Genomic DNA, 71,100 nt, shown 5'->3' on the forward strand with positions numbered 1-71,100 from the left:
GATGAGTGGAAGAGAGAACTTATCTATCCTCACCTATTTATATTATTTTAATATGGAAAAAAAAAACCCTTATATATCACCTATAAACACGACTACAACAAGTATACAATACATTCAAATTGTTGTCTACTTATACTATGGATTATTACTCCTTTTTTCTGAATTGAAATAAAAACAAAAATAAACTTAAAAGGATTTTAAAAGTCAAACATATTTAGTTAGAATTTTGTAGTATCAAAACAAAAGTAAAACTAAAACCAAAGGCCTTAAAAGCTTATTGCTAGTGATAGCATTACTGTAGATTTAATCAAAATTTAGTGCATTAGAAGAAACTAAACCTTGTGTCTCTGTCTAAAATGGATTGGATAAGCTCAGTGACACTATTCTTAAGCTCCACCACATAACTTTGCAGTAGGTAAAGGTTATTAATAGCCCCACCATACTTATTTCAATACGCATAAATAATGATTTCAATGTATTGTTAGGGACCATTAATCTATCAACCACTTTGATAAATTTGTCACCCAATTGCGCTTTATAGATGCTCAGTTTTGTTATTGGTATCAATCATCCCTTTACCATTAAAGTTAGATTTAGGTTTTTTCTTCTTCTTTCATTTCCATCAATAGAGAGCAACGTCTCATAACATTTTGAGTTTAACAACTTAGTTTTTTCCAATTAAATATTTTTTAAAACAACTAATATTCTTTTTTATCAAACTTTTATTCTTTTATTAATGTATTCATGCTTTTAAAAAAAAATATTTAATATGATAAATAGAGTGACAAAATGGATCCAATCTGTCAAAAATATAACTAAAGATGACATGACGGGCTCAATCCGCCAAACAATCTGTTTGACTGTTTTTTTTTTTTGTGGCATACCAAAATTTGAAGTCCACACTCCTTTATAACTAAAGATGACACCCGCCTTTGTTTAGACTAATTTTTTTAAGAATTTTAGGCAAAGAAAGGAATGCAGGGCATGCAGCCTCCACCTCTTTCTAGTCTCATTTTTTTACAGGACAAATCAAGATTTTTGACATGCACGCTCAACTATACTTGTCTTGCACCACTCATTTTTTCGGGAACTTTTGTAAAACAGACCTATACAGGACAGGTTCCATAACCATAAGAGTACTTGTTCCGAGTTCCTTAATCATACCTATGCATCATAGCATAGCATGTTACACTTTCATTTTCAAAATAATTATACAAAAGTGTGAGTTATTATAAGAAAGTAGTGGTAGATTTTTATCACGATAGTTTATACCTTTTAATTCCAATAAACAAATAGCACTTTTTAATTCTCCAATAAACAAATATCTTTCGTAATCTCATCATTAAAAAAAACAAATATCTTTCGTGGGAGCGAAGATATTTTTATATCAAAAGCCCATAGCAATTTTTCCAGTGTCATCACGTTTGAGTATGACGCATAGTTGTTGGTATTTTTTTTATTTCATATGGAATAAAGGAATAAACTGCTTTAGCCGTTCAGATATTAAAAAAGTCACTGAACAAATATCACCAAATTTCCCCCCGCAAGAGACAAAAAGCTATCCTTGACCATTGTTAGTATCACACATGCTCAGGGCCACTAACAAAACAATGATATTATAATTGTTCTTGACAACTACCATACCAAACACCCTTTCCCAAATTTTAAAAAGTGGAAAAAAACATGATTACAAATTGAATTGGAGCACTAATTCCCCACATACATCCAAACATGATTATTAGGTGATGAAATTATTGAAGATATTCAAAGCATTTAAGAGTATGTTTTCAACATAAATACTCATTAGTCAGGCAGCCCTCAAAATTCAATAAACACTTATAAAACCATCTATATAGAATATAGATTATCTACTAAAAGTTCTAGTATCAAACGCAAGGAATTGAACTCACGACCTTTTGTGTTAATCAACTTCGTTAACACATAAATAGTTATGATTGTATAGAAGAACTTTTAAAAAAAATAGTTTTCTAATGAAAATAACAGAAAATAAGATAATAGAAATCGGTTTCACCACATTTTCTCTTTACTATAGAAAATAACATGAACATGGGTGCTTATATAATACTGTATATACATATTCAATAAACAGTAGACAATTAATTAAAATATCTACAGTCTATCAAAACAAATTAGTGTTAATGATAAATAAGTTTTCAATTAAAGTGTTTATCGGTTAGTAAATGAGTAAAGACCTAACGGCCAGTACTTTTGAAGCTGATAAAATGATTGTTAAACAGCTAAATTAAGCACTTAAAATAAGGTTAGGATCTAACTATATGTAACATATTCTTTACTAGATGTGGATAATCTGCATTTACAAACAATAATCTGCATTTTTTTAACATATCCATACCTGTCCCCAACCTCAAAAGGACACACATAGGTTGAGAGAGAGATCCTGCTCGACTGTGTACTTGGGATATGATTTTCAGAATCTTAGAAAAGGCAACATATAATTTGTAATAGAACTAACATAGTATTTAGTAATCCTGAGACCCTGGGTTAAATCACATAATGTAGGTTATCTTAAGAATACATTGTAAAAGAACTAGAGATACAAATTTACAAGTATGAATTAATCCAACTCTATCAATAACTTTGATCATATTGACAACTGAACCCAAAACTCTATATCCTTCACTATCAGCTATTCTAGTAAATCTTAATATTGACAAGAGAAGATACAGTGCCCTTGCTTGCCGGAGATAGCAATAAAAAGATGAAATTCGAACAGAGACTGAAAATTTCCTTCATTTCCATACGGTATATAATGGAAGTTTTCATTTACAAATTGTACGACTAGGATAAACAATTTGAGTAATGTGCTTTTTAGGCTTCATAAAAGGAGCTAAATTCTAACCTCAATGTACTGGGTACCTGTACATTCGCCTATCCAAAATTTTCCAACCGAGGATACTATATAACAGGAACACTCCCATTTGGCTGTTGCAGGGTTTCCAGGCGATTTCCTACAAAACAAACATATCATTCTTATGGGAAATTTATTCACATACTCGTAAATCATAATAGCCTAATGCAAAAATTAAAAATCATTTTAACACTGATGGAAACCAGTACCAAATAGAGAAATACAATAGATATAATTTACTGTTATTAATGATAGAATAGGTAGTTCAATAGAAAGGCACATAACAGTAACAATCTTGACATAAATAAAATAAAAGATAAAAGATTCCTATCAAAGAATTTTGAGAGTCTTGGTCTCTTCCCTCCATGAATTCGAGAGTTTGGTCTCTCCCAAATAACCTTTTCTAATTTTCCGGATAACCCATCTAACCTACAATTTCCTCGTTTTATTCACTCCAAATAACTTCTCAATAACTGCGACTAAATGTTAATATTAAAAACAGTAACTAATAAAAAAAATAACTGTCTGATAGAAGAGAACAGCCATATTCAGTTTTGGTTCCCAATAATTCTTAAGATCTAACACATTTCCGATTGCCTCTTTCTAACGCTGAATTGTATCATATCAGAGAAGCATCAAATGCCGTGAAAGCAATCAGCAGAGACATTCATTTAATGATTTCTGAATTTTCTTAATTTAGCATATACTATTCTTGCCACATGTGGCTTGGTATAGTATTTAAACAAAATAAAACATAACATATTTCAATTACAGTCTCTAGCCTGGGATCGCGTTGACAGAGTAGACACAGTAGTACATTTCCTTCGACCTATGGTAAAAGCAGAAGCGGACTCGTCCTTGACATATTCTCTTCTTAAACTCACAAGTTTTTAATAATAATTAATGATGATTTTTATTCTCAACCTTTGCCTTAAAATAAGTTTCTAGGAGAAAGAGTCCAGATTGTTAGGTTAATTTATAAATTTTCTCTAAAATTACTATCATTTAAATTTAAATGATAATATCTTGTGAAAAGAAAAAATTGTTCTAACCCTTAATCTTATCCTATAAATACTCAAACTATAAATTAAAAATTATGTTATGCTAACTAATTAAAAATAAATAAAATAATAAATTCTAATCACCATAACTATACTAATAAGCAGAATTAGAGATCTTCCTTTTTTTGATACTGCTTTCCCATAAATGTATCTATGTCATGACTTCCTCTTTCGGCGTTGAGCTTGTCCTCAAGCTCAAATTTGGAATAAGCCTTGCAAAACTTGTCAAAAGGTTCTCATGTTGCATCTTCTGGATTATATCCTTCTCATGGGACTAACAATTATCTAATTCCTCTATTTAATCTACTGCAAATAGTGGTTTGGGATAGGATGACAAAACCATTGTTGAAGGTTCTACTCATATTATCATGTGTTGTAAGCATTCCTTGTGAGCATTTCAGTTTGTAAATGCTCGAGCCATATCCATAGCAACTCCTAGATTTTCTGGTTGTTGAAGTTCAATGTCTATCCTCAGCTCATCGATTAGCCCATCAATAAATAAGTCCACTTGTCTAAGCTTAAAATCATGGGTTCTAACAAGGATTGAAATAGGCGTTGACAATCATCCATTGATTTAGTTTGCTCGAGGTTGGCGAGTTCCCTCAATGGATTATTGCTCATTGGCGGTCCATACCGTATATGGCAAAATTCCTTAAAGTGTTCCCACATCATTTCAGATTCTTCTAATTCCATTTGATCTAACCAAACCAACTTTGTCTCTTTCAGCAATCCTTCGTTTACATAAAATTTGTCTCGGTGACTCAGCCACCCCAATGAGTCCCTTGTTCTCATGGTAAAATCATATAATTTTGCGATTATGATTACCCTCACTGATTATGAGTATACGCAATCCTAATTTAGTAGAATCAAGTAGAATTTCTCCCGTTAGACTGGAATGAACCTAACCAACGCGAAAATAGTTTGAGACTCGATTTGATAATTAACTCGTAGAACTTGTTTCATGAACCAAACGAGTCGAACTTGAGTTGAAAATTAAGTTTGTAAGATAAACGAGCTGTTCAACTATATATAGTTAGACGATTTTGGTTCATGAACCAGCTATACTTTCTTATACTATCCTCTTCTCATATATATTAGAGAGCTCCGACACTTATGAGATGCATCCAAGAATTTTGGGAAGTTATCTTTGTTAAGAAAAATTGGTAATCAGGTCAAATATAAATTATACGGCCCTTAGTTAAATTTTGTTTGTTTTTCGATTAAATTTTTTGGTCTATTTAATTCGAGTCATCGAGTTGAGCCAGACCGAGTTCGAGCTAATGAACAGAATCAATTTGTTCGTGAACTTTATTCGAGTCGATTTTGCGTTTGAAAAAAGTATGTGTGACAAATTCGAGTTTTGAGTTAATCCAATTCTTATTGAGTTGAGCCGAAGTTAACCAAGTTTGACTCAGCTCGACTCATTACCAACCCTACCTCTTAATAATCTTTGAAATGTGTAATCTTACAATCTTTGAAATGTTGATGTGATCATGCTTATAAATGGATTTAAATTTATATAAACATTTTAAGTGTAATTTAAGATTTTAATTATCTTGTGAGTTATGAATTTAAATTTGAACAAGTATTTCAAATGATTTAAGGTTTTCTTTTTCTTACTAATGTAATTTTATATGCATATATACAAGTTTTAGAATTTTTTAAAATATTACAACTACTGTTACTACTCCACGATTTACAAACAATAGTACTTCCCTTTTCCAATTTTGCGTAAAATCTTGATTTTAACTACATTGCATGTTCCATCATAAATGGAAAATTCCATTTTGAAATTTCGGGGAATCAAGTCTCCCCTCATCTTCGAGTTGTTTTCGTCTTCCTGACTATTATTGTTGCCACTACTACTTCTTGCATATCTAGAATTGTCTTTTCTAGAACCTTTACTCACTCCTTGAAGTATCCTGAAGAGGTTAGCTATTTACTCACTTCTAGAAAAGATGGTGTGGCCGTCATTTGTTCAATGAAATTCTTCATGATTGATGTTAAATTCACGTCGCCATGTTGGCTCGTAATACCAAATTGTTATGGTCTTTGGTTAGGAACATTTGCATTGACTCAGTCCTAGACATAGTAGAACCTTTTCTTCAACATATGGGAATTCACAAGTTTTTTAATAATAGTTATCGATAAATTTTATTCCTAATTTAAATGTCTTTAAATAGGCAGGCTTATAGTAGAAAAAGAGTCTGATTTATTAGATTAATAATCCACTTTTACATAAAATTACTACTATCATTTAAATGATAATATCCTATTTAATAGGAAAAATCTATTCTATCACTAAATCTTATCCTAAAAATACTGAAATTCAAATTTAAAATTTTTGTTAGCCTAACTTATTAAAAAAATAATAATAATAAATAAATTCTAATCGGCATAACTAATCCTAATCAGCAAAACTAGAGATCTCCCTTTTCTGAATGCCTTTAAATAGGCTTGCAGTAGAAAAGGAGTTCTGATTATTAGGTTAATAACTAACTTTTCCATAAAATTACTATCATTTAAATTTAAATGATAATACCCTATTTAATAGAAAAAATCTGTTATAATCTTAAATCATCATATCCTAAAAATACTGCAATTCAAATCTAAAAATTGGGTTATGCTAACTTATTAAAAAATAAATATAAATAAAATAATAAGTCCTAATCTGCATAACTAATTCTAATCAGAAGAATTAGAGATCTTCCTTCACTGATACTGTTTTCCCACAAATGCATCCATATCATTTACCTGTGTTGCTTGGAAAAGAATAATTCTTTGGAAGAAAACTGCCTCTAGTTAAACCAACATGAGTAGCTGCAGACCTTGAAACGTTGTCAAGAAAAAACTGATTTGGCAAGCCATCACTAGGCACGCCTCCTGCTTTAAGCAAGCAAACTTCTGAGCTTTTTGCAAGAATATCATCAGAATTTTTGGTGTACATCATTCCCGAGTGGCTCTGGTTTACAAATAAATAATGAGTCAGTTTTTGGTCATTAGCATGGAACTTAATTTTAATATGGAAAGGAGGGAAGGAATGATAGTCAAGTTATTTAAAATTAAAAAAGAAAGACTTAATTTCTCATTATTATCTCTTCCTTCACTGATTTTTATGTATGAAGGAAACATTAAACTATGTTTGTCTGATTTATACATAACACTGAACTACATACAAGATACATAACATAGGTTGCGGGACTTAAAAACTAAACACAAATCACCTCGTTGTTGAACACATTGTCCATTTGCTCAAATGAAGGGTCCACCTGAGACGAACCTTGCAGTGCAACCATCTCTCCATGTGATGTCTTTGGACACTCAACATCAGCACATACTTCCTCGCTCAAATTCTCGAAGTACATATGACGAATAGCGGCACGCAGTCGATTGGTCCTTTGAGAATAATATATCTTCGTGGCAAGGGGTGCGGGAAAATCTAAACTAGCAAAAAAACATGCAAGTGTTAAACCAACACCAGAGAGTGAAAAATCATATTAGAACTACTCAAAACTGAAAAACTGAAGGAAATAAGTATTTGAAGAATGAGCTTTCATTCCCCAAGAGTGGCAAATAAGGTTAAGACTTATTTAACTGAAAAAGAATCTTGATTTTTATACCATTATTCATCATGTGTTGGTGTTGCATATGGACCTGCTGAACATTTTTATGGAAAGGATCTCCATGTTCTGATACAATCTCTTCAGTCGTATCTTTCCCTAAATGGAATCAGAAAAAAAATCGGGGTTATTCTTTCCATGGGAGAACCCAACCCCCAAAAGATATAATAAACTCAGCTAAAAAACAAGGTGTGCACTGTGCATACATACATATAAAGTCAACCAAAATACAATTGCAAACGAAAAAACTTATATCACATCATCAAAAAGCTCTGAAAGATCAGAATTCATTTGCTAAAACAATCAACAAAGGAGGCCTTTGACCATGCTTGGAAGAAAACAATGAAACAATTCCGAAGTAGTTTCTCAATAAAAAAAAATAGATATCTTTCAGTGTCCAGATAATAAGAACTCAATAAGTATAGAACTAATGTTTTTCATTTAAACTCAATTTTCATATTTGAAGCTATGGATACATTTATTGGAGATTTACAACTTTGGGCCCATAAGGAGAGGAACATGCTAGTGTCAAATCTTAAACTCAATTTTCATATTTGACGCTATGGATTTGACATGTTTTCAAAGTATTACATGCCCGTGTTTTAGCATGTCTTAAGCAATGAGATATGACGGGGGGAATTAATAATTGTTTGTACTTCAAGTACAGCAATTATTTCTTCAACTGATAATTCATTAGCCAAAATCTATTAGAAAACTTTAATTCTGGTGAGTCAAGCAAGAACACATGACTTCAGCACACAAATTTGGGATACTTACGAGTGGTTCCATTTACTAAACTCACAGCTTTTGACACTCCAGACTCTGTTCCATGCTCTTCTATTACAGCTATATGTGTGCTTGGCATCCTGCATCAGGCACTAGATTCAGAACAAATTTACTTGAAAACAAAGAAGAAACATTACAAACATAACTCCATAGTAATACTCAAGATGATTAAGGAAATATCCTGGGAGCAAATAATTAACACTTTGAGCCCAAGCCCCAAAATACTTGATTATGAAGAAACTCCATACTAGCTTTGCCAATAATTTTCAACGGAAGTAAATTATTTTTAAAGGTAGAGGAAAGAAGTTCAGATATCCAACACGTTCAAAGAATTTGAATTTGAATTCATTTTCAGTTGCTATTAAATTGTTCCAACTGCAGGATATATCTGGATGAACTAAGAAAGCGTACAATTTATGACGTTTTGTTGGAGGATATATTACTGAAGCTTGGAGAACTCTATTCCCACTATTACCTCCAGTATCATCCAACATAGATGCCGGCGCCGCATCTATAAAAGTTGAGAATTCAAATTGATCAGAACATCAATATTATGCATAACATACACGGCACACAGAAAGACTCCTAAAAACAATTTTGTGAGATACATCCAACCATTTTATAGGGAAAACACGGTCATCTTACAGAGAAATATGATGGGAAAAAAGTTAATAAGTTTTTTAGTAAATCTGAGATATCATGTCATTAGCCAATTCTTCTAGAAAAAGTTCATGGTGGAGAGTCAATAACATGACTTCAGCACACAAAATAGGACACTCGGAAGTAACTCCATCAGTTACACTCACGGTGTTTGTCACACAAGACTATTCCGTGGCTTTCTAGAATAGCAAGACATGTTCAAGTAGTTTCTCAATAAAAATTTGTATATGCTTCAGTGTCAAGAAATATAGAATTTTACAAGTATGAAAATAATCTCTAATTCTTAAATTTGAACTCACTCTTCACATTCAATGCCATGGATACATTTATTGAAAATTTGCAACTTTGGGAACGCATGGAGAGAAACATGCTTATAACCAATCTTAAATATATGAATACCAAACAACTTGATTTGATCAAACTCATATAAAAATATTACTTTCTTGAAAAGTAAATTTAAATTTTAATATTACCTCTTAGTTATTATTCATATTCAAGAAATTTCTGGTATGAAATGTGTCTAAAGCTTGCATGCTATGTTTTCAAAATGCAAAGCATGTCAAAAACAATGAGATATGGTGAATAAAAAAGTTAATAACTGTTTGTAGTTCAAGTACGGCAATTATTTCTTCAAATGATGATTCATTAGCCAAAATCTATTAGAAAACATTCATCCCGGTGAGTCCAACAAGAACAAATGACTTAAGCACACAACACTTACGAGTCGTTCCATTTGTTAAATTCGCAGCTTTTGACACTCCAGACTCTGTTCCATGTTCATCTATTACAGCTGTACGTGTGCTTGTCGTCCTGCATCACACATTATACATTCAGAACAAATTTATTTACTTGAAAACGAAAAGAAGAAATCGAAGAAACATTAAACAACAAACAACAACCATAATGCTCAATCTAATTTGTTAATCTCGAGATTTTTTTTTAATAATTTCTCTTATAGTTTTTCTAGTTCTCTCTCTACCTTTAGTTGTTTGACTCTTCTCCGTCTAATCTACTCTCCTTACAACAGAATCTACAGGTCTTCTCTCAACATCTTTTCCACCATCTTTTCTACTAATATTGTCATTTATAATCTTGTCCCATCTACTCTAACCACACATCCAATACAACATTCTTATCTCTACTACACCTACTTTACTATTGTGTTGATTCTTAACCGCCCAACATTCTGCCCTGTACAACATCCCATATCTTACCGCTGTTCAATAAAATGTTCCCTTCAGCTTGAACGGTACTTGTCACATAAAACCATGAGGCTCTCCTCCATTTTAGCCATCAAACTTAAACTCAATGGTTTACATCCCCTTCTATTTCTCCATCATTTTATATTACGGACCCAAGATATTTAAATCACATAACCTGTGGGATGATATGGTCTCCAACTTTCACCACTAAGTTAGAAACGCTTCTCCTTTTGCTGAACTTACATTCCATATACTCTGTCTTACTTCAGTGTAGGCGAAAGTCATGCATTTCTAAGGCTCGTCTCTAAGTCTCCAACTTCTCATTAAAATTCTTCTTCGACTCTCCAAGTAGGACTATATCATCTCAAAAAAAACATACATCTCGGAGCTAGCTCTTTGATGTATTTTGTGAGTACATCCAAAATTAAGGTAAAAAAGGTAGGGGCTTAGGGTTGAACATTTTTGCAATTCTATTGTTATAGGAAAATCGCCTGTCTCTCTGTCTTGTGTCTGCACTAGTTGACAGCCCTTAATACATATCTTAGATAGCTCGAATATAGGCAATTCTAACCTCTCTTTAGGGCTTTTTACAAAATCTCTCTAGGCACTCTATCGTACGCCTTCTCCAAATCAATGAAAATTAGGTGCAAGTCAATTGAATTCCAAAAATAATTCTATAGTAATCAAGGTTATCAAGGAAATATCCTGGGAATATATGATTAACAATCACATTGAGCCCAATCCCAAATACTTGATTATTGAGAAACTAGCTTTGCCAATGGTTTTCGATATAATAGTAAGTAAATACTTTTAAAGGGAAGAGAAAGAAGTGAGGTATTCAACAGGATAAAAGAATTTGAATTGATATTCTATTGCTATTAAAATTATTCAAACTACAAAATAAATCTGGATGAACTAAGAAAACATACAACTTATGATGTTTAGCGGGAGGATACATTACTGAAGCTTGGAGAACTCTATTTCCATGACTAACTCCAGTATCATCCAACAAAGATGTCGGCGCCACATCTACAAAAGTTGAGAATTCAAATTGATCAAAACATCAATATTATGCATAAGAAACACGGCACCCTGAAAGTAAAACGATATAACTGGTCCAAAACAGGGAAATTGTGGGACAATATTTAGTATATTAATTCAACAACTACTCTGGAACAGAGTTGCAATTCACATTTACAACTTATAGAAAACTGGCACAAAGAATTTGTGTCGTGGATCTCTTCCCTTCCCAAATGTTTGTCTCTCTCAATAGCCACTTAATAACTCTTCTCCTATTTATTCTAAATATACACACACAAAATTAATAAAACTTAACTGGTCCTAATAATATATAACTGCCACTAAACTACTCCTAATAATATAATGCTTGCCACATCAAAAAATCATAGAAGCCAGTTTTTCTTAATGAGAAGTCTAACACTATCATTGAGACTCAAAACCGCGCCACTTACGGATGGGTTCAAATTGAAATCTTGGCTGCATCTATAGAGTCGAGTGCCATACCTGTAAGGTTATGTTTGTGCACTATAGAGTCAAGTGCCATAACTGTAAGGTTATGTTTGTGCACTACAAAGCCATATCTCATTTGAATCTTGCATTTTAGATTTCCAAAACACTCTAACCACACTCGTTTTACTTTTAGGTGTGTCATGAAAAGAAGAAAAAATAAATTGACAGTGAAGCAATTACTTGTCCAACAATAAACTTGACAAATTATTTTAACCTTCAAAAAAATTACTACAAACAGGAATTTCCATTAAGAGAAGTGAGGGCCAAAGGTTTATGTCAACTTATTACACTAAACAAGAAAAACTTTTACCTTTAACATCATTTGAAAAGGAAGTCCCTCTAATTTGACTGTTCAAGTGGGATTGTGACACAACAGTGTCAGTGTTATCCAACGCCTCAGACTTTCTCCGCTTCCCAACTGCAGTAATTAATTGTGAAGGGTTACAAGGTTCAAAATTTTATTTTACAAGAACGTATCACTAAGATGCATTCAGAAAAACAAAACAACTTCCATTAAAGAGGAAATCACAATCAATAAATCATAACTACGAATTTCAAAATTTGTGATTATTATATAGTAATAGTATCTTCAAAAACTGGCAAGCAACTAACTAATTAGCATTTTATGGATACCTGCAAGCAACTAACTAACTACAAACAGAAATTTCCATTAAGAGAAGTGAGGGCCAAAGGTTTATGTCAACTTATTACACTAAACAAGAAAAACTTTTACCTTTAACATCATTTGAAAAGGAAGTCCCTCTAATTTGACTGTTCAAGTGGGATTGTGACACAACAGTGTCAGTGTTATCCAACGCCTCAGACTTTCTCCGCTTCCCAACTGCAGTAATTAATTGTGAAGGGTTACAAGGCTCAAAATTTTATTTTACAAGAACGTATAACTAAGATGCATTCAGAAAAACAAAACAACTTCCATTAAAGAGGAAATAACAATCAATAAATCATAACTACGAATTTCAAAATTTGTGATTATTATATAGTAATAGTATCTTCAAAAACTGGCAAGCAACTAACTAATTAGCATTTTATGGATACCTGCAGAAGAAGCTGATAACCTTTTCTTATCATTCCTTGGAGGTTTTCGATTCCTTGTGTTGCCATTAAGCTCCAACCCAGTTTGTTCGGTGAGCTTTAATGATCTACAAAGTTCTGATAAAATGGAGAAAAATAAGGAGGTAAAAATGGGAAAGATTCAATGTTTAATACCATCCAAAGCAAGGGGAAAATAAAAATATTGTGAGACAGCCATGTGGTAGTCAGCTGTAAACCTCAAATTATCACACAAATAAGGACCAGGAAGTTAGAAAACAAGTAGAAGAAAGGCCACCAGACCTGCATGAGCGGCAAATTGGCTGTCCTTGACTGGTTTCTTGCAAGTGTTGCATCGCACCTCAAAAAGGATACAAACAATCAGTTAAATGAATTGACTCAAGATTGTAGTTCAAGTAGATAATTTCTGCAGACGAAGAAATTTGTAATATATAAATCAATTCCATAATTTAGAAAACAGAAGCTGCTTCCAGTAAACTATTGGATGAGACACTAATCCCTTGTGTCGTGATGAATATACCCTCCTTATAGTATGTAAGAAGGTTAAATTCACTGATGCTTTTGAGCAGACAAATAAAAAACAAAATAACACTCAACTCTACACGTAGCAGTGGCATATTAGAGAAACATTCAAAAGTAAAAATCAAGCAAAAGGTTGAAAGGCTACGGCCCATAATCCTACTGGACATCTTAAACTTGAGAAATCAATTATAGATTAAATCAAGGAATACAAATAAAATAATTGTATAATTTCACAAAATATTTGAAAGAGTTCACTTATATGCCAAGCCAGGGTAATGACTCAAAGTCAAACTGTATCTGAAAATTCTAGGATACACAACACTAGTTATATAATCATTTATGCACTGCAAATATCATACGAATTGCATAGAGGGTCATATAGTGATGGAAAGAATTAAATACAACGCCTGATGAAAAAAATCATTATATTGAAAGACTAAACTGAAATGTTCAAGTTAAGTATCCTAATTCACGAGCATAATGAAACTATATGAAAGGTTCAGCAAAGGCCCTTAGGAAGAAGCAAATTAATACTAGTAAGCTAGCACACAGAACAAAGTATAAAAAGAAAGCAAACCTTACCAGCTTCAAGGGATCAGTCATGGGTCTCTCACCATAAACATGCATATCTGTAATAAAGAAAATGTTAATCAACAGTTTAAATATCAAAATATAATAGACTGTACCTGAAAATACATGAAGTCTGGAAAAGAAAAGAAAAAGAACATATAGTACTTTAGTAATATTCAAATTCAATAAGCAAGAGAGAAAGAGAGCAAGACAACCTTCTTCTCTAAGCAAATTTGCTTCATCTGCATCACGCAGTTGTCTATAGATATACGCAGCAGCTGATTTCTGCCGAGCATTGTCATCTTCTAAGGCCATGCACAAACAAATTATATATCAAAATTTGAAAAATAACTTCCATAAATTTAAAATGGGAACAGTATTACATTTTGATAAAAATATCTTAATATTCAAACCTAAATAATATTATATTACTTCATTTAACAAAACAATGTCAGAATAATAATATATAACACTGAGAAAATCTAAGAGGCAGTACCTGCTACAGTTTGAGAGAAAACTCCAGCGGCCATAGGCCTCGGCAAAGCGTCCGTTCTACCGCTTCCAGTAGAGCGTGTCATTGAGAGTGAAAAACACGGTAAACCTACAACGATGATCGTAGCATTACACAAAATCAATACAATGAGTAATGATAGCAAGCGATATGAATGCGGAATAGGAAAAACGAAATGTCGCAAAATAAAATAAGGATGGTATGAAAGGGAAGAACGTTACCTCAGGGAGAAAGCGGGGAAAACCCTAGAAGAAAGTGGAATCGTGGAATTGGATTGAATTGGGAACGGAGGTGATCGGAGAGAATGCGTGAAGAGAAAATGCAGAGGAGGTTTCGGCAATGGTGGGAGAGAGAGGGTTGAGGAGAAGAAGATGATGACGTGGATTTAGCTTTGAGTTTGTTTTGGGTAATGTGGGTAGAGGAGAGATAATGTGATTCTTTTCTCTCTTCTTTCTCTTCTCCTCCGAGGAGAAGGGGAAAAATAAAAGCTTTTGAGTGGCGAGTTCAGTCTTGATATATTCATATGCAACAATTCACCCATAGGTAGCACACTACTCTATTATATTTTTTAAAATTATTATTTAAAAAATCATTTTTTATAAATTCAAAAATTATTTTTTTATAGGAAATTGACATGTTATTAATAACGACCCGCGCGGCGGATATAAAATTTCTCAAACTTGTAAGCACCTACAAGGAACAACAACAAATATATGGCAGGAAATAGAACAAATAAAAAGCATTAGAGAACAATGATATTTTAACGTGAAAAATCCTCATTATGAGAGTAAAAAATCACGGGTCGTCCAGACCAAATAAATAGTCTAACTATATTCAAATAAGGGTACAAAAGAATCTCAAAGTGATTCATAGACTATTGCTAGCAATAGTAAAATCACAAAATAAACTAGTTAACAAATAAGAAACCAAAAGTTGAAAAATACTCAAATCTACAGCTTTAGTGTGAAGCCAATATCTCCCCGTTAAGACTTCATTTTGAATATCTGGACGTCTAAATGTAGACACATGTGTTGCGAATGTACACTCAAAAAATGAGCTTAATCTAACGGTTAACGAATTCAGAATCGTCGATTTACTGAGATTGGTTGCAGAAAAACGGGAATAGGTTTCTCTCTTCTTTTCTCTCTTTTGAAGCTGATTTTTGTGCCTTCTTCTTCTTCTCTCCTTATCTCTCTCACTTTCAACCCTAAATTGACTCTCTTCCAAACTTAACAAATTTCCCCTTCACAACTATGTGGAGGAAATCGTCAACTCGGCGATATCACAACAAGTTTCAAACTTCTGATTTGGTAACGGTTTATTCATCACATTAGAACCATTATCATCTGTATGAACTTTTGTTAACTCCAACAACTTAGCATCCAAAATATCATGTATCCAATAATATCTCACATCAATATGTTTGGACCTATTATGAAAAATTGAATTCTCACTGAGAAGAATAGTGCTTTGACTATTGACAAATAACACAGATTTATCTTTATCAAACTCAAGTTCTTGCAAAATTTTCCTTAACCATAACAACTCTTTGCATGCTTCAGTAATGGAAATAAACTTTAACTCTGTAGTAGATAATGCTACACACTTTTGAAGTCTAGACTGCAAAGCCATAACTCCTACTACAAATGTAATCATGTAGCCCCAAGTAGACTTTCTATAAACAATGTCTCCAGCAATATCAGAGTCAGAGTACCTCTTTAGAGTAGGCTTATCTCCTTTAAAGCAAAACCTTACACGAGTAGTACCGCGAATATGCCTTAAAATCGATTTTATAACATTTGAATACTCTCTACCAGGATTTGACAAAATTTTAATTTTTGTACCAACGACACGTGTTATATATGATCTTGTACACACCATTGCATGTATCAAACTATCCACAGCAGATGCATAAGGAACGTGTCTCATATCAAACATTTCTTCTCCATTTGAAGGACTTTGATTATAACTCAACTTGAAATGAGAAGCAAGAGGAGTGTATACCGCTTTAGAACTTTCTATTTGGAATCTTTGCAACATTCTTTCGATATAATATTATTTTGACATCCAAATTTTCTTAACTATTATGTCACGCATGATTTTAATACCAAGGATATGCTTAACTGCTCTCGTGTCTTTCATGGCAAATGGCTCGCCCAACTGCTTCTTTAACTTGTCAATGTTATAAATAATTTTCCCTATAATAAGCACATCATCAACATATAACAACAAGATAATGAAGTAATTGTTAAAAAAAATTTAACAATGACACATTAACGTGAAGTAGTCCCCTGGTATCCTTGATCACACATAACATACTCAAACTTCTTGTACCACTGCCTTGGAGCTCACTTCAACCCATATAGACTATTTCTCAATCTACACACATGATTTTCTTTGTCTCTAACTTGATAATCACTGGATGGTTCCATGTAGATCTCTTCCTCTAAATCACCATGAAGTAAAGTTGTTTTCACATCCATTTACCCAACCTCTAAATCAAGAGTAGTAGCTAAACTCAGCGCGATTCAGATTGATGACATATTTATAACTAGTGAGAAAATCTCATTAAAATCAACACCTTTTCTTTGTAGAAAACATTTCACCACTAATATTACTTAATACTCTAGAGACTTAGAGTTTTACTAATGTTTAACTCTATAAATCGACATGTTCTTCAAAGCCCTTTTGTCTTCATGCAACTTCCCTATATCATAAGTGTGATTAGCATACAATGATTTCATCTCATCATGTATTGCATCCAGCTACTTTTTATTTTCATCACTTTACATGGCCTCTTGAAAACACTCAGGTTCACCCTCATCTATTAAGGTTACATACTCATGTGAATTATACCTTGTAGAAGGTTATTTTGATCTATTAGACCTTCTAAGTTGAACTTGAGATGATTCTAGAGATTCACCAAGATTCTGATCATGTGATATATCATTTGAAAGTGCAATCACGTTATTGTATGGTATTGTTTACTTGTTTTGAAGTTTTTGCCAATTTGAATGTATTTGTTAAACTTTATTTGCGTATTTGTAATTTGTTTAGCATTCAATATTTGTGTATTTGTATTATGTTCACGTTTGAATTGTATTGTATTCGTTTTGGCTATTTTAGTATTGTACCAATAAATTAGAGTGTTTGATCCATGAGAGTGTTCCTTTTTTAGCCTAACAAACTGCTATTTTGTCGTGTCATCAGGTTTAGCTTGAATCACAAGTTAGAGCTCTTAGATAAAAATGTAGAGTTACTTGATTCAAATAAAGTGTTAATTTTGATTTGAATAAAAAACCATGTGAAAATTTTGATTTTCCTCTAGATGAATTGATTCGAATCACCAAATGAACCTGATTCAAATCACAACCTCATGTGACTCAAATAAAGTTTTAATCCTAATTCAAATCAGATTTCTCTATGAAGCCACAAATCCATAGAGACAAAATGTTAATTTCCCTTCTCTATTGTAGTGTGTTTATTCCTAGCACCATTATTTTTTCTCTTCTTTTCTATAACAACATGTTGAGTGTTAATCCATGTCAGATTTACTTCTTTTTGTTGCATCGTGTTCTTGTACAATTTGTTGTTGTTTCAATGAATTAGAGACAGTGGGTTGATTAATCTTGTGGTGTTTTTCATGATTAATCAACTCATGATATCAATTAAGAACCAATACTCATTCATCCAAAAATTAGAGAGAACCTTGTGTGTGTGTGTGTGTAATCTTCATTCACATACATCTAATCTCTTGACTAACACCTTGTGAAATGGAGTTTTTGTTAGATAGCTTGACATTATGTATCATCTTCATCCTTAATCATTTTATGTTATTCTAGACCTTCACCTATGAAGATTGATTATTGAGGGAGACTAGTGGTACAGTAGGGTATCTAATGTCTTTGTGTGAATTTTGTTGTTTATAATAGGTGCATATGTCATTACTCGAATGTTGTTTGGTCTTTATTATTATCTATCAAGGAGAAAGTTTCATTATACTCCATGGAAAACTTTGGCGATATCAAGTATCTAATGTTTGTAAGATGGAGTTGGAGTTATCCATCCTTGGTGGAGTTGGAGAAAGATTGCTCGTAGACAACGTTGGATTTGTCTAATTAACTCTTAGCTAGCGACATTTTTCTCAGACAAGAAACTGGTGGGATCAAGGGGATTTCCATTCACAATTACTTGGAGCAGGTTATTTTTTATAACAAGGTTATTGGATCAAGATATTTAATGGTCTTATTTTTGTTAGTAAGTTGGGTGTCTGCGTCAACAGAAGGAATTAGCGTGTGATAGTTTGTTGTAATCAAAATGCTTGTATCAAACTTATTAAAATAGTAAAAGTTCATGATTATTTTCTAGTGGTCTTTAACAACATTGAAGAGTGGAGTAGTCAAAGTGATGACGAACGCCGAACCACTATATATCTACGTGTATCTTTTCTTCTTCCCTTATCTCCTTTTATTTCTTAGTATTCATTAAATATCACTATTGTGCTAGTGCATTGTTGCATTATTTGTATGCCATGTATATTAGATTGTGCTTATAACTAATGGAATTTTCTCAGACAAGAAATCGGTGGGATCAGATGGATTACCACACATAAATACTTATAGCAGGTTATTCGATAAAGATCTTTAGAGGTCTTATTTTTTAGCAGTTTGGGTGTCTGCATCAACAGAGGAAATTATCGTGTCGTAATTCGTTGTAATCAAAATGCTTGTATCAAACTTATCAAAATAGTGGAATATTGTGATTATTTTCCAGTGGTTCTAACACCATCGAAGATTGGAGTAGGCAAAGCAAAGACGGACATCAAACCACTATATATCTCTGTGTATATTTTCTTTTTCTCTTAACTCCTTTTATTTTCTAATATTCATTAAATATTGTTAACGTGCTAGTGCATTATTGCAATGTTTCTATTCCATATAGATTAGATCATGCTTATAGCTAATGGCAATCACCTAAACAAAAAATTTACGGGATCAGGTGGATTTCCACACACAAATACTTGGAGCAAGTTATTTTGATAGCAAGGTTATTGGATCAAGATCTTTAGAGGTCTTATTTTTGTTAGGAGTTTGGGTGTCTGCGTCAACAGAAAAAATTATTGTGTGATAGTTCTTTGTAATCAAAATGCTTGTATCAAACTTATCAAAATAGTGGAAGATCATGATCGTTTTCCAGTGGTCTTTAAAACCATTGAAAAGTGGAATAGGCAAAGTTGGACGAAACTCGAACCACTATATATCTATGTGTATATTTTATTATCCTCTTATCTCCTTTTATTTTCTAGTATTCATTCAATATTGCTATTGCGTTAGTGCATTATTGCATCATTTGTATGCCATATAGATTAGCTCGTGCTTATAGCTAATGGAAATCGCTTAGACAAGAATCGATGGGAAGAGGTGGATTGCAACACGGGAATACTTAGAGCTGGAACCTGAAGCTTAAAAGTTGTGAAAGAGAGGAAGTGGGAAAGCTTGGGTGGTCTGTCGGACGCTTAACACAATGTCTTAGTGACCAAAGTATTGTAAAAGTGTTAGAGTAACTCATAAACTACTAAGGCCACTCTTACACACTCACCAAACATTTTTGAGAGCCTTCTTGTTTTTGTTAAAACCACCAGAAAATGTTTTTGCAAATAGCTAGTTGGTTACTAGCTCAAATAATACTTTATGAGTGTAGTTTACACTATATAATCGATTAGCAATTTATGGTTAATTGATTTTCTATTTTGTAACGCCACATAATTACTAGGATTTAGAATCGATTAGTGTCGACATAGTTCAAAATCTTTTCATATTTACACTACATAATTTATTATTTAATATGCATAAGTGATATGAGCATAAAGATTCCATGAATCATTTTCCTTTCTGAGCTATAGTTTATCCTAAATAAGGGTTCTCTTCCCTTTTATTCACACCAAATTTTGGATTTCAATCATCCTTTTCTCATTCTAACCCCTACCTCTCTAATGTAAAACATTAGTGATTTAAATGAGAGCGCTAAGGTGATAGAAATTTCAAATAGTAAAGAATTGCCCAAAGTATATCTGCTTTGCATGAGGAATATTGAACGGGAAGATGGTTCAATCGACTATAGGCTCTTAGAAATAGGCGTATTTGGGAGTTACGAGAGCACTAATAATTATTCTAGTGATAATGACTATCTTTCTTCTTGTTCTTTCACAGGAAATTCTCAGCAAATAGTGGCGGCTAACGATATTAAGTATACAAGCATTGAAAATTTTGGGACCTAATACACCTGTGAGGAGATAATGGTCTCCTTTCGGCGGCATATCAACCTCTCCAGCTCTAGTGACGAGGATGATGTTATTTTGGAAATGTGTGTAGAGGGGGAGCGGGTCAACATGGCCACCTTACCTGACTCGCCCAATCCTTACTTCTATACACACCTTCATGTTGTTCAAAATTTAGGGGTTCTGATTCCCTTTTAGCGACTACAAGTGTCACTCATTCCCAAATTTAACCAAACAGTTGGGCCTTTATTAGGGTCTTCGAGATTACATGTCGGTGATTGGATTTCAACCTTATCATAGGGATATTATTTTCCTTTTATAGTACTATGACTGATACGAAAGGCAGTTGGGTGACCTTGTGCATCTTGTGTGGGAAGACATTATTCAAGCCTAATCCAGTCATATTGAAAGTTGGAAAGACAGGTTTATGAAAGTTAGTGATCAAGATGGCCCCTCCATGGTCACAACTAGGGAGGATTGCGCACATCACTTTCCATTGACTTGGACCAAGGACCCAATGACGATCATTGGCTTAACTTAGACTACCTCACCAATATTGAGAGTGAGATAATTCATTTTTGGGACGAATTTAAGGTTACGAGCTCCTATATAATGGTTCTTTTATATGAGGGAAAGGACAACAAGATCGATGAATACCTGCATAAGTTAGGTGATGCATATATTCCCAATTTGTTAAGGTTATTTACTTTCTTGATTATTTATAGCTAATTTTTATTTGTTTGAAAAATAGATGACGTTTGTTTCATCCGCTAAGAGGAGAGATCGTCTGGCCATGAAAAGGTAGAGTGTCAAGAGAATTGAACTGACAGTACAAAAAGCCATAAGGGTGGCCTAATAACAAAATGAAGCAAAACAGGCTTCGAAGGGAATGCCCTTACTGATACTCACCTTTCTAAAACCTTGAACCAAAGCGGAAGCTCTTTATCGACCTCGAAGGACAACACCATTGTAATCCTCGAAGAGGATGAATAGAGCGAACAACACACTAGCTCACCAATTTGGGCTAACCCGCACCATCAGTCTTTATTGTAGACTGATTCCATGTTTAATGCAATAAAATACATTGACACTCAGATTCGCTTCCATGAATATTTTCCCGGCGACTTCCAAGAAATCATGTGGATAAAGCCTCATAAACTATCTGACATGGTGGATAATCATATGCTTATGAGCATTCTGATAGAGCGAGTTCGTTGTAAGAATCGTGCAAAAACTGCAGGTGACTTGAAGCCAAAATTACTATGCGCAAGGAATCCCTGACCCAAGGTCAAGAAATAGTAAAAAAGTTGATCAAGGAACAGGATGAGTAGAAGCAGTCAAAGGTGACACTTAAAAAACCTAAAATAGATCGCGTCCAAGGCTTTTTCTGAGAAAAGCCTGAAGGAGTACCTCGAGGAAGCCCTTCATTCCAAGGATAAGTTGGAAGGAGAACCGTCTGACCTCAAGGAAGAATTGGTGGAAACATCTAACCAATATTTTGAGTGGGTAAAAATACAGATAACCCTTCTTTATCCTGGCCTAGACTTGAACGAGACAAACTTATTCAAGGCGGTATGGGATGGCTAGATAATGGACAAATATGAGGTGTCTCTTCTCAGGTGTCTGATCCATCTCTTGATATGACCATTCAGGTCGAACCTAAGAGCACTAATGCAGGAGGATGTTGTTCGCCAGGAAGTCGCGTCATGAGAAAGGTGATCCCAAGAAGATGGTTAGTGAACTCACAATTTTGGATTTTTGTTGTTTTTTACCTTGGGATTTTTTTTGTAACCATTCCCTCAGGGGCTTTATGTAGTGATTAACTATGCCCTCATGGGCATTTTATCTTGTACTATTGCCCTTCAGGGAATTTAAAGTTACGAGCTCCTATATAATGGTTCTTTTATATGAGGGAAAGGACAACAAGATCGATGAATACCTGCATAAGTTAGGTGATGCATATATTCCCAATTTGTTAAGGTTATTTACTTGCTTGATTATTTATAGCTAATTTTTATTTGTTTGAAAAATAGATGACGTTTGTTTCATCCGCTAAGAGGAGAGATCGTCTGGCCATGAAAAAGGTATAGTGTCAAGAGAATTGAACTGATAGTACAAAAAGCCATAAGGGTGGCCTAATAAAAAAATGAAGCAAGACAGGCTTTGAAGGGAATTCCCTTACTGATACTCACCTTTCTAAAACCTTGAACCAAAGCGGAAGCTCTTTATCGACCTCGAAGGACAACACCATTGTAATCCTCGAAGAGGATGAATAGAGCGAACAACACACTAGCTCACCAATTTGGGCTAACCCGTACCATCAGTCTTTATTGTAGACTGATTCCATGTTTAATGCAATAAAATACATTGACACTCAGATTCGCTTCCATGAATATTTTCCCGGCGACTTCCAAGAAATCATGTGGATAAAGCCTCATAAGCTATCTGACATGGTGGATAATCATATGCTTATGAGCATTGTGATAGAGCGAGTTCGTTGTAAGAATCGTGCAAAAACTGCAGGTGACTTGAAGCCAAAATTACTATGCGCAAGGAATCCCTGACCCAAGGTCAAGAAATAGTAAAAAAGTTGATCAAGGAGCAGGATGAGTAGAAGCAGTCAAAGGTGACACTTAAAAAACCTAAAATAGATCGCGTCCAAGGCTTTTTCTGAGAAAAGCCTGAAGGAGTACCTCGAGGAAGCCCTTCAGTCCAAGGATAAGTTGGAAGGAGAACCGTCTGACCTCAAGGAAGAATTGGTGGAAACATCTAACCAATATTTTGAGTGGGTAAAAATACAGATAACCCTTCTTTATCCTGGCCTAGACTTGAACGAGACAAACTTATTCAAGGCGGTATGGGATGGCTAGATAATGGACAAATATGAGGTGTCTCTTCCCAGGTGTCTGATCCATCTCTTGATATGACCATTCAGGTCGAACCTAAGAGCACTAATGCAGGAGGATGTTGTTCGCCAGGAAGTCGCGTCATGAGAAAGGTGATCCCAAGAAGATGGTTAGTGAACTCACAATTTTGGATTTTTGTTGTTTTTTACCTTGGGATTTTTTTTGTAACCATTCCCTCAGGGGCTTTATGTAGTGATTAACTATGCCCTCATGGGCATTTTATCTTGTACTATTGCCCTTCAGGGAATTTAAAGTTACGAGCTCCTATATAATGGTTCTTTTATATGAGGGAAAGGACAACAAGATCGATGAATACCTGCATAAGTTAGGTGATGCATATATTCCCAATTTGTTAAGGTTATTTACTTGCTTGATTATTTATAGCTAATTTTTATTTGTTTGAAAAATAGTTGACGTTTGTTTCATCCGCTAAGAGGAGAGATCGTCTGGCCATGAAAAAGGTAGAGTGTCAAGAGAATTGAACTGATAGTACAAAAAGCCATAAGGGTGGCCTAATAAAAAAAATGAAGCAAGACAGGCTTCGAAGGGAATGCCCTTACTGATACTCACCTTTCTAAAACCTTGAACCAAAGCGGAAGCTCTTTATCGACCTCGAAGGACAACACCATTGTAATCCTCGAAGAGGATGAATAGAGCGAACAACACACTAGCTCACCAATTTGGGCTAACCCGCACCATCAGTCTTTATTGTAGACTGATTCCATGTTTAATGCAATAAAATACATTGACACTCAGATTCGCTTCCATGAATATTTTCCCGGCGACTTCCAAGAAATCATGTGGATAAAGCCTCATAAGCTATCTGACATGGTGGATAATCATATGCTTATGAGCATTCTGATAGAGCGAGTTCGTTGTAAGAATCGTGCAAAAACTGCAGGTGACTTGAAGCCAAAATTTCTATGCGCAAGGAATCCCTGACCCAAGGTCAAGAAATAGTAAAAAAGTTGATCAAGGAGCAGGATGAGTAGAAGCAGTCAAAGGTGACACTTAAAAAACCTAAAATAGGTCGCGTCCAAGGCTTTTTCTGAGAAAAGCCTGAAGGAGTACCTCGAGGAAGCCCTTCATTCCAAGGATAGGTTGGAAGGAGAACCGTCTGACCTCAAGGAAGAATTGGTGGAAACATCTAACCAATATTTTGAGTGGGTAAAAATACAGATAACCCTTCTTTATCCTGGCCTAGACTTGAACGAGACAAACTTATTCAAGGCGGTATGGGATGGCTAGATAATGGACAAATATGAGGTGTCTCTTCCCAGGTGTCTGATCCATCTCTTGATATGACCATTCAGGTCGAACCTAAGAGCACTAATGCAGGAGGATGTTGTTCGCCAGGAAGTCGCGTCATGAGAAAGGTGATCCCAAGAAGATGGTTAGTGAACTCACAATTTTGGATTTTTGTTGTTTTTTACCTTGGGGTTTTTTTTTGTAACCATTCCCTCAGGGGCTTATGTAGTGATTAACTATGTCCTCATGGGCATTTTATCTTGTACTACTGCCCTTCAGGGATTCATTAATGACATATTTGACCTTAAGGAACCCTTTTTATCTTTGCATTATTGTACATATTTTTCTTGAGTAAATTGTTTTCGAACACCCTAAACAAGTTTTTCAACACTATATTTCCCCTGGGGGCGAGGATTCCCCATTAAGGATTATCAATTTTTGTATCCCCTTGGGCGACAAGGATCACTGCACGAGGATCCAATGTGATTTATTACCATTAGGGTGAAAAAGATTCTCTCATGTTGATTCAACATAATCATTGCCTAATGGGCGGCAAGGATTCCACCATGAGGATCCACCATAAGTCATTTCTACTTAGGCAACAAAGATTCCTTAATGAGGATCCAGAATATGTCATTGCCACTAGGGCGACAAGGATTCCTCCATGAGGATCCATTATAATTCATTGTCTTTTGGCCGACTTTGTTAAGATTCCAAACTCTAGCCATCAACTCATGCAAAATAACAGTAGAAGTGTATCAAAATTTATAAAGAAACATGGGGCGCCTCATTAAAAATCTACGCACTCACAGAGGAAAAAAGTCTTACCTTATTAAACAAAAGTTGTCTTTGGAACAATTTATACAATCAACAGAGGTGATACCTCGGTGTAATTAATCTAATTGATAACCTAAATTAAAAAAACACGACATTATGCATAAAAAAGTTAACGAACTCGCCATGTCCTTTTCACTTGACACTTCCATGCTTATCTAAAATAGAGTGACTAACTTCTAATATTTTAGAGGCATCATCTCATTCTCTCGGGGCACTACTTCTGGATTTCAGGTCCACAACATTCATTTCTTTGGCATCTGGGCGCTGGGCATGGGCCAAAAACATTGTCACATTCTTTAGCTTTAAACTATCATGATAACATCTCCCAACAGTCTCATGATCACCCTAGATAACTTTGACACGTCCATTGGCAGTGGGTAATTCATGCACAAGTATAGTGTGGACAAGGCAGTTCCTAAGAGGCTAAAATCATGTTTTTATATGATTGTTATATGAAGAATGGGCGTATATGATGAGATATCTTACCTTGAACATCCTTGTGCTTTCTTCCATATTGAACGCGGTCTTCAAGTTGATGTAACCCTTTATATGTACTTGTTTGCTCGAGAATTCCTCCAACGAGGCTTAAAAAGCTTTGAGGTGGCCCGAGTCCAGGCAACGTCTTTCGAAGGCGTCACAACTTTTTGATAATAAGTTTCTTAATTGTGTCTTTTAAGTGAACTCATACATCAGTGTTATGCTTGTGACTTTTACAGAAGTTGAACAACTTTGACTTGTCCTTTCAAGCACATTCTTTCACTAGGTGGGGGTACTTCACCCCAACCTCTTTAAATTATGTGTTTCAGCATTCATGCAAAATCTTGTCCCTCGAAGTGTTTAGCAAAGTAGGGTAAAAATATAACGCGTATCCCTCTATTTACGTCTCTATCTTTGTCCTCTTTGCGCCTAGTGTCTCCCATTCCCTGGGTTCTACGAGCCTTTATTCTTTTCCACATCTCTATCTATGTAGTTAAAGTAAGTTTGGGCTTGGGTGAGGAAATCACTCACTCCCCACGCCTTTTAGTCCTAAATTTTCGTAGAACATACCGTTCATCCTTAGCCCTTTCACAAATATTCAACAATTCAGACCATCGTTAGTTACCCCTACTTCCACGACTACCTTAGTTAACCGACCAATGTATTTTCGTAATGTTTCCTTTGTTTTCCGGTGGATCCCATAAGAACGAAAATCATTTTAGGATGACACCTTTTGTATTTTGAATTGCATTGTGAACTCATTGCACAAATTTCTCCAAAAGTTAATGAAATTCCCTTCTAAGATATTGAACCACGACGTGACAAATCCTCTGAAAGTCAATACAAATAAGTTGCACTTCACCGCCCTTCTGGCACGATGATAATCGATGATTATTTCCACGCGTTACATTCATTCTTTTAGGTCCTCGATCTCATCATAATTGTCTAACTTTGGTGGTTTCTATATAGACTTTCAGATCTAGTACTCAATAATGTGTTTAGCAAACATATTCTTTCGATGATGAAAGAGAAATTGTCGATTGGTGTTGTTGTTCATCCCCTCTGAAATTGTGTCTTTAGGATGAGTGTAATAACCGCCACATCCCCTAAATCAAGAAGAGGATGAGTGTTTTAATTCTATTTAATCAAGTTACTAAAATCTATTTTCTTCACAAATTTAATCAACTATTTTGAAATTGAAAAATCATATTTCAACACATTAATTAACAAAACCTACCTCAAAATAAAGTTTTCACTGTCCAATCTGACAACTAAACCCAACAATACTAACTCTCACACGTGCCGGCCTCGAAAGTATCGAAGCGAAGTTGAACAAACATAAAAACCTCAACAACAAAACCCAACCAAACCAATAACACTCTCTACTTATAAATACACTCCTCACTATTTTTCGACTCATTTTTGTTTCATTTCATTTTCAACACTTTGTACCCTCCGTCCATCTTTAGATCTCAGATCTCTCTCTCTCTCCAATGGCATCCATCACCGGAACCTCCATGTCCCTCCTCTCCAACAAATCCATGGTATGCACTTTTTTCATTTTCTTAATGTTCTCACACACCAATTTATTCAACGTTGTTTAATAGATCGGTTGAATCAATACAGGTTTCTTGTACCAGGATCTCTGGTCCAAATTCAGTTTCATTCTCAATTAAGGGTGCAAGGTTTCCATCCATTACCTTTCAACCAAGAGGGCTTAGATTTCAAGTTACATGTGCGGTATGATTTTAAGCCATCATAAACTTGTATTTTTCTCTTTTGGATTGTCTAGGTTGTTATTATTCTGTGTATTTTAGTGTATGTTTGTTTTCAAGGTTAATTTAGTAAAAGTTTAGTGTCTTTGATACTAGGATGTTCTAAGGAAGTGGTGATCCTGAACATCTGTGATATTTAAGATCATATAACAAGAAAGGAGTTTGATTTTGTGCAGGCTAAACCAGAGACTGTGCAGAAGGTGTGTGACATTGTCAAGAAGCAATTGGCTCTGGCTGACGGTACAGATGTTACCGGAGAGTCTAAATTTGCTGCTCTTGGAGCTGATTCTCTTGACACGGTATGGTTATGTTTATCTACGAATTCTTGTGTTGGAAAATTGCTAATTTGCAATCTGAACTTTGAGATCCTTTCAAAGTACCTGATTTAGTTGATTGTTGTATCTTCTAGCTACTTGATATTTGAACTGTGCATACCGATTGGAGTCTCACATTGAACACTTTTATTTGCTCAATGTGAGGCTTCTAACATTGCCATACTCTTTAAGAGTTGGCGTTCACGACGGCTTTCACTCAATAAACACTGACCCGATGGCAGCCCTTTCCTTTTTGACGGCTTCACTCGAGTATCAGTAGTATTTAGGGGAGCACCTTAAACTAGCCTATAGGTTGTCCTTTCCGTGATCCAACTGCCTCGAGTACCACGCTGAATACTTTATCTATTTATTGTGGGACGGACTCACACATACCCATGTCTTGATGTCAGTGATTTTGTTGTTGTTGTTGTTTTCTTCCTGCTATAGTGAGTGTTGATGCATTAGTATAAAAACAAGTTTTCCTGAGTCCTTGCTGCATACTGTACTGCAATAAACATGATAAGACAACTTAGTTGGTAGCTGAGCAGGGACATCCGTTTGCAGGGCGTAGATTCGAACCCGCGACATCCCACTTATTCACCTTTAAGGGGTGAAATTCCAGACATTAGGCTATAAGACCCAAAAAAACTACACTGTTTATTATTCAACATGCATGCTAGCATGCTTTATATAGTTCCCACCAATGTTGCCAATTGCATATCTTGAAAATTAAGGGTTCATTCAAATTCTTCTACTCTGAGGTGCTATAGCACCGATATAGCCATTATTTAACCACTCTATGTACTAAATAGCATATCGCAGAACATTAGTAATTTGTAAACTAGTACACTATAGTGCTATAGTGCCGCCATAGCCACTATCTGACAACACTGATTTCTACTCTAAAGTCTACAAATTTGTGTCTGGTAAAATGCCATTGGTTGTCAATTGAGTCTAGTTACTTCACCATTATTGTCTCCATTACCCTTACTTCACAGCTCACACAACCCATACCACTTGAGATATATGCTGAAATGACATGCTAATTGCGGATATTTGATGCATATCAGAACACAATGTCTTTTTTTCCCCTTCTGGTTTACATTCTATGGTATTTTGCTCGATTATTTAGACTGGCATTTCAAATTTTGTACAGGTTGAAATTGTGATGGGACTCGAGGAAGAATTTGGCATTAGCGTGGAAGAAGAAAGTGCTCAGAGCATCACCACTGTCCAAGAAGCTGCTGACATGATCGACAAGCTTCTTGAGACCAAGGCTTAAACCAGCAAAGAGGAGGACTTAACATGTCCATTTTGAAGTGTCTTTTTTTTGTTGCTATATGATATTTGGTGTGTCGGTTTAATTAAACTTCATGTAACTGCTAGATCTTTTCTGGGCCATATTAGGATTACAATAATGTTAGTTTTAATCTTAATTTTGTAGAACTTATGTCTCTTTCTTTACATGTTAAACAGAATTTGCTCTTATAAGTCACAAGTATTTGCTATTTTGAGATAATCATGTGTTCACTACTTCAAAGTTCAACGCCCTTGTTTCTATTAATAAAGATATTTCTTGTTCTGTTTTACTTCATATTTTTGGTACCAATTAATGATAATGCAGAAAAAATGTCTTCTCAGTGTTAATCTTTTGACCTGAGCTCTTACAAGAAAGATTAAACAAAATTATATCAGCTCAAGATGGGAAGTCCGTCGAAAATAGAAAAACTTCGATTAAATTCTATATGCTGTATTAGCCAATATTACAATACAATTATGATAAAAGTTACAATTCAATTCAGAGCCTTGTGATCTTTTAAGCTTATATTTGGAATGAAAATTTGTTAGTTGAAACTGTAAATTCTTTCTGACATAAAAGAAGTTCACTTTGTGCATCACAAATTCATATTATACATATCTTCATACTACTTTTTCATGCCTAAACTAAGTTAATTTTCTTATGCAAATACTGTTGATGCCAATAATGTGATTATGATATACAAAGAATGAGACAAACAGACAGCAAAACAAGACAAAACATGATTACCTAAACATTACTAATATTACTATTGAAATTTCTCACTTGATTGGGCATCATGTGGTCGATAATTGGAAATTATTCCTGATGATTATTAGGTGTCTATCACGTGCACTTCAGCCTCAATATGAAAAATATGAGCACTTGCTTTTGCTTCAACCATGTGACACTGGCACCCCATCTCAACTCAGTTCATGGCATACAAATCTGACAGACCTGGTAGCAACTCTTTCATTTCAATCTGAATGCATCTTTAGAATTTCGGCGAGTTTGACATAATCACAGTGATACCATTAAGTCGTAATTTTGTTGAAATCTAAACATGCACTCAATGTGGCTTTCAGCTTTTAATGAGCATAGTGATGCTGGAATTGCAAAAAGGCACTTTAAAAAGTTCAATTATGGGCCTCTCATTAGAAAGAAAAGATGAACACTTTAACATAAAGGGAAAACAAAAGAAAACTAACCTCAATAATTACAAATGAAAAATCAACAGTAGAAATCATAACTCATAACAAAAATTGCATTTGAGAAAGAAACTGAATTTCATTATAATAATCATCATATACTACAAGGTACTAAGAATGAAAAATTAACAAACAAGAAAGTGGAATATGGCACATCACAAATCATTTACTGCAAAGAAAGATATGCTGCTGCTAAACATGCAAAAACAGTAATGGCTCTGTCAAAAACTACACTTCTATGAGCATTGGAAGCAGCCTGTATTGATCCATATGGTGCAAATGCAGAAAAGGGTCCTGGAGCAATGATGTCATCTGGGTTTGGAGGACTTGGATTGGAAGGAATGGTGGGAATGTCAGAGCCTGTAGGAGTTGGTAAAGCACCACCAGAAGAAGGCAAAAGTGGAACAATGTCGGGTGACAAAGCTTGGGAAGGTAAGAGTGAAGATGGAGAAGGATCTGAGGAGAGTGTGGGAAGTGTGGGAAGTTCAGGAAGAGGTTGTGATTGTGAATAGGAGGAAAGGAGAGGTGAAGGCATGAAAACCATGATGATCATTAATACTAGATAAAAACTGAATGATGCCATTTCTAAGGGTGAAGGCTTTTAGTGGGAAAAAAAATGATGGCAATAACCCTTTATATTGGCAAACACTGTGAAGCTTTGCAGGCTCCTATCACTTTCACAACCCTCTTCTACCTTAAGACTTGTGTGGGGTCATGTAGGGGCCCCACTTGGGTTGAATCCATTGGATCATCATAAGGAAAAGTTGTGTTTTTTTCTTTGAGGAACAGACAAAGAATGGAAAAGGTTTCCATGTGACGTTTGGTGAGAAAGAATCATTTTCTACCCGTGATATTTGGTGCCATACAGCTTTGTTTTTTTGATTTATTTATTAACATGTGTCATTAAGACATAAATTAGGGTTACCCTAATGTTAACAATGTTAATTATAGAACAAAAGGGTACACTGACTTTAGTCTTGCAACACATATTTATCTTTTAAGAAAGGGGTATGTGTGTCCCCTTATCATTTTGATTTGAATGGCATTGATTTCTTATAGCTGACAAATATTTGTTGTTCTGGCCATGTGTGCATATTGGTACCCTATCAAATGAACATGCTATTGTTCCAAATTTCCATTTGAGCTCATAACATCTTGTTTTTAACATGTGCCCTACGTTTCTTCTTTTTTAAATTACCGAAAGTAATTTTTCATTTCATGAAGATACAGAGTACACATAATTCAAATAGAAGTACAGAGTGAAGCCGGAGTGGAATTCACCAAAATGCTACCTTTATCGGGAATTTACTAATACCTGAAAAATAAAGGTACGCGAGTAAAATGGAGAAGTTACAAATTTCGCCAACTAGAACAGGACAATCATATTGGCGAAAATGAACATGAGAATTGTAACATGACATAATATGATACCAATCATTATTCAAATTCAAATGCAGCGAGGTAGCCGCTGCAACTCCAAGGCAGCCAATCCAGCAGTTTTGGCTAAAGCAGGGACACTTGAACTCTTGAGTTCAGAAACTATTCCTTCAATTCTTGAAATCTCTGGTATTGATATTGATAATATCATTGCGTGCAATAAGTACTGCTTGCAAGCATAACCTAACGCATGAAGCATTCTCTGAACCGTTAAATGAGGGATGCCTTTACTCCAGGATTCTAGGATCACAGTGACCTTGGGGAGATTGGTTAGTAGACCGGTTGTGGCTTCTCTAGGAGCGGCCTTGAGCAGTAAAATCACACACTCAGAAGCTATATCGGCAATACTGGTTTCCCTAGATGCGCTCAACTCTAGGAAGACACCAACATTGTTTCCAAAGTCTGTTATATCTCTTATGCATTGCTGGGGGTCAACTGCTCCACTCACCTCAGGAGGACAGTCGCCTAAGAGAGTTGGTTCTGTTGTGTTTCTGAAGCCTTTTGTACAGCTGACTGAACGTGCTAAAAAGGCCCTACACAGCCCAAGAGTTGGTTCCAGTAAATCTTCCATACCCTTTGCACATACAAACTCAAGAAAATTACCAATCCTCCTAACAACTTTCAATTGGGAGAGTAACTTTGACTCCATTTCAGGAGCAGAAGCCAGAGCAAGACACAGCTTAACATTATTCACATTTGCATTTGACAGATCACCAAGCAAGAACTCAAAACATTGTGATATTGTCTTCAGGTGTAAAATGTCTGGAATTGAAATAAAACTGAACTCTAATAACATGACAAGAAGCTTCTGTGCAAAGATAGGAATCGGATCTTCATCTTCGATCAAGGTTGGGTAGAGAGGAAGAAAATGTGTATTCGATACGAACTTCAGATCGTTCAGTCTTTGCTCTTCTTCAATTGGTTCACTCAAGAGAATAATCATCACATCAAAAAAGATTTTAAGGCACAAAAATCTGGCATCACCGTCCTTGTTACCCTTGTAGAGAACTGTCAAACTAGGGAGGATTTCACGAATGAAAATGTCAGGATTGCCAAGGATCACAGAAGATTCCTCCGTGAGAGACTCTAAAATTCGGAGAAGGGTTATTTGGAAGTCATCTCTTCCCTGAAAGCCAAACAATAAACAAAGACAGCAACATCAGATATCAATTGTCAATTAAAAGTATAACTTGTTCTACTGAAAGTCGCAGCTGCCATCTAACTAACACTATGACCTAATCAATGATAGCATTGGTAAAATAATTGTCAAAACAGCTATTTAAGAGAGATAAATTGTAAAACAATATGTATAAATTTAGCAGGCAGTGTATTAGATATTAGAACACTTTCTGTTTTGATTGAGCTATTTTCTTTTAAAATACTAACGTATAACGTGCACAACTCTTGAGGTATGCTCAAATGAGAAACATGCTCCGGTTTTTCAAATTAAACACCACCACCCTTATTGATTGGGAAAATTACACTAGTCTTTTAGGCCTATTGTTATTTTAAGAAAATAGAGAGGTGGGTGTAATTGATGGGTATATATCATCTACAGGATAAAGAGGGTGTATGTCACTTAAGTATATTTCATGCAGAGTAGGTGCAATTTCTCCAAAAATTAACAAATCTTATAATTTATTATAAGTAGAAAAACTATTTTCATAGATAAATTTAATAATACTTTGTAGACATAAAATTTCAGCATTTTTACTGCCAAACTAATAATTTCTATTGAGTAGATTAAGTCTACAACTTTTTATGAAGTTTAAAAATGATTTGATCCTTCATCAAATAATTCTAACTTAACATACAGTTTATTTTTTAAAATACAAAAGGTGGTGATAAGATTACATAGCCATGAGCATTCGATTAATTTAAAATTTGGAGTGCATGATCTTTAAGATAATATTACCATATTCAACAGTTGGATTGATGAACTTTAATGTTTACAAAAAAGTTATTAAGCCCGGTAACTTAACAAAAGTTACTCTCGAAGTAAGTTCATCTCACTGATTAATTATATCAAATACTTACTTTGAGATCAACACTCTTTTTTGGTGAGATTTGAGGTCAACCCTTAGATTCTAAAATACACCTTTTATTTCATTAGTAGACTATCTATCGACTATATCTTAGCACACTTAATATCTAATGAAACTTTGCAGCTTAGCTCTGACTGAACTCATGATTTCAGGAAAGCATGGGATTAAAAGTAAACAAGATCTAACGGCTGAGTCACTGACCTGAAACGGTGCCTCTGCGAGTTTAATGAGATTCGCCAACTGCCGTAGTACTGGAAGTGTCGCCACTTTATGCTTAAAAGCTGAACTTTCAAGAAGATGAAGGACAACAGGAAACAAATTAATATTGGCTTTTGGAGCAGATCTGCCGGTAAGGGAAGAGATATGTCCATGGCGCCTTCCTCCCATCATTTGCTGGATATCCCCTGTTATTATATCCAGTAAACCTGGAATAGTAGATGCCACAATATGCAGAAATGCAACTAAACACTGCCGCACAAAGGCATCCTTCTCTTTTCCCAGCCTATCCACCACTGAGAGTAACTTATGGCTGCAAAAGAACTGTGGAAGCCACCTTCTACCGTGCTTGCAGAGGAGAGCCACAAAAACAAGTGCCTTTCCTTTTAAAACTTCACTACCCTGCTCAACAAGGGACAAAAGACTTGGGATCAGATTTTTATCCTCTGAAAGTTGTATAAGGTATCTTCCAACATTTGTGAGCATATGACTTCCAAGCATTGCTAAGTTAAGAAGATTTAAGCTAATTTGCTGCTCTCGCGGACTGCCTTTGACAAGAGCAGAAGCTAGATCCTTGAATGAGAGTTTCTCTATAACAGACTGAATGCTAGAAGGATTAAAGCGAACTAAGCGTACTAAACATGATCCTGCAGTAAGCCTCATGCTTTCCTGTTTCCCTGCCGCTCTATAGATATAGCAGAGATTATTAATTACATCTTGACTGGTGAAACGTCCCACCCAGACCCCTCCTTGGCTGCAAATATTCTCAACTGTTCTCAATGCATACAACTGAGTTATATCATCCTCACCTTTTCTCAATATCGCTGTCACAAGGGAAATTAATGAATTTGGAACCTGCAGCCAGAAGAAAATAAGATAACTCTAGAAAAATATGAACTTTGAATGCTCACAAAGAAAATAAAAATAGGTGGAAGTAAACACACGCGCGCGCACACAAACACGCCAAATCACTACAGAACTCAAGCTTCAAATGGCATAGGCAGATGGACAATAAACTTTACATGCAACAAGCTTAGAAGCTAACCTGCCAGCCATGTGCGGTCCTATTGTCCTTTGATGGAGATTCAAGCGGAGTGTTATCTTTAGAGTCAGCACTTTGGGTAGATATATAAAATAGCAACTCACCCAAAGCAGCCATAGAAAACCTTCTTACTTTTTCCTGTCTGTCCCTAAGGCCATCCGTCAGTGAACCTAGAATTCCAGAATTAGCCAAACTGTCATCAACAAAGGTAGAGTGTCTGATCAACAGACCAATCAGTGAAGCAAGTTGAACACGTAAAGCTGATGCCTTAGATTGACGTAGCAATTTTATGAGAATGAGCATTATTGGCCCATTGGTCAAGATATTGGCTGCATCAGCATTACTGCTCAACATCTCGAGGTACCTAACCACATTTTGTTTTTCTCCAATGCTAGTATTCCCATTCAAGATGGCTATAATTCGGTTATGCACTGCCTCCAATTGCTCTTTAGGCATTTTGATAAAATCAGGTGCTTGCAACGCCTCAAAAGGAAGTGAAGGGATGGCTTCCGAGCCTTTGTCAACTTTTCTGCTGGGCATTACAGGTCTGACTGAGAGATCAGATGGATGCCAAATAACCTGGGAATTGTCGTTTGATGATCTTGAAGAATCTGAGTCAAGGCCAGAACCTAAATCTTCTTTTGGCCTATGTTTTTTCACTAGAGGGCTTACACTTGGAGAAATAGCAGATATGTCAGAACGGTCAGGAGTTGACTCGTGATCGAATGACCTTGAATCGTCTGAGGCAGGAGTAGTCACAGATAAGGTGTCCAACCGGTGAATAACATTTTCAGTGTCCTCTGCTTTTCCCTGATTCTGAAAACTATTCTCCATTTTCTCATTGGGCACAGGTGTGTGCTCAGAACCATCAGTTTCTTCAAGTGTATCCTCTTCACTATTCTCATTAAAATCAAGTTCCATGTCAGTGTTCTCAATCTTAACGTCTGCATCCTTCTCAGAGCCATTGGGCAAGGGGCGACGATAGTTTTCTTTCTCATTTTCTTTTTGTAAATTTGATTTTGCTATTCTTGAAAGTCTCAAAAGATTCAAACCTTTTTTAATATTGGAATCTTTCTGCTTGACCTCAACTGCTCGACCAGATCCCTTTGTCTGAGTTCTGTGACTATTTGGTGTTGCCCTTGTTGGTGTCTCAATGCCCCTTGATCCTAAACCAGAATTTTCGTCCTTTTTTAGCACTCCTTTCGTGTCTTTTTCACGATATTTGGGAGGGGTTCTGTTATGAGAAGACTTATCTCCATTACGTTCTGATAAGCATGGTTTAGCATGAAGCTCTATCATATCATCAAATGCAGGTTGAGAAGGAAGAGACACTAGAGAGAATTTGGTTTTCCAAAAGGCATGACCACAAAGCTCAGGCCACTGTATTCTTTCGGCTGGATCTTTGACCAACAGAGAATTAATTAAATTGACAAAAGGTCGACTTGGATTTCCAGGGAGAGGTGGAGTCGGGTCTGAAATGATGGATTTTACAAGGTGCGTGAATTCTCTACCCACAAAAGGAGGCTTCCCAGTATAACACTCATATAGCACACAGCCTAGAGCCCAGAAATCAGAAGCATAAGAATGAACTCCGCCATCTTCAAAAAGCTCCGGAGCCATGTAAGAGGGTGTTCCACGTTTTGCTTGAGGCAACTGCAGAAAGAAGTAAAGAGACATAGTATGTATTAACATATTATTTGGTTTCAGTAGAAAAGTGACAGCCATAGTTGAGTAGAGGTCTATAAATACATGAATATTGATGTCCAAAATTGCAAGAGTTAGTAAAGCATACCGATGAAGAAGGAACTTTCGATATCTCTTTTAACTTTCTGGCCAATCCGAAATCACAGAGCTGCATCAATAAAGTAATATAAAGTAATAAGTACACACTTCAACTCATATTAACAAAAGGGAAATTAACTAAATCAATCCAATCAACAATGAAAGAGAGTGAATAAATTGACACCTTTGTACGACCATTTTCATCTAGTAGAATATTTGATGGTTTCAAATCACAATAAATTATTCCATTTGAATGTAAATACCTGAAAAAGGAGTATCCAAGTTCAATGCATAACAAGAGTAATACAGTACAACTAAACTAAGGGAAAACAAAGGGAAATTGACATACTGCAGAGCTCTAACGAGGTCACAAGCAAGCTCATTAACAGATTCCTCTGGAAGCTGAATATCCTGAAATTCATCTTCTAATAAGCACTAAAACGAGTATAACAACAAGTACAATCTCCCATTCCAAAACACATGCAATGAAATACTAAATACCTGCCGTAAGATCGAAAGTAGATCCCCACCCACACAATACTCCAAGACCAACCATAAGTGAGCAGAAGTTTCATACCTAAAAAAGCATAAATATACAAAACTTAAGAACCGAGTTCGAACAAAGTAATCTAAGCACTATTAATAGTAAGAATTCCTCGCTTTCAAATTCTCCTTATTTTAGTAAGTACGAATTATTTTATTCATCACATTCACATCAAACAAGTTGAATAGAATTTAACAGTCCTCACCATGAATAAAACTTGAGCACATTTTGGTGATCCAAAGTGTGAAGAATCCTAACCTGCAGAAGAGTAACAAAAAACTTAATTACGTTAGTTTTCGCACATCAACACAATACAGCTCAAGATCTGGTAGAAAACAGTGGAAAATTGTTAATAAATAATTAATTAACAAGAATAATTTCATAACTCACTTCTTGAAGAACCTTGTTTTTCTGAGATTTATCAACGCTTTTGATTGCGAAATACTCGATCGTCTTCTTCTTTCTACCTTTATACACGGTCTGCGAAATCACACACACAAAAAAAAGTAAGATCGATGGAGAGATGGAAGTGCGAAAATTGAAGATGGAAATGAAAGGAGAAAGAGGTAGGTTGAGTTACGGAGTATCTGCCACGGCCAATGGCTTCGTAGATGTGATACTGGTTCATGCTGAATGTGGAATTTCTAGGGTTTTGCTTTGGGGATTTGGGATGGTGGTGATGTGTGTGTGGATGAACAGAGAGTGTTCTAACGGGCGGGGTATTTTGAAAATTTGAAATGAGTGGGTATTGTTTTCTTGCTTCGTTTAAATGAAATGGGGACAGGGAGACTTGTTTTAAATTTTGTTTTGGACTATTTATTATATTTGAAATTGGAAGGATGCTATTATCTTATTGACCTTTTGTATTGCAGTCGTAATTCAAAAAAAAAAACTTAAATAGTATTTTGGTTAAGTAAGTTGACGACTTTTTAATTTTGATCCTTAAATTATTATTTTGTTCAAGTTTTTTTAGGTTGAATTTCGTTTATTTTTAGTCCTGACGACAATTTTTTATTATAAATAATTTTTTACTATAAAAAAGTTGATGTGCTAACGTAACGTTACTTACATGACAGACTTATTATAATTACTATTATTATTTTTTAAATTTCACGTAGATTAATTATTATTATTTAATTATTTGGGCGTTAAATGATAAAAGCAAAAACATACCAAATCTTTCAAAAATGGCTTTTCATTTTTTATTTTTTTAAATTTTTATATAGATTAATTATTATTTATTTATTTGAGTGATAAATGATAAAAGTCAAAGCTTACCAAAACTTTCAAAAAATGTTCCCCAGAGGGTTCAAACCCTAGACCATTAAACATTAAGCTACTTATATAAAACTTTTTTTTTATAAGCAAGGTATATTATATAACGAGTACTAGGGGTACTCGAACCCGCTTACAAAAGAGGAGCAAAAAGTTCGGAACAAAGAAATTACTAACCAACTGAAATCTACCTTAAGTAAAATAATGGGTTTTTACAAAAGTCGTAGAAATTACACTTGGAATAAGCAATTTCGCCGAAAAACAACCATCTCCAAATCTTCAATTTGATCTCCCAAGTGATATCATTAACATTACAAATTCCACTATTAAAAATAATGTCATTTCTCCTCAACCAAAGGCCCCTTACCACAGCCATCCATACCAGCCCCTCCTTTCTTCTATTGACTTTCGACGATCTCGCTAAAGCACCCTACTGAAGAATTTTTTTCCAAGGAATCTCCTCATGAACCAGATCCAAGCCTGTCCAAAGTGCTATATTGTTCCACACCCTCCTCGCTACTGAGCAATCGAAGAAAATATGAGATAACGATTCCACCTCCCCTGCACAAAAAACACAAAACGGATCCGAATTTGTTAACAGGATACCTCTACGAACCAGCTGATCTTTGGTTGGTAACCTGTTTAAAAGACATCTCCAGACAAAACCCTTAATGTTGAACGGCACTTAAGCGGACCACAACGTACGAAAAGCTCTGGAAATGTCATCACTAAAGTTCAAAATATATGTTCTGCCCGTCAAACGGTCATTACCTGCCTTAGCGCTATAGCCATGATCCCTATCATACTTCCAGAACAAAACATCCAGATTGTCCTTTACCGGAGCTACAGGCCCAATGAGGATAAGAAGTTGCTGATATACTGCCAAAGAAGAAGCGGACAGCAGATCCATTTGTATTCCAAAATCACCCCAAACCCAATAGTCACCGATCCGCTTACCAAACTCAAACACCATCTTTCTCTTCATCGAGCTGACAGAGTATAAGACAGAAAAAGCTTCCTTGAAAATAAAATCACCAAGCCAAAGAGATTCCTAGAAGAGAATAGCGCTCCCCCCTCCCAAACGATAAGAGAGATTCCCGATCAAAACCGATTCCAAATTTCCAGCATCCAGGTTAACTAAATCTTTCCACCAGGACGAAGAGGAGCGGACAGCAGATCCATTTGTATTCCAAAATCACCCCAAACCCAAGAGTCACCGATCCACTTACCAAACTCAAACACCATATTTCCCTTCATCGAGCTGACAAAGTATAAAACATGATGGATGCATGCACCAAGTAAGAATGAGGACTAAATTAAAAAATGAAATAATTTTACAATTTAAACTTCTTTTTCTTCCTCTTCTTTAATTTGTATTCTTCTTCTTCCTCTACACCTTTATCTAATTCGTTTCATTTAATTTTGTTGTTGTTTGTGATGATGGGAGAAGAATTTGCAAGCTTCGTCATCTAATAGAATTGGTGGTGATTTTTTGTTGTACAATGGTTGTCTTTGGTCTTGATAGAAGCGTGAGAAATTATTTGTAAGCAAAGAATAATAACACGTGTGATAATTGTCATTCAAACAAGCAATTCGGGCATCAAGAAGAAAAAAGGGAAAACAAAGAATAATTTTGGGTTTAATAAAATTTTGGGTTTGAAAAAAGGTTAGGGATAAAGATATGAATACAAATCCATAATTTTGGATTAAATAATGTTTTCGTCCCTATAAGTTTGTGCGCTTTTGGTTTTAGCCTATGTAACCTTTCTTTTTTTTTATTTCAGTCCCTAATTCTAAGATTGTGTTCATATCTTCATGTCCAACCGTCATACAAATTCATAATTTTTTCAAATCGATGAGAACATATGTGTTTGTTTATGAGGTATTCATGTATGTTTATTTAGTGCTCCACCATTTCAAACTTTAATCATCTTTGGTTGTTTGATTATGTAACTTTACTATTCACTTTTTCTCTCATAATTTGCACCATCATCTTCCATTAAAGCTTCATATATGAGATTCTTTTTACAGTTGTTTGTTATTATACAACCACACTTATGAGATAATGCTTAAACCCTTACGAGACAGTTGCATATTAGGATGAAATCATAGAAATTATGATTTAGCGCAATTTTCATATATTACAATTTCATTGCAACTATTTAACAAAAGATGTTAACGGATAAGTGGTAAAGGAAGAAGCATTTAAACCAAGGGGGATTGAATGCCACAATTCGCAAAAATATATTTTGTTAAATTAATATTGACACATGACACCAAATTGTATAAGCCACATGTATTAATGAGTGTCATAATCTGTCATATAAGAAAAGTCTGTCTTTTTTCCTAATCTTCGTGCTGCCACGTCAGCAACTATTCTTTCAATTTTCCACATCAGCTTCTCTCTTTCTCTAATTTCCTATTTTTTTCCGCTTTCGAATTCTCTTTTCATTTTCTTCTTTCATCATGGGTAGTTAAGACACAACCCTTCCACTACCAACATCGGTTACAAAATTGAAATCGTTTCACCTCCATCTTCATAAACCACCCTCTCACTTACATAATTGTTGCTTCTTCCTTCTCCTTATCCCTCTTCTTCTTCCTTCTCCCTCTCTTTTTTCATTGTTATTATGGAGTATCAGACAGGTTTAATTTTGATTTTGATTTAGTGTTTGTTGTTTCAGGTATGATGGTGTTGACTCACATGGAAGGGGGAAGATTCGTCGGCGGTGCCTGTAAAGTGTTCGCCTCTAATACCATTCACGTTGCGGATGTAAGAATGAAAAGTAGAAGAACACTGTCACGTCATTGGTGTGTTTCCAGAAGCGGATATGTGGTGTTGGAGTTATTGTCAAGTTGCATATCAAGAAAAAGGTAACTATTAATATTGCTAATTTAGGGTTTTATGGGGGAAGGGATTGTTGAATTGCTTTCCTATTAGTTACTCCTTTTTTAGTTTTTTCTATCATTATTGTTGCTAAATGTTTAATTTCCCTTTTTATCTTTGTTCCATTGTGTAACTGTCAATAGGTTATAAAACATATTTCAATAGGACAGTTTTGTAATAGAATGTTTTAGACATAGGTTAAGCCATTCCAGTGTAATAGAATGATTTAGATATAAGTCTTTAATGTTTTCCCAATTCAAGGAAATTGAGGAAAGAATTTTGTTTAGTTGTTTTGATTAATTGTTGTAGTTACAAAATATAAAGTCGATGATGTAAAGTCATAAATTAGAACAGTGGAAGAAATTATGGCCGCTTTTAGAAAATTGGAATAATTTACACGATGAAATTCGGCGAACAAGTTTATTTAGGTTCATTATTCTTTGTAGTTGACAAATATATGACAGTTAATCCAAAAAATGAAATATCATTTGTGACATTCACAATCTATATGGAGAAACGAAAAAAACTATGGATTTTATATTATTATTGAAATTTAGCTGATGTAAATTTGATATTTTTTAAAAATATTTGTGCACATTTGTTTTTAGTGTATCCGATCAATCCAACCCAAACCAACATGTTGTTTATCAGTCTGGTTCAGTTTGGGCTTTATCGCAAAAATGTCAAATCCAATCCAATCCATATATTTTTGATCGGTTTGGACATCAGATTCTCTCAAAACCAAACCAAACTGGCTCGCGAACACCCATACTAATTTATTCATCTAATTTACAAAATATTTCCAAACTTTGATTTTACAAATAATTTTGTTTTCTGTAAGTATAAAGTGCACAACCTAAGAGGAGGTGAATTAGGTTTGACGAATTTGTAGAGATTTTAAGCATTTTTTTTAGTTTTTTTTTAATTATTTTCCAGAATTATCAACAAATGAATCAATAAGAAAGGGAAAAGTAAAGTGTGGAAAGTGAATAACACAAGGATATATCCTGGTCACTCTTTTCAAACAAGAGTACTCCAATCCCCTCATATCCCGTGAGAGATTTCACTGTTATCATATCTTTGCACAAGCCTACTACTAAGATTTATATTACAATCTTCTAACGATAACAAGAAGCACACCACTTACTTAATTTCCAAACACTAACAACTATGATGGACTTTGAATCACCCAAATTCAGAGGACCTTTCTAAAATATAAAAAAATAACATTTTCTATTTTCAACAATAAGTACTGCAACACCTTCTTATACATTCTTATAGATGAAGAATCACCACACACTTAGCCTGTGTTTGGTAAGAGTGAAGTTGAGAAGAGAGAGAATTTGAAGAGAAGTGTTGTATTTCTTCTACTTGATATGAAGAAAAATTGCTAAGAGAAACTCGAAAAGAGTGGAGCCTACACGTTTTTCATTTCTCTGCTAACATGAGAAGAAAGGAACAAGAATGTGACTCTTTTATTCATCTTCCATTTTTGTCCTTATCTTTATAAATTGTCATACCATTTTTACTTTAAAAAATATTTATATGGGTTAAATAAAATAAATTATTTTTGAAACACAAGGACAATTTTGTCTTTTTAAAAATGAAACGCACTTATCTCTCTCTCTCTCTTCTATTTTTCTTCTTTTTTTAAACTAAACAATACTCTAAATTTATTCTATTTTTCATCACTTTCTCTCTTCTCATCTTCTTTCTCACCTTTCATTCTCTTCTCAATTTTTTCTCACAACCAAACACACCCTTATAGAAATATGTAATTTATTCTCTGATTATGTGTGATGATAACTCTTACAAAATAACATTTATCTTCTTGCATTTTAACCTCACATTCTTGCAAAAGTGGATTCGACACAATAAATTATACAACATAAAAAATAGTTGTCGTCAACAAGTATATCAAAATAATGTGATGCCTCTCAAAATCACTTTTGTCAACTTATCTTTTCTTACACAAACAAATCCCATATAAAATATCCTTGTGGGTTGTATAACACAATTTATTTTCAGAAATACTTATGAAATTTCTAGGTTTTCCTATTCCATGTAAATGAGAGGCAGTAACAAACTTGTTTTTTTTTAATATATAAATTTTAAATTGTTTAATTTGTAGTTAGTTGAGTGATCAACAATATTTAATTACGTATTTGCAAAGAATAAATATGGTGATCTAAATTTAAAGGAAAATGCTAATTGTTAAGAAAACATAAAAACAAAAAAGGCAAGAATAAATCTCAACCATTCATTATCACCACCACCCCATGATTCCTATTAAAAAGGAAATAAAATTAAAAATAAATTAAAATTTTTCCTATAATATAGTGACATATGGACATTCTTGCATTTCTTCTCCAATTTCCTTCGTACTAAATACATTACTCAAATTTAAATTCAAAATTTTCATATAAAATATTCTCACAGTGAAACCTCTAAACCAAACTAAAAAAAAATAGTTTTGATATTTAAAAACTTAGGTTTTGTTTGGATTGATGGAATCGGATGGAGCGGAGCGGAATGGAATGAAATAAAATGATATTCCGTTGTTTGGATAATTTAAAAACAGATGGAGCGGAGCGGAAAGGAGTGGTATGGATTCCATTCCATTCCATCACTTACCACCATATTCCTTCCCCTCCGATTTGGGCGGAATGAATAATTTGTCTTATTCCGTTCTAAAATTTCCAAACAATGGAATGGTATATTCGTTCCGCTCCGTTCCACTCCGCTCCATCTCATTCCGCTCCATTCCATTCCGCTCCGTTCATTTCATGATATCCAAACATACCCTTAGAGATTGTATTTTTGGTTAGGAGGAGTCTAGTCTAGCACATAACTCACACATACTAAGTGTGATAACGTGAAAGATTACAAATTTAAAAATAATATAATAAATAAACACAAAATTACATATTAGATCAATGGCAAAACATTTATCTATTTTAAAATAGAGAAAAAGAGATATGCATCGACAGTGTAAAATATTTTTAGACTGTCAACCAATCACAATCATGTATCCAAGTAAAATACAATTTTAATTTAAAAAAACTAATATGACATGGCAAGTGTAAAACTAGTTTACACCGTCAGTTCACTATCTTTAAACTCTTTAAAATAAAAAATATAAACAATTAAATAAAAAATGATAAATTTTTAATAATTGAAGAAATTACGAAAGAGACAAAAAAAAAAATAGAAGACTCATAGATAATTGTAATGTTTTGAAAATCGGATTGATTATTAAATTGGTGTGGATATTAGATCACTAGTTTATTGACTGGATCACATGTCTAATCACGTGATTAAACCAATTTAAACTAAATAATTCAGTTGACTAAATTAGTCTCTATAACAAAATTATATATTTTATTAAATCGGTCAAATCAGATGACTCAAATTTCAAAATGTCATAATTTTACATATTCATTCTTTAAATTAAAATTCAAAATATTATCATCACACACAACAAAATAATACAAAATATAAATTTAAATAAGTTTTAAACTGTAGATCTAATTGCAAACGGAAAAACTTGTTCTGAATAAGTTTTGAATAACATCTAATTATATATTTTTTAAAATTATCAAAGTCGTTTTGTTCGGAAAAAAACATGCATTTAACGCGTCGATTCATCTGTTTTTACCAATTTTGACCGGTTTTGGTCGGTTTTCACTGATTCAATAGCATATTCGTTCCAGTAATTCGACCCAACTGACGACCTTTCCGATTCTCAATTCGAGTGGTCCGACCGCCCAGTTCGATCTGATTTAAAAAACACCGGATAATAGGATTAAAAAAACTATAATTAACACAAAAAAATTAAAAAACTTATAAACCGTTAGATCAAAATATATATTGAAAATAATAGTTTAAAAAAACATAGACCGTTGGATCAAGTTCAGACCATAAACCCTCAAAGTTGGAAGAAATTACAACAAAAACAACACTGAAATTCAAGAATCACAATGGCAATACAGGAAGAAAACAAAACTCCTAACTACCTACTACTATAACAAAATGGTACTACTTCTATTGAGAAGAGCGTGTTTTTTCAACTCTCACCAAAACACTCGCAGGTTTTTCTTCCTTCTTCATTTTCATTCGTCGATTCTAATCTTCTTCATTTCCAAACGCTACCAGGTTTCTTCAAATTCAAACCCCTTTCTCTTTTCAACCTTTTTCTTTTATATCTTCAACTCATTTCGTTTTTCACCGTTACCGAATTTTAGGGTTTTAATAATCTCCCAATATTTATTGAACTTTCCCCTTTGATTTGTTCATGATTGGTGTTTTACTTAGTTGTTATGGTAGTTCTTTAATTTCTTTTAAGTCTTCTCAGTATTAATTAGATTGTTGTCTTTATCTGTTGACTGTTTATGAGTTTCTGGATTGATTAGGGTTTTGCATGTAACTTCATTTTGATTTTCTTTTTTTTTTTTCTTTAAGGTTTTGGAATTTGAACATTGCTTGTTTGGTGTGGTGGTGGAATTGTATGAGAAATGGTGTCATTGCCATAGTAAGTTTGTTCATTGTTTATGTTGAGATGATTTTTTGAACTGTGTTAGTTTTTTTTTCTTCTTGATTTGTGATAGTGTAGTGTAGGTATAGTTTTGATTTGAATCAAATGTGGGGATGGCAGGTTTAGACTAGACATAGCAATCATGCTCAAGAGAGGGGGGAACAGAGAAAAGAAGAAGGGAAACAAAAGAGATCAGAGTCTTAATTTTTTTAGCCGAAAGAAAGTGGGTTATGGGTATGTTGTAAATATTCTCTTCATAAGAGAAGTTATTAAGAAAGATCTTGAGATTAAGGATTTGGATAGAAGCATGGTCCTAGATAGAACATTATGGCGCAGTTGATCCATGTAGCCGACCCTACTTAATGGGATAAGTTTTGGTTGTTGATCCATGTAGCCGACCCTACTTAATGGGATAAGTTTTGGTTGTTGTTGTGTCTGATTAATTCAGATATCCCACCTTTTATAAGATATGAAAAATATCTTAATGCTAATCTTTTTTGGGTGAAAATCTTACTGCTTATCTTATTCTACTTGTGGTGGTAGGCAAAATACTGATTCATAAGTTTTATGTTTAGAAATCTGTTTGCAATATCAACAGCTCCTTCCTTTTTTGAAGAGTTTTTGGTTGATGTGGGATCTAATATTTGTAAGTTGTACATAAACTGCAGGGTCAATCTGAATGTGAAGGCTGTAGTTTTTTGACGGGATTTATGCTTTGTGGGCTATATAACTTGCTGTCTTCACTTGTCAGGGTTTGAAATTTGGACTTTTGATGGACTGCAATAAAGAAGAGGCCTTAAGGGCCAAGGATATTGCTGAAAAGAAAATGGAAAGCAAAGATTTCATAGGGGCTCGTACATTTGTCAATAAGGCTCAAAAACTATATCCCGATCTGGAGAATATCGCTCAAATGCTTGTTATTTGTGATGTGCATTGCTCTGCTGAGCCAAAATTACAAGGTAATACAAATGTGGTGGACTGGTATAAAGTTTTACAAATTGATCGCAATGATAATGATGCAATAATTAAGAAGCAGTACAAGAAGTTTGCTCTCCAACTCCATCCTGACAAAAACAAGTTTGCTGGTGCAGAAGCTGCATTTAAGCTGATTGGAGAAGCTCAAAGAGTTCTTTTGGATAGAGATAAACGTTTATTACTTAACATGAGCTTGAGCAAGTTTTCAATGAGCAGAACTGCCATGCCATCTCATCAACGGAGTGTTCCAGTGAATTTTAATCCTGTAATGCAAACTAATTTCCGGCCCATTTTCACAAACATAAATCCTCAGCAGCCGCAACCGCAGCCACCGCAATCACAGCCGCCGCAACCGCAGCAGTCTAAGCATCCATTTCAGCATGGGCTTAATGCTGGTGACGGTTCTACTTTTTGGACTATGTGCTCATTTTGTTCAGTGAAGTTTGAGTATTACCGGTCAGTTTTAAATAGATCTCTTCGCTGTCAACGTTGCAGTAAGCCCTTCGTTGCATATGAGGTGGATCCGCATGGTACCAAACCAGCAACTAATTCAAGTCGGAAAACTTTTGGCCATCAGAACAATACTCCGAATCATGTTGCTTCTAAGGTTGATGTTGGATCTCAAGGTGGTTTGCGTGCTCAGAGGTCCAATAAGGAATCTCATCATAAGAAAGGCTCTACTTCAAATGTCTCTGCAAAGCCAAATGAAAAGAGAAAGAGAAAGCATATAGTACATTCCAGTGAAAGTTCCGAGTCTATAGGCAGCACTGATTCTGAAGATGAAGATGATTCATTTTCTAACAATGGTTTTCCTGGTGTTTCGACTTCTAGAGATGAGCGTCCACGTAGATCTACACGGCAAAAGCACCAGGTTTCCTACAACGAGAATGTAAGTGATAATGATGATGAGTTGGAACCTTCAAAACAGGGTAAGGAAAGTGTTTCACCCCAAAGTGATCGTGAAAATAATCAGGAGGAAACTGAAACAAATGATCAGAATGGTTTGGCTGCTGGTCTGAAAGATGATTTGAAAGGGGTAAAGCAGCAGAAGCAAAAAATTAATTCTGAAGAGAGCTTAAAAAATATAGATGTAAAAATTAAGGAGGTGGGAGGAAAAGAAACAGCGGGCAGCTCAAAGATTGATGAAGTTTCAGATCATTCAGACTCCAAATCATCAAATCATTCAGATGGTTTTGTTTATCCTGATCCAGAGTTCAGTGACTTTGACAAAGACAAGAAAGAGGGATGCTTCACTCCCGGGCAGATTTGGGCTGTTTATGATGACACAGATGGCATGCCTAGATTCTACGCTCTAATCAAAAAAGTTTTTTCTCCTGGATTCAAGTTGCAGATAACTTGGCTCGAGGCAGATCCTGATGACGAAGATGAACTCAGGTGGATTGAGGAGAAACTGCCAAGTTCCTGTGGGAAATATAAACTTGGTAAGACTGTAACCATTAAAGATCAACCGATGTTCTCTCATCTGACTTTATGGGAAAGGATTACCCGTACTACTTTTAAAGTGTATCCTAGAAAAGGAGAAACTTGGGCTCTTTTTAAGAATTGGGATATTAAATGGTATCTGGATGCTGAATCTCATCAGAAGTATGATTTGGAATATGTTGAGATCTTGTCGGATTATGTTGAAGGCGCAGGAGTAATTGTTGCATACTTGGCTAAGTTGAAAGGTTATGTGAGCCTCTTCTCTCGAATTACAAATGGAGGTACCCAACCATTTCAAATATCACCAGCTGAGTTGTTCAGATTCTCTCATAGGATTCCATCTTTTAAAATGACTGGTCAGGAAAGAGCAGGCGTTCCTGAAGGATGTTATGAGCTCGATCCTATATCCTTGCCGATAGAAGAGATTGGCGCTCCTGATGATTTAGAAGTGAACGTTGCATCTTCTGCCAAGGTGAATTTGGAAAAAAGCGAATCAGTAGAGAAGAAGGACCCTGTTGATCATATTGATGATGTTAGTGCTCCATCAGCTTCGGTCCCAGATTCTTTTGAAGTTCCAGACCCTTCGTTCTACCAATTTGATGCTGAGAGGTCTCATGAAAAGTTTGAGGCTGGCCAGATTTGGGCATTTTATGGTGATGAGGACGAACTTCCAAAATACTACGGCCAGATTAAAGGGGTTAGGAGGATTGGCCCAAAAATTGAGTTGGAAGTATTTTATCTTACTGACTGCTGGCTACCTAAGAAAGTTATTAGATGGGATGATAAAGATATGATCATTTCTTGTGGAAGATTTAAAGTCAAGCCAAATGCCAAGCTTTGCACTTACAGCAACACCAATTCTATTTCACATCAGGTGCATCCTAGTTCTATTTCACATCAGGTGTATGAAATTTTTCCGCGGAAGGGTGAAATTTGGGCATTATATAGGGACTGGACGACTAAAATCAAACGTTCTGATTTGAAAAACTGGAAGTATGATATAGTGGAAATTATTGAAGACGGTGATATGTGGACAGATGTTTTGTTTCTAGAGAAGGTAAGTGGTTACTGTTCAGTTTTTAAGGGCAAGTTAAGTAGCGGAGGATCAACGATGACCATGACGATCTCAAAGAATGAGGTGCTCAAATTTTCCCACAAGATACCTGCTTTCAAACTTACAGAAGAACATGGCAACAATCTGAGAGGCTTCTGGGAACTTGATCCGGGTGCAATACCACTGCATTATCTTAGCAAGGAATGATTCGCCGAATTGGAGTGTTTTATCAAGAAGCCTTGTTTAACTGTATTAGTCTTAAACTGTTTAGTCAGGGAGCAACATTTGCTAACCGGATAATTTTTTAGACAGGTTTTTGGTTTTGTTTCTCTGCTGCCAGTTGAATTTGTCGTCTACAAAACTTAGAGACAGAGTACTATGTTTTTTAATAGATGAAAATGAATGCTAAACTTGTTTAGTTGATAATTTGCATAGTTAAGTGTATTTTAACTGGATCTTATTATTATCAAATGGCTCAAGATGATTTGTTCTGGTAGGGAAGTTTTTTTTCTGAGAAACAGGGACACATTAATAAGCTCCAGATGAAAACACAAGGAGAGAGCAAAAGGCATGCATAGAGTGCAATGCAAATCAAACAGAAAGAAACTTTTAAACGATCATCTTGAAAACGCATCATATTCGCCACAAACTGTAAATACACTCCCAAGTTACATCAGAAAAATAATACAAAACACTCTTTTTCTTCATGCCAGTTTTCCAGTATCTTCAAAAACCAATTGTTCATTTAAGACTTGTTCTTTTATACTCATTTTTTATTCTTGTATATCTGAATTCTAAACTTACATTGTAAAAAGTTGGATGTTCAACACTGAATCGGAAAACAAATTAATTTCATACAAATTTCCAAAACCACTCCAAATAGCCTCAACCGAGCAAACTTGACAATTGGGTGATGCTACGAAGATCCCATTCTTACCGTGCTACAGTCACGTGATTCCAATTCAGTAATACGTATTTCGGATATAAAACACAAGGGGGCATTTGGTCTAGTGGTATGATTCTCGCTTTGGGTGCGAGAGGTCCGGAGTTCGATTCTCCGAATGCCCCATTTTTACCACCTTTTCAACGTCAGGCATTCACTAATTTTTACGCTTGCTCCAAAAATATAAAACATCTCTCATTTAGTAACCAAACTTCCTATATAGAGAGAAGGAAGGGGGTTGTTTGGTCAATTTTTGTGTGTTTCAAATCTTCAACCAGGGTAAAGTTTGAATACAATATTAGAGCTTGGAAAATTAAATTACAGATAATTGGTAATATAAGATGCAAAGAGGAATCAATGGACAAAATTATTTTTTGTCTTTAAAATGATATTTTGAAAAAAATTCTTCTATTTCCTCCACATTTTCATACTGAATGGCGAGTCTAAAAAATTTGTATGCGTTTTATTTGAAAAATTGTTTTCACTTTTTTTTAGAATGGTCATCTTTAAAAGTTTTTTATTTTTTTATTAACAAATTATAAATAAATATATAAAATAGAAAATATGTTTATAAAGTAAATAGTCATATATTTTTAATAAAGTTATTTAGCAAAATACTTTATATACTTCTTTAGATTTTTTTTATATGCACTATCACAACTGTTAAATTTTTGTAAATTATTTAAATCATTTTTAAAATAATATTTATGAGTGTTTGTGATGCATTATCAATATAAAAATTTGGTTTAATATTTTTTTTTAGAACACTAAACAAAACCACACAAAAATAAAAGTTATTTTTGCAATGTGTAGACTAATGTGCAGGCTAATGTTACATATGTTTAGGAGACTCTTAATAACATTCAGAAAGTAATTACGAACCAGGGTCATTTATGATCTTTTTCACCATTAAGAAAAAGTTGCTCAAATCAAGCTGGACGAAATGCTTAATCTAGAATAAGTCTTATTAACTGGTGTGTCAATGGTGATAGGAAGACCAAGTTTTTTCATAAATATGCTCAAATTAAAAGAAGTATTAATCTAACCAGCTCTCTTAACATTGATGGTGTTATAACTACTAATATGGACACATTTGAGTCTTTTTCCTCAAGTTAGTACAAAAAGCTTTTTAACAAAGATGTTTTTCTTGATAATGACTCTGTTGATGAAACTATTTCTAGACTGGTTTCTGAGCAAGCCAACACACTTCTCACCCTCACACTATCTAATATAGAAGTTAAACGTGCAGTTATGAGCCTCAAAATAGATAGTCTTCCTGGCCCTGATGGATTTGGAGCTTTCTTCTTTCAAATGTACTGAGACATTATTGGTCAAGACGTCATTAATGCAGTTATTCAATTTTTCAAGGATGAATGAATTTTTCCTCATTATAATTCTAACACCATTGTGCTCATTCCCAAAATCAAAGGTGCTAGTAATATTGATCAATACAAACCTATAAGGGCTCGAGGAAGAGGAAGAGAGTAAGGGCACGAGGAAGAAGAGGGGAGAACTCCATTGTTAGAGGTAAAGAAGCTTTACTAGGAATTCCAAGGTAAGGTGGGGCTCTAATTGTCTAATGGGATACATAATAATATGTGGGTAAGGGTTATTACTCGTATAATCTAATCCTATTGCTTGTTTCAAATCTTGGTTTAGTGAGAATTTCATTCTATCAATGAATTGGGTGAAATAGATTATGCAATCCTTGTGATTTTGTTGGAAATTGAGGTTGTGAGGTGTTTGTTTCCCATGACTAAATTACCATATGATATGATATATTTTGGGTTTGTTGGAGGTCAAAACTTGGGGTTTGGGGTCTGTTAAAAGGCTGAAAAACTAGAGAAATCGCACAAAATCGTGTAGAAAAAGTGGTTTTTTGGGCCATGGATAGTGATTTCAGAAACGTGGAATAAATGGAATTTTGGGTTGGAAGTAACACAGGCCGTGTCACCTGACACGGGCGGCCGTGTCAGCTCCCTGGATTTTGTAATGCGAAATCGTTTGGCCATAACTTTTGAACTGGTCTATTTGATGTGTCGTTCGAAGTGTTAGAAAGATAACGCGAAGAACTACACTGTGGTAAAATAAAATGAGCCATATGATGTATTTTTCCAGTAATTATGCTATGATGAAGTGATGTGATTATGCGCTGATGTAACATGATGTATGCTTTCTATGATGAATTAATGTCGGTATGATGATGAAGTTATTGTTGGCCTGGAAAGGCATAATGTTGAGGGCTTACGCCCTGTAGTTGCATAATTATGATGTTGTATATTAGAGTTGCATGCATACATTGTTGAGGACTTATGCCCTATTGTTGGCATGGATTGGCGAATCGTTGAGGGCTTATGCCCTGTTGCTTCCCAAATTGGTACTATGGAGATAGCTTATGCTCTGTTGGTACCACATGCATTGAATCGGTGTTAGTTGCATAACATGACATTGAAGAATTGATATTGTTCTAGACTGGGCCGAGCAGGCCCAACCCTTGTTACCAGCCGAGCAGGCCCAATTCCCTTGGGCCCAATTGCTGGGCAACCATCAAGGGCTGCCCCCGCGCGAAGACTCCGGCCGAGCAGGCCCAAATCTTTTGGGCTCACTCACTGGATAACCACCAAGAGCTATCCACGCGCGAAGACCACACGTCACGTCTCAGCGAAGGATTCGGTCAACCATCTCCGAACCCTACGCTATGTGCATCCAGAACGTGAGTCTCCTGCTGACTCAGCCCTAGCACGGGACGTTCTGGCAGTTCCCTAGCACGTGGGCCTCCAATTGGATCTGGCCCAATTAGGGAACCTTGGCCCAGCGCTGGGGGCTATAAATACCCTCTTTCACTAGAGGGTCAGGTATTCTATTCTTCACTCTCAACCCTCATTCTCTGATAGCTACTAACTTAAGCATCGGAGAACCTTGCAGGTACCCCCCCCATCTTGCTCTCCAAGCCAGATTCTGCTGCCTTGACGATTCTCCTGATCAGGTACGATCAGTGGCGCCGTCTGTGGGAATCTTGCTCCCCCTTCTTTAACAAAGATCAAAGCATAACCTTTCACGATCGTCAAGGCTAACAACAACATCCCAAGCTCCGACCCCTTCCTCCTGGAACATCTGATCGAAGATTCCACCCGCGAGGTGACGAATCGCCGCCGGCAAGAAGAACCTCAACATGCCCTTGCCGGACAGGGAAGGTCGAGACATGAGACTTCGCAACCTAGGAGGCAGCGGGTCCAGAACGTCCAGCAGCTGCAGGGCCTCCAACAGGTTCAGAATGTCGAACAAAACCCTCCCGAGGGACACTTTCAGAACGGGGAAGACCAGCAGGCCCGAACCCACAATGGGCCTGAGCGCCCCCAGAATGAGAATGAGACCGACGCCAGAGATGGGCACGCTGCTTCCTCATTCACCCACACCTCCGACAGGCAGAGGACCCGTCATGTAGAAGAGGAGGAACCGCTCAACATCCCCGAGGATGCTGACCCCGTCACTGTCCTCCTGCTCAAAGAACTGCAAAAGACGAACAACCTCCTCCGACTTCAAGACGACCGTATCCACGAGCTGGAAAGGAAACGACGGTACCGCTCCCCTCCGCGGAGACATTACCGGTCGCGCTCCTATTCCTCCTCGCGCTCACCTCCGAGGAGGCACCGCCGGCGCTCCCCATCTTCTTCACGCTCGCCACCTAGAAGACACCGCCGTCGGAGGTCATATTCCCGCTCTCCACCGAGAAAGAGCAGGAAGAACCAGAGACCAGAGGCCACTGAAGCGAGAAGCCTCTCCCCCGAGCAGGGTCATCAGGGCCCCTCCAAGGCTGTGCTGAAACCCCGTGAGCGTCCCTCTCCTCGGGATAATCGCGCCGGTCCCAACAATGACCAGGAAAGACCCCGACGAGGCAGACATTCAACTTCACCAAGACCAAGCGACGAAGACTTCCGCAGCCCTCTGTCCGAGGACATCCGAAGAGCCCGCCTTCCTCGAGGGATGGAAAAACCCCCGGCGTTGGACCAGTATGATGGAACCACTGACCCTGACGACCATATTCGGAGCATCGAAGCGGTCATGGACTACCACGTCGTCAAGGGCTCTATCAAGTGCCGCATCTTCCCGACCACCCTCAGGAAGGGAGCAATGACTTGGTACAGAAATCTCCGCCCCAACTCCATCCATTCCTGGACCGACCTCAAGGAACTCTTCCTGAGCCATTTCACAGCCTCCCGACGACAACCAAAATCAGAGGCCAATCTCGAGGCCGTGATACAAGGGCCCAACGAACCTCTTCGGGATTACCTCGACAGGTTCAACAAGGAGGCCGTCCAAGTACAAACAGAGGACTACATGAAGAGATACCTCTTAGAACGGGGACTTCTCCCCGGCAGTGACTTTAAGAAGGCCATTAAGATTGAAAAGGTCCACTCCATGAACGCCCTCCTTCGCAAAGCTAAAGCGTTCATCGCATTCGAGGAAGGAGAGGCTGCTGCCATCAAAGCTTCGCGAGGCAGTGACCCCGCTCGCAGTTCAAACTACGAGCACCCAGGTTCGAAGAGAGGGCATGAAAAAAGGAAAGACGACAGATCACTCGACATCAAAGAGCGCCGAGGACCATCTGGTCGCTTCAATGACTACACCCCTCTGAACACCTCACGGGAGAGGATCCTGGCCGAATGCCAGAACACCGACTTCAAGAAATCAAACATCAGGCCCCCAAAGTCGAACCCCGCAAGGCCGGGAACCGACAAATCAAAGTATTGCAAATACCATAGAAGTCACGGCCATCTGACCGAAGAATGCATCCACCTCAAAGATGCAATTGAAACACTGATCAAGGAGGGCCGCCTTTCAAAATACACACAGAAAGGGGAACCTTCCCGAAGGGACGACCACAGAAACTCTGACGAAGGGAATTCACCGGACAACAGGCCCCTACAAGTAGCACTGTCCGTCACTCGCCCAGAGGATTTCGTGCCATCAGCCGGGATCCTCACCGCACTTAGCAAATGGGAAAATTTCCCATTCACCATGGTCGTCTCCAACGGCGGGGATCCAGGCTCCCTCACCATCAGTTCAGTCAAGAGAAAGTTCGATGAGTTGCTCAGCGCCAACGCGGACCTCGGCCCCACATTGCGGAAGTTCCGGGGAAAGTCAGAACCAATCACTTTCTACCTGGAGGAACTACCCGGCGGAGCTCCAAACGCCACGATTCCTCTGCTCGTCCGAGCCAGAATGGCGAACTTCGATGTTCGACGAGTCTTAGTCGATGAAGGCAGCTCGGTCGACATCATGTACTCCCATCTCTTCCGGACACTCCAGCTAGACGACTCGCACCTCACTCCGTATGTGGGTTCAGACCTTCAAGGTTTCAACGGAGCTACCACTAAACCATGGGGTTACGTCGAGCTGATTGTCACCTTCGGGGAAGGGGAGGCTTCTAGGCAAGTCAAAACCAGGTTCTTGGTGATCGACTGCAAAACCCTGTACAACTGCATCATCGGACGCCCCACTCTGGCCGAACTGACCGCTGTACCCTCCACTGTCCACCTGAAGATGAAGTTCTACACGAGGACAGGACGAGTGGCCACCATCAACGCCGATATTGAAGCAGCCAGAAGAATCTTCGACGCCTCCGTCAAAGGATTAGAACTGATCGCTCCGCCGACCAGCTCCAACAAAAAGCCAAGGGCCGAAGACAAGCATCCTCGAGAAGACCAGCATCAGACAACCAACGTCAGCTCAGTCGACCTGGATGCCCGGTTTGCAGAGGAAGAACTAAAGACTGGGGAAGAGACGCGGTCGAAGTCACCTCACCCCTTCCGACCAGTTCCGGACGGAGATTTCGAGCTGGTCCCCTTGGGCAAAAACCCTGACAAAGCAGTGAAAATCGGTAAAGGGATCCCAGACCTTCCGAGGAAGCAGCTCATAGCCTGCCTTCGAGCCAATGCTGATCTGTTCGCCTGGAGCGCCGCGGAAATGCCCGGACTCGACCCTGAGGTCGCCTGCCACCACCTCTCCATCGATCCAGCCGCAAAGGCCGTAGTTCAACGTAGGCGTCGGCAGTCTCCCGAGAAAGCGGGGGCTGCCGAGAAAGCTGTAAAAGACCTCCTAGAGGCAAATTTTATTTCCGAGGCCAAGTATTCAACTTGGCTCTCAAACGTTGTACTTGTTAAGAAATCTAATGGAAAATGGAGAATGTGTGTTGATTATACTGATGTTAACCGGGCATGTCCAAAAGACGCCTATCCTTTACCAAACATTGATAGACTGGTCGACAACTCGGCCGGCTATAAACTATTGTCTTTCATGGATGCTTATTCAGGTTACAACCAGATCCCCATGGCGAGGAGCGACAAGCAGTACACGGCGTTTATGACCGAGTCGGGCAACTATTACTACAACGTAATGCCCTTCGGCCTCAAAAACGCGGGATCCACGTATCAACGGATGATGAACAAAGTGTTTGGTGGGGAGATCGGCGACACCCTCGAGGTATACATGGACGATATGATCGTCAAATCTCGAGAAGACACCGACCACACCTCCCATCTCGAGCGCGTGTTCGAGCAGGCCAGATCCTGCAAGATGCGCTTCAACCCAGAGAAATGCACCTTCGGCGTCCGGGCAGGAAAATTCCTCGGTTTCTATCTGACCGAACGAGGAATAGAAGCCAACCCAGATAAGTGCCGAGCATTCTCTGAACTCCCTACTCCTAACAATAAAAAATCCATCCAAATCTTAAACGGGATGCTCACTGCACTTTCACGTTTCGTCGCGAAATCTGCCCAGCACGCCCTCCCTTTCTTCAAACTGCTACGCAAAGAAGTAGCCTTCGAATGGTCCGAAGAATGCGAGCAAGCACTTGCACACCTTAAGCAAATACTTTCCGAACCGCCCGTCCTTTCTCGACCAGACGACAACGAGCCTCTGTACCTTTACCTAGCCGTTTCAAACGAGGCCATCAGCGCGGCACTGATCCGAGAAACCGTAGACGGACAAAAACCCTTATATTTCACCAGCAAAGCCCTACAGGGACCCGAGGTGCGATACCAACAGATCGAGAAAGTCGCCATGGCCCTAGTAATAGCGGCCAGAAGGCTACGATACTACTTCCTCGCCCACACAATCTTTGTTCGGACGGACCAACCCATCAAGCAACTCCTCAGCCGACCGGACATGGCCGGCAGAATGCTAAGATGGTCCCTCGAGCTTTCAGAATTCGACGTACAGTATGAGAGCAGGAAGGCACTAAAAGCACAGGCACTGGCGGACTTCGTAGCCGAGATGACCTCTATCGCCGACTCGCTCGACATGGCCAAAGACAAATGGACCATCTACGTAGATGGCGCCTCGAGCAGCTCGGGCAGCGGGGCAGGCATTATCTTGGAAAACGACGAGGGACTTATCATAGAAATATCCTTAGTCCTATCCTTCAACACATCGAACAACCAGGCCGAGTACGAAGCCCTCCTCGCAGGCCTGAGACTCGCTGAGGACGTAGGCGCACGAGAGATCAAGATCTATACGGATTCCCAACTCGTCGCATCCCACGTCAGCGGCGACTACCAGGCCAAAAACGACATACTCGCCGAATATCTCGCGCTCGTCAAGGACAAGATGAAGAAATTCGCCAAAGCAGAAGTCGAGCATATTCCCCGAGAGCACAACTCGCGCGCCGACATACTATCCAAACTTGCGAGCACGAGAAAGAAAGGGGGAAACAAATCAGTTATCCAAGAAATTCTGCCCAGGCCAAGTATAGGCGAAAGCGCGCGAGCTCTACAGATATTCGCCATCGGAGACAACCAATGCTGGATGACCCCAGTGTACAACTTCCTCACGAAAGACGAGCTCCCCGCCGACGCGAAAGAAGCTTCAACAATTAAAAGACGAGCATGTTCATACACTATCCTCGAAAACAAACTGTACCGACGAGGTTTCTCCATCCCCCTCCTTAAATGTATTGATGCCTCGCAAGCACTGGAGGTGCTCCAAGAACTCCATGGTGGAATCAACGGCCAGCACCTCGGCGGGCGGTCACTAGCTAGGAAAGCCCTCAGAGCCGGCTACTATTGGCCGACCATGCAGCAGGACGCCAAGGAACACGTCAAGAAATGCGACAAATGCCAGCGTCACGCCGACATGCACCTGGCTCCGCCGAACGAGCTCAAATCTCTCTCCTCACCTTGGCCTTTCTCCACGTGGGGAATGGACCTCCTCGGACCTTTCCCGGTCGGATCCTATCAAAACAAATACCTGGTGGTCGTTGTGGACTACTTCACGAAATGGATAGAAGCTGAAGCGCTCGCTAAAATCACATCCCAAAACGTACTCCGATTTTACAAGCGGAACATACTCGCTCGATTCGGAGTCCCACAGGCGATAATAACCGACAACGGCACCCAGTTCACGGACAGAAAATTCCAGGAATTCGTGGCCAAACTCGGGACGAAGCAGCACTTCACTTCGGTCGAGCACCCCCAAACCAACGGACAGGCTGAAGCCGCCAACCGGGTCATCCTCCGTGGGTTGAAGAGAAGGCTGGGCGAGGCGAAAAAAGCTTGGGTCGAAGAGCTACACAGCGTCCTCTGGGCGTACAGGACGACCCCACATTCGACCACGGGCAAAACACCGTTCAGGTTAACCTATGGCACCGAAGCCGTGATCCCCGTGGAGATCCGAGAACCATCTCGTCGGACTGAGTCACCTCTCGAGGAAGAACTAAACGACGAAGCTATGAGAGAAGAGCTCGACATGGTCGAGGAAATCCGAACAGGATCCTCCCTCCGTGAAGCAAAACTGAAACAACAGATAGCCTTACGCCATAGCACTAAAGTTATCAAACGCGGATTCGAAATCGGAGACTTGGTCCTCCGCCGAAACATGAAAGATTCGCGCGAAGGCAAACTAGCCCCAAACTGGGAAGGTCCGTACCGAGTATACGATAAAACCGAAAATGGTGCGTATTACCTCGAGAACCTTCTCGGCGAAAAACTAGCTCGACCTTGGAATGCTGAAAAACTCAGACGCTACTACAGTTAGAAACAACCTAACGCTACCCGGCCGCTCGTGACGAACACGAGGAAAGCTGGGCAAGGACTCGCGCCATGGTACAAGCGCGTATGCTCCACGACAGCTTCAGTCGGATAATCCTACCAGGAGGCAAAGCCGACTACGCGGCGGGCCTTACACGCAGACCCTCCGCGGAAGTACCTGCACGGCAAAACCCCAGCTCGCGATGGGATCGTTCACGCCGCGAGCACCTGGCCCCGACCGCGGCCTCGAGCTCGCTTATAGCGCACACCTGCTCTGCGCACCCGGACCGTTCCCCACACGCCCGGGCCATAAACCTCGGTCGAGCACAAGCATTATTCGAGCATAGACATAAAACATTCAACGATAAAATCAGATAAGCACAAGTAAATGTTGAAACATAAAGCACAATGACATTAAAATCCGACCAAACTGGCCGGGATATCCAAATATTACAAACATTATCCGGGCATCGCCCCATTAAAAACATTGGCACGCAGGCCACAAAATATTGGCGCGCAGGCCACAAAATTGGCACACAGGCCACAACCAAGAATAAACAGATCAGACATCACCGTCCTCATCCTCGGCACCGTTGTCCTCACCCGGGGGCCCCTGCTCGTCTTCCCAGTCCTCGAACTCCGGGTTTGATTCAATTCGCCCGTCCACGACCTTGTGATATGGACCGATGCCCTTCGTCACCAGGCGCGGGTTGAGGACTTTCAGCTGATCCACGGCAGCTTTAAAACCGACCCCCAAGGTAGCGACACAGTCGATCTCCAGCTCCCGAACCTTGCCCAGAAGCTGAGAACGCGTCACCAAGGCTTTCTCGTCCTCATCCTCCTCGGCAGCAGGGAGATGAGCCCTCTCCAACTCAGCAATTCTCTCGCGGAGCCTTTTTCCCTCGGCCTCCAAGTCCGCAACCTTATTACGCTCTTTAACGAGATCCTCCACTATGCCGCTCTGGACCTCATACTTGTCCTTGTACTGTTCGAACTCGTGCTCCAGCTCATCGTATTTGATCTGGAGAGCATCGTAGTCCTTCTGAGGACAGACATTCTGAGCATTAAGAGCCAAGGCCAAGGCGGCCACCCTCATCATCCCTTCGAGGTCCTCGGACAAATCCTTGTCTCGAGCCACCCGGTCCCGCCTGACGATGGGCCTCACCTCCTCGCGCTCGAGGAGAACATTTTTCTTTGAGAAGATTCCCCTATGCAGAGTACAAGAGGGCAGCACTATGTCTTCCTCGGAGGGGTTGTCAATGATAAGAGGACGAAGCTCCGCGGTCCCTTCATTCTTTTGCTTCTTTCCGGCTGGAGAACCACACGAGTTCGTCCCAACTGACGAAGGAGAGCCACTGTCGGGGACACTCGCGGCAGCCGCCTTGACCTCCTCAACCCGCGATCGTTTCACGGACACTTTGATGGCCCCCTTGTTCTTGGCCCGCATCTTCGTAACTTTGTCATGCAAGTCGGCCATTTTTCCTGCAAAATAAAGAGTTAGAACCAAAAAGGTATTGTTTAAACAAATAATAGCCAACTCACCTAACAAAATCATAGCGTCCCCGTAACTTCCGCACTCGAGGACAGCTTTGGTGTTGATGTGCCGAGGCTCCAGCATAGGGCCCCCATCTTCCTCGAATAGGGGATCCCCGTTGGGATATGTACAGATTGCCGGTCTAAACCCGTCCACGTAGGAAGCGAGCCGGTGATACCCCCCAGTATCACGCTCATTGAGGTCCTCGTCCCGGAAGATGTAATAGTCGGTCCCACGCTCGAAATGGTCAGGTTGCCACTCTAACGGGAACCGGGCAGCTGGCCCCACTCTCCTCACCCCATCCTCAATGTACTCGCGCTCCTCGAACAAATGATTCTCGGCATCAGGAGTGAGCGCCTTAATTATAAAATACCGACTCTTAAAATGCTTGATAGAGTCCTGGTAAATGGCGAACAGCTTCTTCGGCTGCTTAAACGACACCCAACTCCACTTGCCGTCCGGATCACGCAACCTCTGCAAATGAAACACTCTGAAGAAAAGGGGCAGAGTCGCTTCGACCTCCAAGTACCCGCATACGATCTCAAAGACCCTTAAGAACGCTAAAGCGTTGGGATGAAGCTGAGACGGGCACAGGCGCAACCAACTGAAGACACTCAGTTGCAAATGAGTGAAGGGGAGACGGAGACCAGCCTCCTTAAAGACGAACTCATACATTGCGAAACGGGGACCGGGGAATTGCGAGCAGATCCTCTGGTGAGATTTGGGCACGAAGGCGCCCCAAGAAGGCTCCTCGTCTTGGTCAAGGTCCTCGATGACGTTAAAGGCTTCCTTAGGACGACTTGTGAAGCGCGATGCAATCATCCTCGGAGCAACGGCCACCCATTCTTCAAGTGCCCTAGGGGAGGTCTCGACGACGGGAACGCCCTCTTGCGAGCCAATAGCCTCGTTCCCATCTGAAACGTCGAAGACGACATCATCCTTGTTCTCATCGGCCATTTACCTGAAAAGCAGAGGAAACCGTGAATTCGACTGGTCAAATCCACCCTTCCACCGCAAGTCAAGTGAAAGGGCGAGGAAAAGGGACGAGGAAAATTCCCCCAATCGTCAAATGGCCGACGAGCTAAAGCGCCCAGCATAGTCGTCGCACGCAGCGGAGGTCGGCAAACTCATGCCCTCGCCGAGACATATAACCTTCGCTGCTCGTGGCCTTCATACTGCTCCCTAGTAATCCTAAAAGCTGGACGTCTCATTCAAACGTTCTAGCTCCGTTCACTCAAAACTCACTCGGCAAACGCATGGGAGAAACGATTATCTTCTAGGTTTCCTCGGTTAATTCATAAACCTCGCTCGTCACACTCATCAATCGCGCCCTCCGCACTCAAAACTAATACATAAAACTTAAATAAAGATATGAAGGAGACGAGGAACTTACTTGAAGAAAGCGAAGAAGATATGAACGAGACGAGGAGGAGAGCAGTGAGCGAATCTTGAAGGCTTGGAAAATGTTAAGTGTCAAATGAGTGACCTCCTCACTCCTTATATAGGGAAAGAAGGCCAAAGGGTGTCATGATGGCCTAGGCAGCCTAGGAGATGCCATCATTGCCTACACCCCAAAGGCGGCTCCCTCCACGAAAGGCTGCCACGCGTCCCAAAGGTCTTGGAAACTCCAAAAGACGCCGTCTACTTCCACCCCTAAAAACGGCGCAGTAATGATTATAGCCTGTACAGCTGACACCTGTCAATCACGCTGACGAGTGACAACCAAAACGTCAAAAACCAAAGACAACGGCCGACCAAAGTCCTCGAGTAGCCCAAGATTTGGAATCGTTACCCGTGCTCGGCTAAACCTCCTCGTTAAAGTCACCACCCTTATAAGGCTAATGACTTGGGGGGCTCCTGTTCTGGACTGGGCCGAGCAGGCCCAACCCTTGTTACCAGCCGAGCAGGCCCAATTCCCTTGGGCCCAATTGCTGGGCAACCATCAAGGGCTGCCCCCGCGCGAAGACTCCGGCCGAGCAGGCCCAAATCTTTTGGGCCCACTCACTGGATAACCACCAAGAGCTATCCACGCGCGAAGACCACACGTCACGTCTCAGCGAAGGATTCGGTCAACCATCTCCGAACCTTACGCTATGTGCATCCAGAACGTGAGTCTCCTGCTGACTCAGCCCTAACACGGGACGTTCTGGCAGTTCCCTAGCACGTGGGCCTCCAATTGGATCTGGCCCAATTAGGGAACCTTGACCCAGCGCTGGGGGCTATAAATACCCTCTTTCACTAGAGGGTCAGGTATTCTATTCTTCACTCTCAACCCTCATTCTCTGATAGCTACTAACTTAAGCATCGAAGAACCTTGCAGGTACCCCCCCCATCTTGCTCTCCAAGCCAGATTCTGCTGCCTTGACGATTCTCCTGATCAGGTACGATCAGATATGATGTTGTCTTGTAAGGTTGAAGTGGGAATTATATTGCAATATGAATGATGAATTGTGTATGATATATGTGTTAGCATGTGATTACCTGTGCATGCTACATGTGTTAGCATATGATTACCTGTGTATGCTATATGTGTTAGCATGTGATTATCTAGGCATGCTATTGATGTAGTATAGTGGCTATTGTATGGGTACAATATGTTATTGGGATGCATGTTGTGCTTGTAATAGCCTGTTGGTCACTTGTTATTATGCATTCCATTATATAATTTTGATATCTCATCCTTACTGTTTGAATGTTGCCTCTACGTGGGTAACACTCAGGTAATGAGGATTAGTACGCTTTTTGGAGTAGCTTGGAAGATGTTGTTCTTCCTGTTGCTTATGCTGAGTCGGGTCATGCTCAGATACGTAACAATAGGGGAGCGACATTTGTTTTATTTATGTTTTAGAGTAACATTATGTATAACTCCCTTTGTTGGATAAATTTCATTGTTTGACGTTAGTTTTGAATTCAGTATTCTTAAATATTTCAATATAGATATTCATCCTCCTAAGTTGAATCGTACTCAAATATGCTTTGGAAGCTATCTCCTCTGGGTTGGATAAAAGGTAGCAAAAATGGAGTTGCTAGGGGCATTCCTTCTAACTGTGCTTGTGGAGCAATTTTAAGAAACAACATTGATGAACATCTTTGTGCATTCTTTTATTATATTGGTAGTGGCAATGCTTTTCATGTTGAGTTTATTGGAGGGAATATGGCCATGGAAGTAGCTATTGACAAGCATTGGGACAACACATAAATTGAATCAAACTCTTTGATTATGGTCAAAGCTCTATCAAATACAAATCTTGTCTCTTGGGCTATCAAAATTCGTTGGTTAAACTGCATTCACAAGTTGAAGAGATATTGTCTTATAAGTACTCACATATAGATGAGGGAAACTTGTGTGCTGACATTCTTGCGGAGATTAGTTTAAACACTATAATTAACACTTGGTTCAATATCACAAGGTTTTGATGCTTATCCTCCCTTCTTATTTTTGGTGTTTCCTCTTTAACTCAATCTTCTTTCTATGTAAAAAAAAAGTTTAAAATATTTATAGTAAAAATACAAGAAAAACAAAATCATTTTTTCTGCATATTATAGAAACATGATAATAAATGTTATGCATGTATACTTAAAGCCATATATACTATATTCGAATTTTGAACTTTTTTTCTCCACAAATCACAAACCAAGAAATATTCGCTCTACTCAAATCAATTCGTTAAACATTAATTCAGTTCAAAATTAATTCGAAGTTAAAACAAGGCAAAATACCCTTTTTGGTCCCTTAACTATACCCCCTGGTTCATTTTGATCCCTTAATTTTTATTCGGACCATTTTGGTCCTTTAAATTTCAAAAAGTTCTAAAGAAGTCCCTTTTGTCATGTTGCCTCAAACGTCTGTCTATTTTGTCTACTTGGCAGTGAGCTGACATGGTTTCATCTTCTTATTCGTTTCCCACATCTTTAGCAGATCCACACCTCCTTTAACTTGCATCTACAGAACAACTCACAAAAATACTCACAAATTTTCCACAAAAATTTCTTCACCAACAATAATTCCAACAAACCTTCTACCCAATACTCTTCCAAAATACTCACTAAAATTCCCTACAAAAATCCATACACCTTGCTTCTTTCAACTTCACACACAACAACAACATACTCCCAAAACTCGTTTTCAATTTTCTTTAGCTCCCAGTGTCACTGATATATACATCTTAAGTTAAAAAAAAATAGTCAAATTTCCTTTAACTCCCAATTATGGCTAAATAAAACCAATTAACTTAAAAGAAAAGGGCTAGGGTTTTGTTACGCTGAGTTCAAAACTCAGAATCCTCCTTCTTTCACATATGTAAAACGACGCATCTCCGTTCTTCTTCTCTGGTCGTGGACGGCGGTGGAATCGCCTCTTCTGCTTGTATCTCTCAAGCGAAGAACGACGCTCCTCCGACCTTCCCACACAGACACGATGGCGGCCAATTTCTTCTCTTCTTCCGCCGGCGCAAACTCAATGACGATCTCCCTCCGTGATTTGTTGTGTTGCGCGTGATGATGAACACGATTTGTTGTTATTCTGATGATGTTGGATGAACGATTTTGTTGTTGTTGTTGTTTTCTTTTTTGCAGGAAATTGAAAAAAGAATAAAAATAGAGGAAAAGATGAGATGAGGGGAGATTAGCGTTTAAAATTTGGAAATAGTGGAGAGAAGTAAGAATGAAACAGGGAGCGTGAGAGAAAAATAGGTGAGCCATTGGAAAGAGAATAACAAATGAGGGATGAGTGTTTTATCGAAAGGGGAGAGAGAGATTGAGGGTTTGAGTTTTTAATTTTAAAACGGAAACATAGAAAGATAAGAGGCTGAAAATATGGGCATTTGATAAGGTGGCATGGTAGAACAAGGATGACAATGATGATAAGAAGGAGGCTGCATCCTTTTCTTCTTGTACACATATGCCCTCACACTGCCATCTGGACTCCACTTACCCTCGTCATCATACAAACTGCCAGCTGGACGATTTTTAGAACTTTGACTAACAGTTCACTAACGGAAGGACAAACGTGGATATGTTGAGAAACTTAAAGGACCAAAATAGCACGAAAATTAATCGAGGGACCAAAGTGAACCAAGGAGTATATAGCTAAGGGACCAAAAAAAAATATTTCGCCTTAAAGCAACTACATTTTTAGTCGGACCTCATAATTCATCCAATAGTAAAAGAAATAAACAATTTATCATTTTATAAAACCGTCTTAGATTATCTCACTAGATATGCTCAAACAAAAACAAAAAAAATCCAACCATCACATAGACATTCAATAAATATAAATTATTTACATACCAACTCAATTCTATACATTTTAAAAGTAAATAATATTATTTAAGTAATAATGAAATCAACTCATAAATCAAATAAATCCAACTATATATAATTCAAATTCAAAATTTTAATCTCAAGTTAAATTATTTTAATTAAAAAACCAATTTCAGCAAATTACTTTTTTTCCAACAAATTACTTATTCAGTAAAGTTTGGAAAGCGTTACAAGCCACTAGGTTTCAAACAAAAATAAATGTAAAATAAATAGCTTAAAAAACAAAAAGTGGGGGCATTCCGAGAATTGAACTCGGGACCTCTCGCACCCTAAGCGAGAATCATACCACTAGACCAAATGCCCGTTTTGAATGCGTTTTCTACTAAAACCTAATTATCGAGTAAATTCATACAGTAATGACGTACTCTTCCTTTCTCTGAAAAAAAAAAACCCGCAATATTTTCCCTCCAGAAAAATTGGTTATCAATACCTTCATTTTCTTTTCTCTCTATCACTATGCCCTAATTTGATTTTAGGGTTTTCTTCAATGGCGAAACTCGAACATCACCGCATTCTCAGAAGCACTTCAATCACTGCCCAAGATGTTGACACTGAACCATTCGACGATTCCTCTTCACACTCTAGTAAATCTCTCTCTAACGATTCATCGATCTATATTATTATTAACACCAATCTTTAATTTTTCATTTTTTTTATCAACTGTGTTATAACTGATTGATTCACAGGTGAAGAGGACAATGACAAAGAAAATCAATACTTTGAAGATACAGTGCCGTTTGACGATGACGACACGTTGGAAACTGAGGTGGTGAACTTTGCTGAGGAAACTCAAGTGTTGGATATAGCCGGTGAAACTCAGAAATTGGACGATTTTGACGATTTTGATACACAGATACTGGAGGAAGGGTATGAATCTGAGAGAACTCAAGTTTTGGAGAATTCAGATGATGAGGTATGTGTTGATGATACTCCATGCAGAGACAGTGGTCCGGATAGCAAGGTGGTTGTGGATCAACCGATTAGTGAGAGTGGGTCTGACAAGAAGCAAACTGGTTCTGGTAATTGATTCCTTTACCAACTGGCAATTTGTTTGGTTTTATGTGAATTAAGTGTATAAGGAGTTTTAGTTAGTGTTTTAATTTAAGATGTCATTAATCTAATTGATGGATATGAATTGAAAGGTTAGCTAAAGTACTGTATTTTGTATCTGTTCCTGATTTATTTTCAAATTGTGAAATGATTTGTAAAAGACTAAACTTATCCCGAGTACTATGGTGGCGGCTGATAGGAAGTTAGTTATATATTTTGTTAGTGATAGGAACTATAATACATGTGGCGATGTATAAGTTTTGTCCGTGTTTTAATTGAATATGCTGTTTTCGGATCACTTTCTTTATATGGTATTTTATTTTTCAGTATTGTGATTATCATCACTTTCACGGACTAAATGCAATGTAAAGTTAATTATTATGTGGTTTCTTTTCATGTGAATTTTCTTAATTTCTTTTGATTTCACTAGCAAAATTTATATTTCTTTCAGGTTCAGTGCCACCGCGGTTTACCTTTATCCGTGCAGAATCTTTGCGGCAAGCTGCTTTAGCTAAAAGCAATTTGAATTTGAAACATACCCACGATCAGTCCAATTCTGTCATGGGTATGAATAAAAGAGAGTCCTTTCTTGGACCTTTTGAGAAGGTTAGGGAAGTTGATCGGGAACTCAATCATGGGAAACACAATGTGGAATTTGAGGGATTTGAGAATGAAAGTATGTCTAACTTTGCTAGAACAACCGTAAGAAAACTTTTCAATGATGATTTACCTGTTGAAACAAATGGGCCTTCACTTAACAACAATGATTTCAATGAAGGAGATAGCTTGGACAAGTCTCCTGACTACCATGGAGAGTTGGAAAGGTTAAGCTATGTTAACTCTCAGGAACCCGGAGAATTATCACAGAACAAGGCTCTTGAGTGTGTCGATAGGTTTCTCAATAGTAATTTTATGGAGTTCAATGCGAAAGCTAATTATTTTACAAATACAGAGAAAAAGTCAGAATCTCTCCCCTGCTTTAAAGGGTTACAAAGTTTGTCCAAGAGAATTAACGATAAAAGCAAAGCTAAACAAACTGAGATTTTTGACTGGGATGATAACTGCGAGGATGAAGGCGGAGGAGATATATACCTAAGAAGAAAGGACGATTTCTTTAAAGGTGAAACACATAGGCCAAGATCTTTGCCAGGATGCCGGAAGATCAAATCATGCCGACCAAAAGGTGATAAGGAAGACGAACAATCAAGCATACCTATTAAAAGGAAAGCTGCAGCTCACTCTGAGTCAAAACTGGGGACGCATAATCTGAAAATAAGGGATAACAATAAGCAACAAGCCACAAGAAAGTTGGAAAGGAATATTGCTAATGAGTTGGATGAACAATTTAATGCCAATTGCTCTAGAGGAGAGATGGGACCTAATGGTAATGAAGGTGGACAAGAAATTTTGGATGTAGGTTTAGATACTCAAATAGCTGCTGAAGCTATGAAAGACTTATTCAACACCAAGGAGATTGCTGATCATGTTGCTAATGAGGCCACTCGTGTTACTAGAAGTAGGTCAGCTTATCAACTTAATAACTCTTCCACTGGAAAAATGGGGCCAATTACACCAAAGGAACATACAAGGAAGTATGACAGGAAAAAAATTGGTGTAAAATCAGATTTACAAACTTCAGGTTTATCCAAGAAATGCACTAAAAAAACTGGACAGCGTGAAAAGGCCAATGTGATGAGCAGATCAAAGAATATTGCTAATGAATTGGATGAACAGTTTAACACTAATTGCTCCAAAGGAGAGATGGGACCTAACGGTAATGGAGATGGGCAGGAAATGTTGAATGTAGGTTTAGATACTCAAATAGCTGCTGAAGCTATGGAAGCCTTACTCAACACTGTGGAAGTTCCTGATCATGTTGCTAATGATACCACTCGTGTTACTAGAAGTAGGTCAACTTATCAACTCAATAACTCTTCTACTGGAAAAAGGGGGCCAGTTACACCAAAGGAACATACAGGTTTATCAAAGAGATGTACTAAAAAGGATGAACAGTATGAAAAGGGCAATGTGATGAGCAGATCAAAGAAGAGTAGGCTAAATGCAGAAGGCAACCAAACCTCTGGTGCTAATAAAAATGGTAGAATAGTATCACCTCCAATAAGTGAGCGAAAAAAGTCAGCTGAAGCATTAAAAGGACATCACAATGTTGAGTTAAATAATCTTGAAAGTAATGATGGAGGGAGTAGTGTTGATAGAAAGCGAGTTCATGATGAAGTTTTTCATTGCACACCAATTGCTCGTAGAACTAGACGGTCCTTAGCAGTGAGAGAAGGGGCAACAGGGATTGACCCCCATGAGAAAAGTAGTGGAGTTGGTCTACAACCGTCCGAAAGGTTGGGTCCTAAATCTACTCCGGGGTCTTCTGATCACTTTGCAGTAGATGATACTACTGAATTGTGTCAACAGGAGAAATTTGCTTCAAAGGAAAATGTTGTTAGTGTTAGTAATGGCGTTTCTGTTGATACATTAGATTATCCTAGAAGAAGGAGATCTCTTAGGATTACGAGGTTTTCTAATCATGACAATGGATCTGAGAGTTTAGTTGGAGATATTGGGAAAGGGTCTTCTAAGTCATCTGAGCCAAATGAAGATATCGGAAAATCTACTGCTGGGAAGAGAAAAATGAGGACACATTCTGTTGTAAAATCACATGTGAATAACTACAGTCCTTCATCTTCACGTGGTGGTATGGTAGTACCTTCTGATGACCAAATGCAAAGAAAAACTTTGGAGTCCAATTTGAACTCAAATGTTAAAAATAATGCAGATGTCTTATTGTCCACCAAAAATTTGGAGGTTACCATTTCAGGTGAATCATTAAGAGATGGGTACAAGACACCTGACATGGCTACCACATCTCCAGCTAACTGTAAGACACCGGTGAACGATGCATCACCTGTTTGTATGGGCGATGATTATTACAAGCAATCACACAAAAGAAAATTTTCAAGAGCATGCCATCTCAAAGTATTTCGCGGGGATCTTCTTAAAGAACTTAGTAGCTTAAATGCCATTAGACCTGAGTTAATTACTCCCTCTAAGGATTCAAGGAAGAGGAAGGATATGGCTGATGTTCGAATTCTTTACAGCCACCATTTGGATGATGATATTGTTAAGCATCAGAAAAAGGTAAGGTCTTGATTATTGTAAACTCCTATTGTCTAATACATACATGTAGCTGTGTTAAAGTTAAATTGTTTCTCATCTT

The 71,100-nt window shown here is 37.7% G+C and overlaps 6 protein-coding genes and 2 non-coding genes across 13 annotated transcripts in view; 4 read left to right on the forward strand and 4 right to left on the reverse strand.

Moving 5' to 3' along the window:
- Positions 1 to 2,746: 2,746 nt before the first annotated feature.
- Positions 2,747 to 14,920, reverse strand: LOC131631549 (uncharacterized). 3 transcript variants are annotated; one of them, XM_058902345.1, is made up of 16 exons: positions 14,645 to 14,920; positions 14,409 to 14,513; positions 14,128 to 14,214; positions 13,925 to 13,971; positions 13,103 to 13,160; positions 12,806 to 12,919; positions 12,483 to 12,590; positions 12,060 to 12,167; positions 11,149 to 11,248; positions 9,739 to 9,827; positions 8,769 to 8,868; positions 8,349 to 8,437; positions 7,572 to 7,670; positions 7,176 to 7,390; positions 6,706 to 6,913; positions 2,747 to 2,990 (listed from the first exon to the last, which is right to left on the reverse strand). In XM_058902345.1, exons 2-16 carry the CDS (start codon positions 14,488 to 14,490, stop codon positions 2,938 to 2,940), a joined length of 1,557 nt encoding a protein of 518 aa, XP_058758328.1. In that variant the 5' UTR covers positions 14,491 to 14,513; positions 14,645 to 14,920; the 3' UTR covers positions 2,747 to 2,937. The 3 variants fall into 3 exon arrangements, with proteins under 3 accessions (XP_058758328.1, XP_058758329.1, XP_058758327.1); XM_058902346.1 differs by having other exon boundaries at positions 11,176 to 11,248; positions 14,128 to 14,217; XM_058902344.1 differs by having other exon boundaries at positions 14,128 to 14,217.
- A 12,616-nt stretch (positions 14,921 to 27,536) lies between these two features.
- Positions 27,537 to 29,776, forward strand: LOC131631552 (acyl carrier protein 1, chloroplastic-like). Its single transcript, XM_058902348.1, has 4 exons — positions 27,537 to 27,712; positions 27,795 to 27,908; positions 28,120 to 28,242; positions 29,414 to 29,776. Exons 1-4 carry the CDS (start codon positions 27,662 to 27,664, stop codon positions 29,537 to 29,539), a joined length of 414 nt encoding a protein of 137 aa, XP_058758331.1. The 5' UTR covers positions 27,537 to 27,661; the 3' UTR covers positions 29,540 to 29,776.
- A 1,045-nt stretch (positions 29,777 to 30,821) lies between these two features.
- On the reverse strand, positions 30,822 to 31,410 carry LOC131631551 (classical arabinogalactan protein 25-like). The gene has a single exon (XM_058902347.1). It carries the CDS (start codon positions 31,343 to 31,345, stop codon positions 30,929 to 30,931), a length of 417 nt encoding a protein of 138 aa, XP_058758330.1. The 5' UTR covers positions 31,346 to 31,410; the 3' UTR covers positions 30,822 to 30,928.
- Positions 31,411 to 31,954: 544 nt separating this feature from the next.
- Positions 31,955 to 38,617, reverse strand: LOC131631553 (serine/threonine-protein kinase RUNKEL-like). Its single transcript, XM_058902350.1, has 10 exons — positions 38,409 to 38,617; positions 38,219 to 38,308; positions 38,034 to 38,086; positions 37,786 to 37,861; positions 37,634 to 37,695; positions 37,469 to 37,547; positions 37,295 to 37,354; positions 35,506 to 37,155; positions 34,446 to 35,315; positions 31,955 to 33,325 (listed from the first exon to the last, which is right to left on the reverse strand). Exons 1-10 carry the CDS (start codon positions 38,454 to 38,456, stop codon positions 32,210 to 32,212), a joined length of 4,104 nt encoding a protein of 1,367 aa, XP_058758333.1. The 5' UTR covers positions 38,457 to 38,617; the 3' UTR covers positions 31,955 to 32,209.
- A 7,349-nt stretch (positions 38,618 to 45,966) lies between these two features.
- Positions 45,967 to 50,440, forward strand: LOC131631554 (uncharacterized). Of its 4 annotated transcripts, none has more exons than XM_058902353.1 (3): positions 46,004 to 46,081; positions 46,452 to 46,521; positions 47,193 to 50,440. In XM_058902353.1, the coding sequence occupies exon 3, from the start codon at positions 47,297 to 47,299 to the stop codon at positions 50,201 to 50,203; it is 2,907 nt and encodes a 968-aa protein (XP_058758336.1). In that variant the 5' UTR covers positions 46,004 to 46,081; positions 46,452 to 46,521; positions 47,193 to 47,296; the 3' UTR covers positions 50,204 to 50,440. The 4 variants fall into 4 exon arrangements, with proteins under 4 accessions (XP_058758337.1, XP_058758335.1, XP_058758336.1 ...); XM_058902351.1 differs by having other exon boundaries at positions 46,014 to 46,145; XM_058902354.1 differs by lacking the exon at positions 46,452 to 46,521 and having other exon boundaries at positions 45,967 to 46,081.
- Positions 50,441 to 50,992: 552 nt separating this feature from the next.
- On the forward strand, positions 50,993 to 51,064 carry TRNAP-UGG (transfer RNA proline (anticodon UGG)). Its single transcript has one exon. It is a non-coding gene; the product is annotated as a tRNA-Pro (tRNA).
- A 15,988-nt stretch (positions 51,065 to 67,052) lies between these two features.
- TRNAP-AGG (transfer RNA proline (anticodon AGG)) lies at positions 67,053 to 67,124 on the reverse strand. The gene has a single exon. It is a non-coding gene; the product is annotated as a tRNA-Pro (tRNA).
- A 104-nt stretch (positions 67,125 to 67,228) lies between these two features.
- The window catches only part of LOC131631555 (uncharacterized), a 5,970-nt gene continuing 2,098 nt past the window's right edge, over positions 67,229 to 71,100 (forward strand). The window contains exons 1-3 of the mRNA XM_058902355.1: positions 67,229 to 67,405; positions 67,508 to 67,840; positions 68,323 to 71,021. Of these exons, the coding sequence (XP_058758338.1) occupies positions 67,309 to 67,405; positions 67,508 to 67,840; positions 68,323 to 71,021 (3,129 nt within the window). The 5' untranslated portion in view covers positions 67,229 to 67,308. The remainder of the gene's footprint in view (positions 67,406 to 67,507; positions 67,841 to 68,322; positions 71,022 to 71,100) is intronic.

The sequence above is a fragment of the Vicia villosa genome, unplaced genomic scaffold (assembly GCF_029867415.1).
Source record: "Vicia villosa cultivar HV-30 ecotype Madison, WI unplaced genomic scaffold, Vvil1.0 ctg.000843F_1_1, whole genome shotgun sequence".
Classification (NCBI taxonomy): domain Eukaryota; kingdom Viridiplantae; phylum Streptophyta; class Magnoliopsida; order Fabales; family Fabaceae; genus Vicia; species Vicia villosa.

Excerpts from the sequence above, each read along its gene's own strand:
- LOC131631549 (XM_058902344.1), bottom strand. The coding sequence starts at position 14,490 with ATGACACGCTCTACTGGAAGCGGTAGAACGGACGCTTTGCCGAGGCCT. Across the intron at positions 14,218-14,408 it reads TTTCTCTCAAACTGTAGCAG|AAGATGACAATGCTCGGCAG; the intron begins GTACTGCCTCTT and ends GCATGGCCTTAG. Across the intron at positions 13,161-13,924 it reads TGACTGATCCCTTGAAGCTG|GTGCGATGCAACACTTGCAA; the intron begins GTAAGGTTTGCT and ends ATCCTTTTTGAG.
- LOC131631552 (XM_058902348.1), top strand. The coding sequence starts at position 27,662 with ATGGCATCCATCACCGGAACCTCCATGTCCCTCCTCTCCAACAAATCC. Across the intron at positions 27,909-28,119 it reads GATTTCAAGTTACATGTGCG|GCTAAACCAGAGACTGTGCA; the intron begins GTATGATTTTAA and ends GATTTTGTGCAG. Across the intron at positions 28,243-29,413 it reads GAGCTGATTCTCTTGACACG|GTTGAAATTGTGATGGGACT; the intron begins GTATGGTTATGT and ends AATTTTGTACAG.
- LOC131631551 (XM_058902347.1), bottom strand. The coding sequence starts at position 31,345 with ATGGCATCATTCAGTTTTTATCTAGTATTAATGATCATCATGGTTTTC.
- LOC131631553 (XM_058902350.1), bottom strand. The coding sequence starts at position 38,456 with ATGAACCAGTATCACATCTACGAAGCCATTGGCCGTGGCAGATACTCC. Across the intron at positions 37,696-37,785 it reads TACTTTCGATCTTACGGCAG|GATATTCAGCTTCCAGAGGA; the intron begins GTATTTAGTATT and ends GATGAATTTCAG. Across the intron at positions 37,156-37,294 it reads CGAAAGTTCCTTCTTCATCG|TTGCCTCAAGCAAAACGTGG; the intron begins GTATGCTTTACT and ends TTCTTTCTGCAG.
- LOC131631554 (XM_058902354.1), top strand. The coding sequence starts at position 47,297 with ATGGACTGCAATAAAGAAGAGGCCTTAAGGGCCAAGGATATTGCTGAA.